Source organism: Zea mays, chromosome 6 (assembly GCF_902167145.1).
Source record: "Zea mays cultivar B73 chromosome 6, Zm-B73-REFERENCE-NAM-5.0, whole genome shotgun sequence".
NCBI classification, from domain to species: domain Eukaryota; kingdom Viridiplantae; phylum Streptophyta; class Magnoliopsida; order Poales; family Poaceae; genus Zea; species Zea mays.
This window is the reverse complement of record NC_050101.1, coordinates 69455969-69527587: the sequence shown is the minus strand read 5'-3', so window position 1 is coordinate 69527587 and position 71619 is coordinate 69455969. Positions and strand designations below refer to the sequence as shown.

Genomic DNA, 71619 nt, shown 5'->3' with positions numbered 1-71619 from the left:
AATTTAACTGGTCCTCAAGATGCAATGAAGCCTTTTGATGTGTATTGTGACGCATCAGGCAGTGGTTTAGGTTGTTTCTTGATGCAAGAGGGCTGAGTTATAGCATATGCCTCAAGACAGTTGCGCCGGCATGAGGAACATTATCCAACTCATGACCTAGAATTAGCTGCTGTGGTTCATGCCCTAAAATATGGCGTCATTATCTACTGGGGAATATTTGTCATATATATACAGATCATAAAAGCTTGAAGTACAATTTTACCCAGTCAGAGCTAAATATGAGGCAGAGGAGATGGCTTGAGCTGATTAAGGATTATGAATTGGAAATTCACTATCACCCAGGCAAGGCCAATGTAGTGGCAGATGCACTAAGTCGCAAGACTTCCTGTTATTTTCTTACGATGAAGACTTATAACATTACATTATGCCAAGAAATGGAGAAGTTGAACCTAGGAATGATTCAACATGGAACCTTAAATCACTTGAAGCTTGAGTCGGTTCTTCTGCAAAGGATAATTGATGCACAAAGAAGCGATGAGGGTATGAAACACATTCATGAGAAAATAGAGGTCAGTAAGGCAAACTGTTTCAGAAAAGATGATCAAGGCTTTGTATGATTTAACAACCACATAGTTGTGCCCAAGAATGATGAAGTCCGCCAGCAAATTTTAGATGAAGCACATCTTAGTCGCTATTCTATTCATTCAGGAAGCACTAAGATGTATCATGACCTAAAGCAACATTATTGGTGGACGAAGATGAAGATTGAAATTGCACGCTATGTGGTGAGATGCGACACTTGTAGATGTGTCAAAGCCATACATATGAAACTGCTGGTCCATTGCAATCATTACCTATCCCAACTTGGAAATGGGAAGACATAAGCATGGACTTCATTGTGGGGTTACCCAGGACAACAAAAGGATATGATTCTATTTGGGTTATAGTTGATCGACTTACCAAGATAGCCCATTTTCTGCCCGTCAAGACAGATCATCCAGTTGCTTTCTATGCCCAGTTATATATTGCTCATATTCTTAGTCTGCACGGTGTTCCGAAGACAATAGTGTCGGATTGTGGACCTCAATTTGTATCCAAATTCTGGGAAGAACTTCACAAATCCTTGGGTACTAAGTTGCTCCACAGTTCGGCATGTCATCCTCAAACCAGTGGGCAGACTGAGAGAGTAAACCAAATACTTGAAGACATGTTACGAGCATGTGTTTTGGAATACCCACAGAAATGAGATGACTGTTTACCACTGGCATAATTCTCATACAACAATAGTTATCAAGAAAGCATCAGGATGGCACCTTTTGAAGCCTTATAAGGACGACGGTGTCGTACTCCATTGAATTGGTCTGAACCAGGAGAAAGATGGTTTTTCAGGCCTGATATGGTTAAAGACATGGAGGAAAAAGTTCAACGAATTATATATAATTTGAAAGAAGCACAAGCTCGACAAAAGAGTTAAGCAGACAAACGACGCAAACCCTTGTACTTTCAAGTTGAAGATTATGTCTACCTGAAAGTCTCACCAATGAAGGGTGTATCACGTTTCGGGGTAAAAGGGAAGCTTGCACCCCGGTACATTGGTCATTTTCCTATTCTTGAACAATGTGGACCAGTGGCATATCGACTCCAATTACCCGAAACATTGTCTGTTGTGCACAATGTGTTCCATGTGTCTCAATTGAAAAAGTGTCTTCGGGTTCCAGATCAAACCGTTGAAGTGATGGATGTTGCCTTAGAACTAGACTTGACATATTCAGAACATCCTATTCGAGTCTTGGATCAAAAGGACAGGATTACCCGAAGGAGAACTCTCAAATTTTATAAGATACAATGGAACCAACACACGAAAGATGAAGCTACTTGGGAAACCAATACTTTTTAGAAAAGAATTTCCCAGGCTTTTTAGCTTCATGGAAATTTTGAGATATATACAATTGTTGTAATAGAGGAGTAGACCCAATACCACCCCTGCCTTGTACAAGAAATAAGGAAATAAAAATATGATGTGTTTCCTTTTCCATTACTTACCCTAGGACTTTTAAATCTCAGGACGAGATTCTTTTATGGGGGGGAGGATGTAACACCCCTGGTGTTACTGTCACTAACACTTGAGCATAACATCATGAGCATTAGCATATCATGTGCTTGTTACACTTAGAATGCATTCACTAGGCAAAAATTTCAAACAATTTGTATTGATGTGATTTGTTATGTGTGGAACCCTAAGGTAGGGTACTTAACCCTAAACTGGGCTTAGGAGTGTCAATAAAGCCTAAATGAGAGAAAACTTCAAAACTCATTAGAAATGGTCATAAGATATCACCATTAATGGACTTGAGTGGCATTCAAACCCTAGAAGTGCCAGAAACCCTAAAAAGACCACTAAAAACCCTGAGTTGAAACCCTAAGGGGTTCTATGTAAATTTTGCACACTTTTGGACCCAAGTGCAAAAACCATGGAATTAGGGTACCCTAAAGCATAAGGTTCACACATTTGAGGATTTCCAAGTCAAAAGATGTCATTTGGGCTTATTTGCAAAAAGCCACTCCACACCTCTCATGTGGCTAAGTTTGAAAATCAGTGAACAGGGCTGACTTTGGAGCTCTGTAGTTCTAAAAATACAAAGAATGTGCCTAGGGTCAACACATCAAAAGTTTAGAGCTATAATAGGAGAACAACTTTGCTTAAGTAACTAAGCTTTGATCACATACAAAGTTTGGAGAAAAATAAGCTCAAAGTTGTGCTGTCAGTCACTCTACTGACTGAATTTAGGTCACCAGTGACATTGGCCAAACTTTTGGGTCAAATTAGAGTAAGATCTATTGCTCGATCGAGGGTAGTTGCTATAGCAGAATTTTAGATGGTATGAAGGGCTACAAGTTTGCTACAGATGTATTGGCAAGTTGTTGCATAAAAATTCGAGATCTAGGCATTACAATTCGGCTTGTCAGGCGCCCTGAATCGGGTTTTCAATGGTATAGTGGCCAGATCAGAACGCCAGCTTAGATAACTCACCGCCGGCGATCGAGCGCCCGGATTCGCACCCGCCGCGGTGATTCGTGCTCGGCCCAGTTGGATAACGGCAAGGGGGTAACAAATATCACCCCGTGGATGGACTCCGACCACTATTCAACTCCGGCCGCCGTACCCGCTTGAGTCACGGTCGCTTTGGATAGGCTCACCGGAGTTAGCCACCCCACAACCTTGCGCCACGTGCCTCGGTGCTTTAACCACGCCGTAGTGAGTCACCTTAGCCCATCCGCTGATCGCCGGTGAGCTTGCCACGGTAAATGCCACCAATTGCTTGCGCCAGTGCACCTCTTTCTCTCCGACCGCCACCGCGCGAGCTCAAATTCATGGGCCACCGCTCAAGGGCCCTATAAATTGAGCACACCCTCGGCTCTATTAGGTATTCAAGCATCCAATCCACCCGCTCGTGCCTCCAATTACTCACCAAAGAGCCCCAATTTGGGATTTCCCCCAAATCGGTCCGAAACACTGCGCATAGTGACCTCACCGTGGCTAGCTCATTCCAGGTCCGTTCATGCTCTCTGCTCTTCTGTTTCAGTGTCCTTAGATTCTCCTAATGCTCCTCGACCCATTCAATTAAGCTAAATCGCGCTAGATCATTAGGAACACTCGTGTTCATCCTTAGGTCGCGCTGTTTCCAGGGACATGGTGATTTAAAGCTCAGATCGTGCAATTGATCGAGGGGAAATGGTTATTAAGGGTTCAATTCGGTGTCAACCGCAAGGGAGCACCGGTAGTTGATTTATCCGGCTGGTACAGGCTCGCCGCTCGGTCTGCCGTCGTGCGACGTCGTGGACCTGACGTTGTAAAGAAATAGAAGTCCGGGGGGTTTGTAGCTGTCAGTGAAACACAGGAATAGTGTCGTGACCCCTTTTCCAGTTATTCAAATCGCCAAGGTCTTCAGCGCAAAGTTGTCAACGCGGGCGAGGGCGCACGTGTTTTCGACTGGGCATGGGTTGTATTGGGCCAGTTTCGGCCCAGTACTATTCATGTTTTTCCTTTTTCTTTTTCTGCCAGGATTAGAGAATTTCTAGGAAATTGTAGAAACATGCTAAAAATGCAAGACCAATTTTGCTAGGCTCCTAAAATTCTATATTATTTAATAAAAATAGTTTATGATTTTTAGTCCAAATAAGGAATTATGGAGTATTTAAAATAGCCAAAACCTATACTCCTGAAATTTTAGAAATTGATTAATAACTTCAAAAATTACTAAACTTGTTAGATAAGCTTTAAATATTATTTAGAAGCCTTGGGTAAAGTTTGGCATGATTTGGTCAATGTTTGGTACCTAAACCCCAAAACCCTAATTTTCTAGTGTTGCCTGCCCTTGGAACTTCAGTTCTGACTCCAAAAACCTTAGTTTCCTAGAGCCCCGTGAAGAAAATTTGTATTCAAGACCTAAGATAGTATACTTTTATTATCTTTGAATTTTCATAAGCATTACATGAGCATTCATGGTTATATATGTGATATATAGAAAACGAAGAAGAAGTAGAAGTTGAAGAAGCAAGAGCTACACCACCACCACCTAAAGACCCACCGTCCGGGAACTGCTTTTATTTTGACATTTGTGGAGCAGAGCTCGACTCCCCTATAACACAAGGCAAGCCCCGGTGCATTTGCCACCTCCTTGCTATTTTAAAATCTTTCTCACTTGCTTGATGAATTAGGTGATAGGAGTTGTGTGCTAAACAAATTGCTGCATTTCCTTCCTTGAGAATTTGATTACCCTTCCTTAATCCCCTGTTTTATAAAAAGGTATTTCTTATGCTTAGCCTTGCTCTAGAAAAACAAAATGTTTTGTTTTGACAAAAGATGATGCTTCAAGTGGGATGGGATGTTTTCAAAATAAAACTTAAAGGTAGATCCATCATGGCCGTGATGGGTTCAACATCGGAAAAGATGTACCTCTGCCGGGTACTAAACTTTGGGTTGAAAATAATAAAGTCGAGACCGGGCGGTTGACTTGCACGAGAAGGGAGTCTCGGTGTAGTGTCTCCGTCTGAGTCGATTAAGGACCTTGTCTATGTAGGCCTGCTGACCAAGGACCCTTTAACTGGTCACATGCCTCGTCATGGGTAAGCTTTGCCTCGGGTAGACTAATACCAGAATAAGATAACACGCAATGGGAGTGGAGAGATGGCGAGAGTAGCGTGTATGAAAGTGCATTCATCCCTTTTGTGAGTTTTGGTGATTTGGATAACAACACATTTAAAGGTCTAACAAGTTTGCTAAGTGTTGAACAGGAAATTCAGTATGATGAACATACTTGAATAGTGTATAATGATCAGTGAACAAGGTTCAACACAAGGTCAAATAACCAGTGAGACAATGCAAATGGATATAATACGGTCTCTATATTGGTTTGACTATATGGACAAGTCCTGAGAAATCACTATGCATAAATATGATCATAATAGAGGTTGAAGTGATTAAGAGGATTGGTCAAGCCAAAGTGAATAAGATATGAGGAATAGTGAATTGGCTTGACCATATTACTATTAGTCCATATATGAATATATGAGAATCAAACTAGAGCTTGATTGATCTTAGCAGTTATATCTAGATGACATTCAAGCAAGGTTCACAATATTGAAGAAATGATTCTCTCAATGGATGCTCAATAGGATGTGACTCAAGAATGGCTTGATAGGGTGAAGATAGCAAGGAAAGGGCTTCGAGGAACTAAGCAAAGATGAAGGCCAAGCAACGGCTTGTAGACCGAGGTACCATGGCTAAGGTGAAGAAGAGAGTACTTGCACTAAGTCGATGAACTAATCAGCTATGAAGAGTTACAACATGTTGATGCATCAGTAAGGTGACTTGAAGCCATGATTGGAACTCATATATGGTGAAATGGCACAAGTCACAGGCTCGATTTGTGTTTGCTTCAAAAGGTGAAACAAAGATGTATGTGATCCTTATGAAGCAACACCATGGAGAAATCACACTTGAGACACCAATGACTCAAGGAGTTTACTTAATCATATTTTATTTAACTTGAGTATAGGAATCGTCGTACTATCAAGGGGGGTCCATAAAGAAAGTTGGTGTTGGTACTAAAGCTCAAAATCCTTGATCTAAAACTTCCATTTTACCCTGGTTTCACTTCGGTTTTCTCAAAATCTGTGCAACAGTTCAAAAACCGGTTCATCCGGACCTAAAACCGGTTCAACCGGTTTCTGCACTATTCCCCTCTGTCACTGCCAGTCTGCCAGTCAGTCCTGTCAGAAAAAGTCGTGTGCAGATTTTTGGAAAATCGGTTCAACCGAATTTTGAATCCGGTTCAACCGAATTTGAAACCGGTTCAACCGAATTTGAGTCTGGTTCAGTCTCCGGCTGAGTCCGCCAGTGAACCGAAAACCGACTGGTGGAATCCGGTTCAACCGGTTTTAGAACCGGTTCAACCGAATTTCAGTCAGATTTCCCCAACGGCCACCAGCTTTTGGGGGCACCTTTATATACACCTCCCACACTCTTCCCCACAAGAGAGCACGCACAAAACTCCATTTCTAACCTGAGAAACACCTCCCACTCTCTCTCACACACCTCTTGCCTCTCCCATTTCAAATCTTTGGAGAAAAATCTTTGAGTGAGTTTGAGAGCTGCGGTTTTTGTGCTTCATCTCCAAATCTCTCTTGCTCTTCTTCATTCGAGCTTTGGTACTACATCGAGTTCTTTGTGAATTCATTACTCTTGGAGCTTCTAGCTCCTAGACGACTAGGTGTCTCTTGTGAGTCTCCAAATCTTATGGAAGACCACAAGAAAGTTTGTATTACCCGCTCGTTTGAGCAAAGATTATTGTGTGGGCTTGACCTTTGTGGTCGGCAAAGGGAGGATTAGGGTTGAAAGAGACCCAGCTCTTTGTGGGCGCCTCAACGAGGAAGTAGGGCACCTTGGTGGTGTGACCGAACCTCGGGATAAATCTTGTGTCTCTTGTGTTCTTGCTCATTGTGTTTGTTTGTGTTCTTCGTTCTCTCACCATTGCGTGGAAGATTTGTTTATATCTTTTTGGTGTGTGGATTTTGAGAAGTGCCCTTCTCAGATCTACTACTTTGAACCCTGTGGATCATTTAGAACATCTCATTTCCAAAGTTAACTGGGTGAATTTCGAGATCAATTCAGTTTTACCCAGTTTGCTTCTAGTTTTTGTTGAAAAAGTTTTAACTTTCCTATTCACCCCCCCCCCTCTAGGCAACTTTTCAATTGGTATCAGAGCTTAATCCTCGTTCTAACGCTTAACCGTGTGAGGAAAAGATCATGTCGGGGGGACTAAGAAACGAAAGTGCTTCTAAGCTTGAAAAAGTTGAGGTTGCCTCGACTTCATCTTTTGTTGCAGATGTTGATCCTAGGGCAATAGATCTTGCCATGAGAATCGCCGAAAGGATGTTCCTCAAAATGAAGGAAGATGAGGCGAAGAACAAAATTGAAGAAGAAAATGATCGATGGAGACCAAACGACGAATCCACCTCTTCACAAGGTTCGTCTTTCAAATCCACTTCTCATATGTGCTTTATTGCTAATGGGAGTGACAGTGAAAGTGAAAGTGAGGATGAGGAGGAGCAAGAAAGTGATAGTGAAGATGAGGATGATCTTCAACAATTCTTCGCTCAGCTAAGCAAGAAACATCAGATGAGCTTGCTCAAACTCATGAAAAGAGCGGAAGAACAAAAAGAAATGCTTCATAAGCAAGAAGACTTCCTCATCAGAAAAATTGAAGACTTAGAGAAGTTGACTAAAGAGCATGAGAAGCTAAAGTGCTCTCATGATGATTTGGTCCAAAGGTATGAAGACATTTCAATTGAGCAAATTAAAGTTGTTAATCATTCATCATATATTGCTCAATTAGAAAATAAAAATGCTATGTTCAAGAACACGATAGAAAGGCTAAATATTGAAAATCTAGCTTTGCAAGAAAACATGATATGCTTGTGTGCTCTCATAATAAATTTATGGATTCACATATCATGTTAGAAATGGCTCATGAGGTTGTGTTAACTAATTTGAAATCATACCAACCTCACATATGCACATGTACTCAAGTAGAAACTATATTATCATGTGCTAACAAATGTTGCTCTCAAGAAAGCCAATCTTCCATTGAGCTAGAAATTTCAGGAATTAGTGATATTTCTATGACACAAGAAAATAAAGAGCTCAAGGAAGAAGTTGGAAGGCTAAGAAGGAGCTTAACTCTTTTGAAGGGAAAGTGTCATGCTCAACCTTCTCAAGATAACCGTGATAATATAGTGAAAAAGCTTGAGAAGGGGACAACCGTAGCATGCACAAAACCCCTTCAAAAGAATACCAAGCTTTCCAAGAAGGGCATGAGCAAAATCTATGGTGAGAAAATTAATGCTCATATGATTTGCTCTAACAATGTACCTATGTGCTTCAACAAAGAAAGATGAAAGAGAAGCGATAGGAGGTGCTATGGATGCAAGGAGAAGGGCCATGAAATTGATTCATGCCCCCACATGAAGAATCAAGACCTTGCACGATCAAGAAAGATGACCATAAAAAAGGATGAAAGCAAAAGGCAAATGCATTGCAAGGACAAGCATCGCATTTGCTACAATTGCCGTGAAAAAAGGTCATCTATTCAAGGTTTGTCCAAAGGGTAAAACTCCTAAGCCTAACTTGTCAATACATTCAAATATGCTTAGGAGACCCAAATTTGACTCTTGTGCTAGAAAGGTGATGAGTTCACCACATTCTAGGACCAAGGCTATTTGGGTGCCTAAGTCCTTATTGGCTAACCTTGATAGACCTATCATGAGATGGGTACCAAAATGTACTTAATAAGTTTTGCAGGTACCTAGAGATGATATGAAGCTTTGGGGTGCTTGGGCGGTTCAACTCAATTCTTATCTCAAGCTATCAATCTTACATTGTCTATCCTTTAAGATTGACCCAAAGATGAATTGAGTTGTTATATCACTAACTTCATATTCATCTCTAGCAAGAACTTGTGTTGTAGGGAATAAGGATTAACCTTTGTGGGAATCAAGCAAAAGGCCTACAACCAAGTGATATCCAAAGGATGGTAACAATTAATTCTTAAGTGCACATTGCTTTTAATTGGTATATTCCTTTGTGTCTTTTGTAGCCACATAGGAAAAATGAAGCACTTGAGAATGAACTTAAAAGATTTTACCTTGCTTTGGAAAGGATCTAATTATATGGTAGATTGCAAGTTCATATTTTTATATTGTGACAATCTACATGCTTTAAATTGATTGTATGTATCTTGTGGCATATTTCAAGTTAATCATCATATTATTGCCATGACCTAGACATAAAGAGTATTATCCCATGTTCTTAAATGAATAGAGTGCCAAGTAAGAAATTCAAATTCTTAAAGCACTTACCAAAAGGGAATTCTCTACATGACTAGAGTTGTGAGACTAATGTTTCTATCCAAGTGTTTATGTAGTCTCACAACATGAGAATGTGTTTCCCAAATGGAGTGTGCCATTCAACATTCAAAGAAGATTGAACCAATACCATGTGAAGTATTCATTCTTGTTTAAATTGGTTTTGAGTCTTCTACATTAATCACTCACCATGCTATGAATTAAACTTGCCATGTAAACTTAATTAAATTATCATTCTACTTTCATCTTTTTTACAATTGATGTTATGCATGATGCTTGTAAGGGTAATTTAGTTCATATCATGAGGTTTCCTTATTTTAGTAACCCTTCTTGTCATTCATATACTAGAAGTTGCTAAATAGGAAACTATTGCTTGTATTTCAAATGCAATCTCTTTTGAGATATTTCATGGAAAGTCATAAGTAGAGATTGTGCTCTTGCAATTGGTAAAATCACAAGCATTAAAGGTTAATCTTCGCCTAAAATAAAGATTAGGAATGCTCAAGGCAAAGGTATGGAACTAGTTGTTTCATTTGGTATGTGACCAATAATAGTTCCTTTCAAGTGACATTCTTTCAATTGGTAATAATCTATTCTATGGAAAGTAATGTCAATATGAAGGTTAAATTCCTTTGGCTTACATTTGTAAATTGGTGCATATTGTTAATTCACTCCTCCATGTGCATTAACTTAAAAGGAATTTAATTTATGCCTTTACGCCTCATAAATGATGATTTGTTTGCCATTCATATATAGATATCATCATTCATTAAATACTTCCTTGTACTACTAATACCTCTTTTCAAAGTGTTTTATCGACTAGTTTTAAAAGGAAAAGAGATAACAAAGAAGGAAGTCTCCACAAATGATGAAAAGAAGAATACTAAGGTGACACCACCACAGATAGTAAGATCTGTCAAATTGGTATAACAAATGGTACATTCTATATGGTGGTAAGTATTCTTAGGCATAAGTTAATTCATTGCAAATTTGTCATGCCTTGACCATGATATGTAATGTACTCCTCATGAGACTCTTAACTGAATTGAAAGTGCATGTGGTAAGTCATTCAAATACTTGATGCACATATCTAGTGGGAGAACATTATATATCTTGTGTCATAGAGAATAAGTTTCACTTGAGTAAGCTATACTAAGACAATCCAAAATGATAAATTTGTATCTCATTCATATGGATTGTAATCTTTGTTTTCTAAATAGCTACTCTTGATGCAGTTTAAAATTCCCTTATCGTTAATTCTAAAAGTGCATAAGAATCTTTTTGTTGATATTCATCACATACATATGCACTAACATGGATATGATTTTTAAACTGTAAAAGGTACAATTAGTGATCCATACTCTCTAAATTTTGGAAACCCATATTTTGATATCTTAGAAATCTACTTCAATCGATATCCATATGCTTCACATTGAATTGGATCACTAAGTTGTAAATTCCATGCATAACTTGTCTTTATGATATGAATGCTTGTGCAACTAACCTTAATAAGCTAGGTGCACCCAAAGTCAAGGTAGGTTCATCATCAAGAAGGCAACACAACGATGATCACTCCTTCAATGGATCAAGTTGGGTGCTCGATAATGGATGCATAAATCATATTTGGAGATAGTAGCAAGGGTGGTAACAACTGAATCTCAAGTGCATATTATTTTCAAATCTTATATCTTTTGTGACTTGTGTAGCCACTAAGGAAGAAGAAGCACTTGAGGATACACATTAGTTGTTGATTATGAAATAAAGGTCAAATTGGAAGATGAATGAATATTATCATATGGTCAACAATCCAAAATTATGTGACGTATTCTATATCTAGTTAATTTGGATTTGATTCTTCTATATTAGACACTCACCATAATATGGATTAAATCAGCCCTTTAAACTTCATTGAACAACCATGCATATTATCCATGTCATTCAAAATATATTGTGCATGAGGGTTCAAGGGAAATTTAGTCCATATTATGAGGTTTCTCTATTTTAGCAACTCGTTTGACTTTCACATATAAAGGGTTGCTAAATAAGAAACTAGTGCTTGTGCTACTAATGCCATCTCTTGTGTTGAGTTTACATAGAAAATCTATGTTAAGAGATGGTGCTTGTTTTAAATTGGATAAATCACAAGCTTAAAGGATACTATTCAACTAAAATAAGATGAAGTTGATAAGAGGCCAAGGTATGAAAACTTCCTCTCCTTCAGTTGTTTTAGTATTCTATCCTTAGTGGGATGTACCATAGTATAGGTTAATTTCCTTGCAATATAAAATGTTCAGTAGTGCATATAACTTTGACATCAACTATATGTGTGCACTAATTTAAAGGAATTTAATCTATCCTTTTGGGTTTCAAGAATGTTGATTCATTCTACATACACATATAAGGATTATCATTTGTAAAACCCTCCCTTGTGTTTCTAATGCTCTCTTTTCTAAGTGTTTCAATAAGGTCTTTCCAAGTGCTTTCAAGATGGATTCAAAATCTACGGATATAAGAGTCTTGGTTGTTTCAATCATTGAGTTTCAATGGGTCTCATATCAAGTATGATTGAACCAAGCCAAGATGAATGAAGTTCAAGATCGCCTAGTTGGATGAAATCATAAAGAGAAAAGAGATCACAGTGATTCAAGAAGGGAGTTATATTTTTTTTGTCAACCAAATAATGAAGATGTAGTGACATATTTATATAATATCCTTCATTATGAGGTTTGAGGTTCATCTTAGCATGCTTTACCCTTTAGGATTTCAATTGATATACTTTTAGTTCTTAAACTTTCAATTGGTTTGATTTTCATCATCTATGTAAAGCATGTTATGTTAAACCAAGATATAGCGCAAACTTCACCTTTAACCTCGTATTGTTGATGTGCATAAGTGTACTTTGTGTACTCTTGCATGCACAAATTGAGGAAGAGTTTAGCCTATATCTTGTGAGGCTAATGGTTTCTTCAAGTTCATGTTTTGTAGTCTCACACCTTGGAGAATATCAAATGAGGATGAGTGGTTCCAAGGAAATGATCAAATATTTACCACATGTCACCCCATGGATTAGTTCTATTTGGAAACAATATGTGTTCTCTAGCATAAATTCAATTATTTCAAATATATTATGCCTTGACCATGATATATGATGAACTCCTCTAAGAATCTTAATTGAATCAAGTGCATGTTACAAGTAATTCGAGTACTTGATGCATACATTTAAGGGGAGCTCACTCTATATCTTCTGTCCTTAAAGACTAACATTTTCTTTTAGTGAATTTGTGTAGTTCTTTGAAGAGAATGGGTTTCTCTTAATCATTTAAAGAGGATAAGTTTCTCTTTGAAATGTCAAGTCTATCAAAAGCTAAGATAGAAATGCATGATTATAATGAAGACCATATGGCATGGAACAAAGGTGTGTCACTCCATGAACTATTGTATTACATTTGTGTATCTAGGCTCTTACAAGTTAGTGTATGCATGTATATGCAATATCTTAAGTCACATCATAAGGTTGCACTTGAATCTTGGCTTAAAATATTGCATATCATGTCTATTAGTATACCGTTTGATTATGAGTAATTCCTTAAATTGGTGCAATTTCATATTTACATACTTTATTTGTACCAAGGTTAAAATTGTAGAACTTAATCCTCTGGCCTCACAAGTCCAAATGCATAATCTAAACAAGTATTCATCACTTGTATGCACACATTTAGGGGGAGAATGGTCTATAATTTGAATCTTTGTGACTAACCTCATTTTCAAGTCTATTATGTGTGTAGTCTCAAATTAGAAAGGAATCTTCAAGCAAAGACAATCGCTTCCACTGCAAATTTTGATGGGTATCAAAGATTCTTTGCTCCAATAAATGTATCTTCTATACATTTCATAAGATAATAAGTTTCTCTTGTATATGCTACTCCAACGTCATCTAAAATTGGTAAATATGTATCACATCCTTTTGGATTGCAAATGTCTGAAGTAGCATAGCTTATAAATTCTCTTGTCTAGAACTTAATTGATTAAATAGTGCACATGTTCCTTATGTTGCATGATTATGTTCAATTGATACTCCTTGTATGCCAATGGTACTTTAAGTTGCAAAGTACTATCAACAGGTATCAATTGAATTCATATAAATGTGTGCAATAAATCTTGAGGAGAACTTAGTGTAATATGCAATTAGTGATCTATTCATCTATCAAATTGTATCAATTGGTGTTTTTCAATTGATATTTTTCATACATGATCACTAGTTGTATAATACATACTTGTGCAATTTTCATGCTGCCTCTTGTTATGATAAGAAAATGCTAGGTGACATCTAGACTCCAGGTATCAAGATTTATCTTTCAATTAGTATGACAATATTCATTTGATATCTTGGACCTATGTCACAATTATGCCAACAAGAGATTGCAAAATGAACTCTAAATACAACACAAGTGTGGAACACCCCTTTGAAAAGGTGAAATGCAAAGGTACATCACTTATGACACTTCTCCATTACCTTTGTGCCATCTAAGGACCCTCTTCATGATAGTGTGTTCACATAATGCTTACTCATAATTTCTACCCTTTATATTCTTCGTATCCTTTTTGGAGATTTATGACAAAGGGGGAGAAATTGTGCATTAAAGCTTACCTTTAGTCTTATGTAACTAAGTGTAAGAAGACTTTTGAAAAGGGGGAGAAATAATTGACAAAAGGGGGTTGAATCATAAGTAAAACATAAGAGAAGACTTTTGAAAAGGGGGAGAAATAATTGACAAAAGGGGGTTGAATCATAAGTAAAACATAAGATGAAGGAAATTGATGAGTGCATAATATGTCATGAGCATCACGTTTATTTATGACACAAAGCACCCTATGAATAGTATGATATAAGTTGTCTTCACTCTTTGACCCAAATATGTGCTTTTGGCATTTGAGTACAAAATTGGTATTTTCTGAAATGCACATATTTAGGGGGAGGGAACTATATCATAGGATTCAAAACCTTATTTATCAAATCTTATGTAAGCTTTAAATGTGTTGTCATCAATCACCAAAAAGGGGGAGATTGAAAGTTTATTCATCCCTTTTGTGAGTTTTGGTGATTTGGATAACAACACATTTAAAGGTCTAACAAGTTTGCTAAGTGTTGAACAGGAAATTCAGTATGATGAACATACTTGAATAGTGTATAATGATCAGTGAACAAGGTTCAACACAAGGTCAAATAACCAGTGAGACAATGCAAATGGATATAATATGGTCTCTATATTGGTTTGAATATATGGACAAGTCCTGAGAAATCACTATGCATAAATATGATCATAATAGAGGTTGAAGTGATTAAGAGGATTGGTCAAGCCAAAGTGAATAAGATATGAGGAATAGTGAATTGACTTGACCATATTACTATTAGTCCATATATGAATATATGAGAATCAAACTAGAGCTTGATTGATCTTAGTAGTTATATCTAGATGACATTCAAGCAAGGTTCACAATATTGAAGAAATGATTCTTTCAATGGATGCTCAATAGGATGTGACTCAAGAAAGGCTTGATAGGGTGAAGATAGCAAGGAAAGGGCTTCGAGGAACTAAGCAAAGGTGAAGGCCAAACGACGGCTTGTAGACCGAGGTACCATGGCTAAGGTGAAGAAGAGAGTACTTGCACTAAGTCGATGAACTAATCAGCTATGAAGAGTTACAACATGTTGATGCATGAGTAAGGTGACTTGAAGCCATGATTGGAACTATATGGTGAAATGGAACAAGTCACAGGCTCGATTTGTGTTTGCTTCAAAAGGTGAGACAAAGATGTTTGTGATCCTTATGAAGCAACACCATGGAGAAATCACACTTGAGACACCAATGACTCAAGGAGTTTACTTAATTATATTTTATTTAACTTGAGTATAGGAATCGTCGTACTATCAAGGGGGATCCATAAAGAAGGTTGGTGTTGGTACTAAAGCTCAAAATCCTTGATCTAAAACTTTCATTTTACCCTGGTTTCACTTCGGTTTTCTCAAAATCTGTGCAACAGTTCAAAAACCGGTTCAACCAGACCTAAAACCGGTTCAACCGGTTTCTGCACTATTCCCCTCTGTCACTGCCAGTCAGTCCTGTCAGAAAACGTCATGTGCAGATTTTTGGAAAACTGGTTCAACCGAATTTTGAATCCGGTTCAACCGAATTTGAAACCGGTTGAACCGAATTTGAAACCGGTTCAACCGAATTTGAGTTTGGTTCAGTCTCCGGCTGAGTCTGCCAGTGAACCAAAAACCGACTGGTGGAATCCGGTTCAACCGGTTTTAGAACCGGTTCAACCGAATTTCAGTCAGATTTCCCCAACGGCCACCAGCTTTTGGGGGCACCTTTATATACACCTCCCACACTCTTCCCCACAGGAGAGCACGCACAAAACTCCATTTCTAACCTAAGAAACACCTCCCACTCTCTCTCACACACCTCTTGCCTCTCCCATTTCAAATCTTTGGAGAAAAATCTTTGAGTGAGTTTGAGAGCTGCGGTTTTTGTGCTTCATCTCCAAATCTCTCTTTCTCTTCTTCATTCGAGCTTTGGTGCTACATCGAGTTCTTTGTGGATTCATTACTCTTGGAGCTTCTAGCTCCTAGACGACTAGGTGTCTCTTGTGAGTCTCCAAATCTTGTGGAAGACCACAAGAAAGTTTGTATTACCCGCTCGTTTGAGCAAAGATTATTGTGTGGGCTTGACCTTTGTGGTCGGCAAAGGGAGGATTAGGGTTGAAAGAGACCCGGCTCTTTGTGGGCGCCTCAACGAGGAAGTAGGGCACCTTGGTGGTGTGATCGAACCTCGGGATAAATCTTGTGTCTCTTGTGTTCTTGCTCATTGTGTTTGTTTGTGTTCTTCGTTCTCTCACCATTGCGTGGAAGATTTGTTTATATCTTTTTGGTGTGTGGATTTTGAGAAGTGCCCTTCTCAGATCTACTACTTTGAACCCTGTGGATCATTTAGAACATCTCATTTCCAAAGTTAACTGGGTGAATTTCAAGATCAATTCAGTTTTACCCAGTTTGCTTCTAGTTTTTGTTGAAAAAGTTTTAACTTGCCTATTCACCCCCCCCCCCTCTAGGCAACTTTCAGTGTACCCTCCATGGAAAGAGGCTGGACGGTGGTGTATCTGTGCTCTCTTTTGGCATGAACTTGATCTGGTCTTAAGAACCCCGGTGGCGAGTTGACATATGCAAGAGTTAAGTGCTACATATGTCGTGTGATTGGAGATCCTCAGCTGAGTATTAATCGATTCGTATCGCCGTTACTTCTCAGACATGAAGACTTGGTCACTTACTTACACATAGCATTCCAGTGAATAAGAAGGGTTGATAAGAAAATGGCTAGTATAGGCCAAGTGCTTGAAATAGGGTAGAAAGAACTCTAGATTCAGGTAATGACTTAACTTGCTGATAAAAGTGGATTTTAAGGATCCACTATTAGTAAGCATTTTTGCAAACAGAGTCTTGATTATTGATTAAACCTTACCTTGACTCCCTCAAGCCAACATATCCTTGAGAGTCTTTTATTTTGACGGGTAAGACTAGCGAAAGTACACTTTGTACTCAGGGTTTTCAAACCCATGTTGTTGTAGGTGAGGAAGCAGCAATTTTTTGTTGCTTTTGTTCCAAGGTGGTGCCTAAGGAAGAAAACCAGGATTGAAGCCTCGGGAGGAAGTGTCCTCCTTTAAAAACTTTTTACTGTTAAGCGGGAGGGGTTTTTGCCTCTCGGGTATGTAATAATATTACTCTTGCACTCCTATATATTACTGGTCTATAATAATAATACTCTTTCCGTACTTTAATATAAAATAAGTTGTTGTAACTGCTTCCGCATATTCATACCTCTGATGTATTGTAATATCTGCGTGACGGGTGAAACGCTCTTGGGCAAGGTAAAGAATTCATATACCGAACTTGTCAAGTGATCAGGTGCACCTACAGGGTTGTCTGAGGTCCAATGGACAAGAACAATTGTAGGTGGACCTAATGACTTGGGAGGTTCTGTCACAGAAACCTAGGGTTAATGTCTTGGAGAAGTGGAGAGGATAGAACGGACAACAAATGCACTTGTGCCCAAGTGTGCTCAACAGCTCAAGTGTCTAGGCGGGGCGGCTAGGCCTAGGCGGATGTGGCCTTTTTTGTTGTGGTGGGCTTAGGGCTGGAAACTAGCCGAGTCGAGCTCAGCTCGGCTCAGCTCATTGTGGCTCGTTAAGTAAACGAGCCAAGCTCGGCTCGTATCGGCTCGCTCGTTCAACGAGCTAGAAATGCAGGCTCGGCTCGAACGTGGCTCGCGAGTTGGCTCAACCCGGCTCACGAGCTAGAACTGTTTTATGCCCAAAAGTTTAGATTGCAGGGGAAAAGCTAATATAATCCATAATAGAATAATTGATGATTCATCAACATAGTATAAACATGAAACAAGTTTAGTTGAACTTGATACTTGCATTTGTTCATCCAAATACATATATATAAGTATGGCAGTATGACTATGATACATCCAACAACACATTAAGACAAAATAAAATGTCTCCATCCTCCAACAAAAGTAGAGATCACATAATTTAGGTTTCAGGTTCAGGTTTTTGTAGAATGCAAGTATGCAACAGCAGGGAGATTCTAGTTCTGGAAAGCAGCATGCAACAGCACTACATCATCAAGGAGCCAAGTGTAGAAGCAGAACAACAGAAGACAGAAGCAGGACCATGCAAAAGTACATACTACAAGTCGCCAGGCTCTAGCCTTCTACCAAGTGCCACTAGCTTACAAAGGATAATCTAGTTGCTCTCCACCAAACTTTTTGGAAATGAAATGTTTTCAACATCATCCTCTTCATCTTGTTCCTAAAAATAAATAGAGTAATTAGATTGAGAAAAAAGGAACATACTAGAATAAAAGAGTACAATAATAGCATACTATAGTACAACACATACCACATATGTAAAACTCCCATCATGTGCACCTCGAATCCAACTAGAGGAGCATACCAATGCCTCCACCATAGAAGGGCTTAGAGAGCTATGATAATCATCTAGAGTTCGACCCCCAGTGCTAAAAGTAGACTATGAAGACACAGAGGTAGCGGGTACAGTTAATAACTTCTTTGCCATCCTCGACACCACTGGGAATCTATGTAAGTTAACCTTCCACTAGTTAAGCAAATAAACTCCTTGTCAGCTAAACTCACATTTGTTTCATCCAAATATATGAGCAACTCACTCTTTGATGGGTTCGATTCAGTGGATGATAAGTATGACTGAAACTCACATGAAGCAGAAGGCAAACTACAAGATCTATCAGCCATCAAGGAAGATGATGCACTAGGCTTATTTTGAGCAGCTTTTCACTCTCTATGTTGCATCTCATAGTCTTCAAACAACTTTTCCAATTCACCTATAACTTCTTCTATCTCAAAGTCAACTTGGCATGCATAAAAAATCTTACCAAAGCACCATGTAATATATCTCATCTTATACCTTGGATCTAGGATAGTAGCAATGACCATAACATTGTTCTTTTCTTCCCAATACTTATTGAACTTCTCCATCATCGCAGTACCCATTTTTCTCATATTCAAGTTAGTAGAACTCATTGCTGCTCTCAATGCAATTTTGACATCCACAATGTGAGGATAAAATAGGTTTGCAGTGGGGTAAGAAGAAGCTGACAATGCAGTGGTTACTTTAGCTAAAGAGGCCAGAATAGGCTCAATTGCAACAAACAAATCCCATTCTTCAGTTGTAGGTTCCCACTTATAGTTCAAATCTGAATCAGCATATGTCTTAATAGCTTCTTTGTAAGCTATAGTAGTGCGCAACATCTTGTATGTTGAACCCCACCTCGTTGACACATCAAGTCTCATCCCTTCTCCAACTTGCAATGCAAGAGATCTACATATCTTTACAAACTTATGCATGCGAGATGGAGACTTCTTGAGCTACTTGACTGTTAACCTTAGATTTTCTATCAAAGAAGCTAATGTTGGTGTTCCATCATTGACAACCAAATTTATGATATGTGCACAACAACGGACATGAAAGTATTTTGCAATGAAAGCATTCCCTTGTCTAGCTGCAAATCTAGCCCTCAAACCACGGATAGCACTATCATTGTTTGCAGCATTATCTAGAGTGAAGGATATAATCTTATCTTCTATTTTTCATGCAGTAACACATTCATAGGCAGCTTGTCCTATCACATATCCTTTATGTGGAGGGTCTAACTCAAAAAATTCAGCACACGATATTGCATTTTCCAATCTTTATCAATGTAGTGCGCAACCAAACGCATATAGGACAATGTTTGATTAGATGTCCACAGATCAATGGTTAAGGAAATGAAATCCACACCCTTAAGTAACTTTGCTAATTATTCCTTTTCAGACTCATAAACCTTTAAACATTCAGCTCTTATGGTCTTCCTACCAATAAATTCATACAACAGATTCATATATTTCATGAGAATATTAAACCATGTGTGCTCAACCATTCTAAATGGATACTTATGAACTATAATCATTTTGGCAACTAATTTTTTGACTTGCTCATGATTATAATCTTTAGGTGATGAGATAGTAGAGAGACCAGAACCAGATTCACCTGTCGTTGAAGGAGCAAAGTTCAAGAGAGTCTGATCAAGCTTCTCTTCGATATACTTTTGATACTTTCCACAGTTCATCATATGCCTTGACAATGTCATTGTTGTTGATCCTTGTGCATAACTATAAAGTGTTTTACAATATTTGCACTTTGCCTTTAATAACGGATTCTCCTTATCGGACGGATTTGGCACATTCACCTTATCAAAAACCTCCCAAACCTTGGATTTGCTTTTGCTGCCACCCTCAACCTTAACTGGTTTAGTCACTCCTCTATGCCTTTTCTTGACTTTAGTCACATCTCCACCATCATTGCATTCAGCAACTCTAACAACATCCTCACCTCTCCCACCTAGCACTGTCATCTCATCCTCAGACATGTCATCATTCTTGTCGAAGGAGTTGCTCTCTGAATCAGTCTCGTCTCTTTCGCTCCTCCATTTCGCTGCCACAACTGAATGAACCGATAAAGGTTCCATCACTTAGCAATATGCAAACAATACCAAATTACCAAGACATTGAAATTTATTGTACATGTGAATAATAATGTGTGCAAGTGAATTTTAGTGAAATGTACAGCCTACAGGGGTGCACTACTGTTTTTCAGTTTGTCTGGTGTCAAATACTTTTAATTATATCAGATCTGGTTCATTGAACATTGAAGGATGAATGACATATTCATTGAAGGACAGAAGCTATAACTAAATAGCTTAAGTGCTTAAGTTAGGGTTATGAATTTTGGGTCAGATGCTCAATTTCGTACTGATTCATTGAAGGATAGGATCACATAAACTATAACTATGATCTATGAGCCTAGAAGGGAAAGGAGTCAAGCAGTCAAGGAAAGAAGGAGAGCAGTAAGCACTAACCTGGTGTGCTTGTCGCTGGAGCCTAGAGATTGGAGCAGATGGCCGATCAACCACGCGCGGCGCACCGGCAGTCGGTGGTCGTCACGCCTGGTCGCCCACGTCTAGATCCAGGTCGGCGCGGCGGCGCCGGCGAAGGGCCGAGGCACCAGAGGGCCAGTGGCGCGTGGCGGTCGTTCGTCGGTGTCGTCGATTCGTCGAAGGCTCGAACTCTCGAAGCCTCCTGTTCCTGTGTCTGGTGACGTCTGGTTCTTGGACGAAACTTGGACCGGTTGGACTCTTGGACGGAACTTGGACCAGAGGACTAGTTGGACTGTTCTCGCGAGTTGGAGAGACGGCTGTTGGGCTTGGCCGCTTAGGCACTTGGGTTGTTGGGCAGTTGCCAGTTAGGCTAGGACTAAGGGACTGGGCAGCTAGGTTTTTGCTCAGCTCGCGAGCCGCTCGCGAGCCACACGAGCTAGCTCGGCTCGGCTCGATAGAGAAGCGAGCTTGAAGAAGAGGCTCGGCTCGACTCGTTTTGAGCTCACGAGCCATTGTGAGCTCGAGCTGGCTCGAGCTGATTTTCTAGCCCTAGGTGGGCTAGTGGCCTCATGGTAGGCTTCTGGACTATAGGCTATGGTTGTGGGTAGTGGGTCGGTTAACTGGCTGGGAAGTGGAAGCTCGTTTAGCTCACGAGCTGGTTTAAGCTTAGCTTTAGCTAGCTCGTTAAGAAACCGAGCTAGGACGTTGGTTTAGCTCATACAAAAATTCAAACAATTTAATCCAAACTAAATAAATCAGTGAGTCATGAGTATTACTAGTCTATCTTGAATATTGTTCGTCCGCTCCCCCTCTCTCTAGCTCTCGGCGTCGGGCCGGGCCGGGCCCGCTCCTGTTGAAGCTGAGCGCGAAACAGGGCGGTAAAACGCTCGCAGGCGCCAAGATTTTTTTACTGGGGTCGCTGTAGCCGCCTGCATTGGTCTTGGTCGTCCACAACACACATTCAAAACGCCGCGTACGTACGGGCTGCAAGTAGTAAAAGCCTTGGATTTTTACTTGTTGTATTCTCTCTCTCTTTTGAGGTGGTGATTGTGTTGTGTTGTGCCCGACGCCCGTACGTACAAAACAGCTGGTGTACATACATCGAGTACGCTTCTCGGTGCTATACTATATACTACTTGTTTGTTACACTACTACTGTACATTAAACGCCGTACACTCGCTTAAGGATATCTACAAACCACATTAATGATACAATGTATCTAATAGTTTAAATACAAACAAAAAATAAGAGACATATTTTGATGAAGAAACGTCTTTAACATGGTTATTTAAGTCTAGATACGATTAACAACTGATATAATTGAGTCATATTTTAAGATATTTTAGTGAATAAGATGTAAAACATAGATATATCGAATTTTATAAATGAGTTTTTTAGCAGTAGCTAGTGTTTAAAGAACCACCAGTTAGATAGTATCTAAGAGCATCTCTAAGAGGTTAGTCAAATAGCTCAGGAAGCTAAATTTTGGCTATTCAATAGCAAAATAACTCTCCAACAAACTAGTCATCCAACTTGGCAAGCTATCCGGGTCTTCAAATTGGCTCCCTCTCTAGCCAAATTTGACTAGCCGCTGACTAGCCAAACTAAATAGATAGTTTGTTGAAGTGAGATGCTACATATAGAATGTGATCTTTATAAAGAGGTAAATAGAGTGTCATATAGAGAGTCGAAAATGGAGTGTCTCTTAGAGATGCTCTGAGTAGTACATATCCATTGTGTCCAACCCTACCAAAAAAAAATCCAAAGCGAGCAGATCCCCCGCCCCTAACCGACTCCCCTCGCTTCCATTCCATTAATGGCCGCCACCAAGAGCCCTCCAACACACACCTGACCTCCCCTTCCCCCCTCTCTCCGCCGCCCGTTCCCCGCGCCTCCGCCCGTACGTCCCGTTCCCGGTCGGCCGGCCGGTCCAAAGGGAGGGGAGGAGGAGGAACGCGGGAGTCGGGGCCCGCACCGATGCTGAGCTCGGCATCCTCGGCCGCGGGAGCGGCCATGGGGATGGGCGGCGGCGGGTACGCGCACCAGCCCCCGCCACAGCGCACGGTCTTCACCGCCGCGCAGTGGGCGGAGCTGGAGCAGCAGGCGCTCATCTACAAGTACCTCATGGCCGGCGTCCCCGTCCCGCCCGACCTCCTCCTCCCCGTCCGCCCCGGCCCCGCCGCCGCCTTCTCCTTCGCCGGCCCCGCCGCCGCGTCGCCCTTCTACCACCAACACCACCCGTCCCGTGAGCTCTCTCCACTTTCGCTGCCGCCTCCAATCGTGCCGTGTGTACATATACATATCAGAAATCTCCGTTCAAGTGCGTGCGTGCGTGCTGTGACTGGTTGGTTGGGTATTGGCGCGATTTATCTCGTCGGATGATTCATTAACCATGCGCCGGCCTAGCATCTGGCATCTCTCGCCTATGCGGGGTGAGGCGTGAGGGGTGGGGGCGGATCTTTGTCATGCACCTCCTTTCCTGCTTGCTCAAGCAACGGGATGGGTGGGGGGAGTCTTTATTATTCAAACTTTTAAACAAAGTAGGAGAAAGAAACAAAAGCATCTTTGCATTGGGTTGGTCAAATGTTTAGGGGTGCGCTTTCGATCTGCCCCCCCAGTTAGCAAGTACACCATTGGATTAGAATACACACGCGCACACGGCACACACACACACTAGCTAGGGCTGTGTGATGGGAGGCGGATTCGATTTCTCGCTCTGCTCAACAGTCTCACCCCTATAGCTATACGTGGTTCTCCTCCTGCCTGCAGTGAGCTACTACGCCTACTACGGCAAGAAACTGGACCCGGAGCCGTGGCGGTGCCGCCGCACCGACGGCAAGAAGTGGCGGTGCTCCAAGGAGGCGCACCCCGACTCCAAGTACTGCGAGCGCCACATGCACCGTGGCCGCAACCGTTCAAGAAAGCCTGTGGAATCCAAGACCGCCTCGTCGTCGTCGCCCGCGCACCCGTCGCCGCCCCAGCTGTCCACCGTCACCACCACCGCGCCTCTCGAGCCCCTTGCAGCGGCGGGGGGCAAGGTCCACGGCCTGTCCCTCGGCGGCGGCGCTGCTGGCTCGTCGCACCTCGGCGTCGATGCTTCGAATGCTCACTATCGTTATGGTAGCAAGTATGGTTACATTATCCCCTCCCCCTTTTTGCTGTTTCTTATTAGCTGCTAGCTGTCGAATGGCCATGGGATTGGGTTTGCCTGGCCTGCTTGCTAGTTACACCAGGATGCATGGAGCTGCTACAATAGGTTGTTTGATTTACCTGCCTTGTCATTTTAGCTGGGACCATTATTGACGATGATGCTATGGTTTTTTCACCGCTTCTCTTTTTACACGGTTGTTTGCAAAAAGGATAGTCACACCATAGCTCACAGCACTTGGGTGTATTGACTCAACGGCAAAAGCACTCCTGCCACTTGCTTCTTGCAATATAATAGAGATCTTTTGCTGTTCTTCTGTAAAGTGAAACTGTCGTGCCTGCTATGCCCAGGGCCCTGCCTGCTTCTGCTATCTTAGTTGTCTGTATACGATATAAATTTTATATGCTCTCAAGTCTGAACAACAAGTAGCTCTTCATTTCTGACAGATTTTTTTCTCATTAGCCTCCTATTTTTTGTACACTGACTTGTTATCAATTTATTTTTTATCGCCCGTATATAAACTTCATCTCTTACATACCAAGCAAACCCATGTCTAGCTGGTTGCTGTAGAGGCAAGGCACCATTACCAGACTCCAAGCAAGGGTGCTGGACTGACAAGTTTCTGTCAGTTCGTAAATATCTGTAGCAGCAGCTTGAGAACTAAGCTTATTTAAGCATGGAATCGTATTAGGATCGGACTCTATTCCTATTTATTTTTAAAGTAATATTATTTAAGAGTCCTAACTTTCTGTGAAGGAGTATTTGATCGTGATCCCCTATCTGTAGCAGCAGCTTGTGATCGTCAACGTACATACTTATCCGTAACCAATTGGTTGTGCAGCAGGTACCCTCTCGGAGCTAAACCGGACGGCGGCGAGTTGAGCTTCTTCTCAGGAGCGTCATCGGGGAACAACTCGAGGGGCGGCTTCACCATCGACTCTCCATCAGATAACAACTCGTGGCACTCCGCCCTGGCGTCCAGCGTGCCCCCGTTCACGCTGTCGACGAAGAGCGGGGACTCCGGCCTCCTGCCCGGCGCCTACGCCTCCTACTCCCAGTCCCACTCCCACATGGAGCCGCCGCGGGAGCTCGGGCAGGTCACCATCGCCTCGCTGGCGCAGGAGCAGGAGCGCCAGCAGCCGTTCAGTGGTGGGATGCTCGGGAACGTGAAGCAGGAGAACCAGAACCAGCCGCTGCGGCCCTTCTTCGACGAGTGGCCCGGGACGCGGGCGGACTCGTGGCCGCCGGAGATGGACGGCGCGCCGCGGGCCGGCAGGACCTCCTTCTCCTCCTCCACCACCCAGCTCTCCATCTCCATCCCGATGCCCAGATGTGAGCTGCATCTCAGAAACCAGAACTCTTGATTCTGTTCGCTGCCCGAATCATGCTTGACTGAAACTTGTTTTCTGCAGGCGACTGACGAGGAACCGTCGATCGGGCGGCCACTAGACGGTGGACGCTCACGCTCACTAGTGCGCTGTCGCCTGGAGTGGAGATCGATCGTCACGCCGCCGCCGCCTACGCCCTCGTCCTACCTATTTGTTTTGCCGTAGTGTATTGTACCGACCTCATTAAGAACAGAACAGAACAGAAGTCTCTGTGTAAGAGCCGGCTCCTTCCTGTTCCTATGGTTTGTACTAGTAGCGTGCTTTGTATTTGTTGTACCCCTCAAGACCGAGAATGAAACCCGCCCGCCGTCAGTCTGTCTTTGCGTTTTAGTAGATGATGCGAGTGTTTCGTGTGCATTTCCAGATGGCGAATCGGATACCTCTGTGGTGTCTTAGAAGGTGTTGCGACTTGCGAGGTGACAGACACTGCACGTGAGAGCGTGGCTCTGGCTCGTGTCTCGTGCGCAGCCGGAACGAACCTGCACCTGAACTGGAAAGGGCGGAGGAATGGGCTCCCAAGTTGGCAGGCAGCAGCTTTTTTGTTGAGCTGAGCTGAAATAAAACGGGAGGACGAGACAGGTCGGGGTGGCTGGTGGCATCGTATAGGCAAGGCAGCTGGGTCCGTCAGGCGGAGGTGGCCGCACCAAAAAGGCTGCCGCCTGCTGCCTGCGGCTGCGGGCGTTGGTGCTCTGCTCTGGCGAGTCGTCGGCATGGCCGGCAGGTGTCGCCTCATGCCGTGCCATGGTCAAAGCCCACGGCGACGCCCTGAGCCCCAACGGCCGACCACGAAATGCCCGGACCGCCAGAAGAGAGAGAGGACGTCACGTCGTCTGCAGGAGAGTGTCACCGTAGTTGCCCAGGGTCCTGCAGGGTATGTCTCTCCTCCTGCTCCGAATCTTATTGCTGCTAGTGATGGCCAGCAATCAAAAGTGCATCCCCATGAAAAAAAATCACTTAATCCGATCCTGGTGCCAAAACAATGGATGAGGTTCGAGCTAGGACTGAAAAAAAAAAACTCAAGGCTCGCTAGCTTGAGCCGGGTCTACTTTTGTGGCTCGCTGTGAGCTTAAGCGAGCCAGTCATGTTATGTTAAATCACTATCACATCATTATGTTATTAATTTATTTTATTTTTTATGGACTCAATTTTAGATATAGTTTAAAGGAACAATTACGTCACTACCCCTGTTTTACAATGTAACATTTTCTAGCCTACTTCGAGCTCTTTTTTTATTCAACAAGATGTTTGTCCTGATGCTTTCTTCTATTAAGTTGCTTGATGGCATCAGGTATGTTCTCGTATACGCTCTAAAACTGGACGTGCAATAAAAAGGGCTTGTCTGATATTTTGTTCTGTGGAGGACACATGAAGGTAGCTGCCAAGCAGTCGGCAGTAAGCAACGTGACAATGCACTATAGCAAGGGATTAAAGAACAATCTGTATGATCAAAATAGGGCAGTTACCATGCGAATTGGGACTAGAGTAGGCTTGTAAAGAATGAAACAAGGCAGTTACCATTTAAGTCTACTCTACATACACCATTGATTGTTCACCTTCGACATGTTTGCATACCAGTATTTAGAATAACGTTTAGCGGAGCATGTCACAGTTCATACAAACCCACTGAACAAGCAGCGGTAACAACTGAAGCAGTGTTACCAATCACACATCGCACAGCATAATTAAAAAAACGATATCACATGGAGGCACATCGGGCCATGCTGCAACCAACCAGCCCTGGAGCCCTCGAGGACCCGGGGGGGGGGGGGGGGTGCACAAACCCGGACGCCTCTTATCCTCGTCACGCACAAGCACGGTAACAGACAATGCTGAGCAACACCCACTGCTGGAAACGAAGTTTGGTTGTTTATTTATTGTTGCGAGGTAAATAGCCGGGGAAGAGTAGCTCCGAAGACAGCGAGCGTTGGATATGTTTCTTGCGAAGAGCTTCACAGCCTCAGCGAACGAGATTCCTTGGAAGGAGAGTTCTATCACCTGGCATCTCGTATGGGCGCCGGAAGGGGTCAGCTGGACCATGCCACGCCCTGGATCCCACGGGCAAGGGGCGCTTGGCAGCGTTCTCATGGGTTCTAACAAACCTCTCGGAACCCAAACCCGACACCCTGTTGGGGCCCATTGACAACTGAGACAGCTTCTCGGCAAGGTCAGGTACACGGGGGTTCAGGTCGTTGGCAAGATGATTTCCTGCTGCTCAGATACCAAAGTTCGCAATGTTACTAAAACAAGATTGTTCTAGGGTATATAGAGCCACACAATGTTCATGACCAATACTTACCATTGCTCCTTACTGCTGCTGGTCTGGACCAAGACTGGTTCATCGCTTCTGCCTTTGTCACCTTATTATGGTTATTAGTCTCTGGGAGCTGCAAAACATAATGGTAATATTGACTCGCAGAAAATGTAGCAACCAGGTAAATGAACAGCTAAAAGAGTTTATATGCACCTGATAATCCAACTCCAATTTCCTTTGTGCACCAACTGCAACGTTGGCAAGGCAGAAATGTAAGACCCTCCAGAGACAGCCACAGATCCTTTATAACAAGGAAAACTGAGTAATTAACTATTGTGTACCTGCTCTTGCAGGAGCATTGTTTCTCAAGTACGAGTAATTAACTGTTGGCCTCGCATTGGGTACAGTACCCATGTAGTATCTCCTAATGTTCTTCTGATCAACAGCTCCTTTAGCCCCAGCTACAGAAATAGAGATCCATTATGTGAACTTGTTCAACAAGTATAACGGAAAAGAATGTGGCGATTGAGTGCAGATCTCAAGAATATTGAGGTACCTGATGGTGGCGTTGATGCATATCCAGTAGATTTGAAGCGAAGTGAAGGTGGGACATAGAAGCATGGCTGCAAAGCACAATGATGGTAAGGTACGAAGGTCATGAAGCAGGTTAGTTCTTAATCCAGTATGTAAAACTGTCAGAAGTATGACCTGAAAGAAGGGATGCTGCAAAACCTCCACTGCTGTTGGCCTTCTTCGTGGGTCCCATGAGCAAAGCCACTGTGGCAGGTAGTAATTTGCTATAGATCATTTCATTGGACGTGTCAACAAACATATGGGGGGCAGAAACACTTGCACTTACCGAGATAAGATTGATTGCATCTTTGCTTGCTAAAGGAACCACTTCCGAAAGATGTACACTTTCACACTGAAATATGACATAGTACAGTTATACCACTAAAAATCTATAATATCTTAGTACAGGAGATAAATCTCAATACCTGAGGGAACTGAAAACCCATAGATGCTGCTAGCTGCAGTCCTTCAGGCCAAGTACGCTGATTTGGAGTGCCAATAATGCTACAGATTTTGTAAAGTTCATCTGGCTCACTGAGGTAGATAAAATAAAACATGGAGTCACAGATAGCCTTTTCTATACAAAATTTTTAAGAACATAATCAGTTGCTTCTTAGGATCATTTATTCAAAATCACCTTTCTGTAAAAGTAACTGGAGTACTGTTTTCGATAGAAGCTAGACCATTGTAGTATTGTCTTCATAGTTTTCAATTGTAAATAATTAAATATTAAAACGAAAACACAATTTCCTGTTACATTTTATCCAAATGGTGAACACTAAATTATTTCACCTATGTGACATGCTTTTCTTAGTATAAGCATCCTCGGTAAATGGAGTGAAACTATATATGTTCAATTAATTGGCACACAGCAACCTAAACAAAGTGGTCACCAATTTGATTTCAAGAACCATGTGTACCTTGATCCAGGAAAAAGAGGTCGCAGTGAAAATAGCTCCGCGATAATGGCACCCATTGCCCACATGTCTGAAAATATGATAGGAAACAAATATATATTAATGAAATGGCATCAATTCACTCTCTGGTATTCAGATAAAGCCACAGATATTTTTCACTTACCAACTGCAGCATTATAAACAGTAGCTTGAAGAAGAACTTCAGGGGCACGATACCTAGTTGATAGCAGGCATTAGAATGTTTATTCTATTATTTTCTACACTTTAAGAAAATATAGGCCTTCAAACATAACCTACCAACGAGTGGACACATATTCCGTATAAGGTGGCTCAGAAGAAATTTCACGAGCAAGCCCAAAATCCGCTATCTTGATGAGTTCCTTTGTAACAAGCAAATTTTCTGAAATTGCACAAGTTATACCAAGATCAATTATGGTTGTTGTTGTTTGCTAACAACACTGAACACATCCCCAGATGGAAACGGTACATGTAAGTTAAATAAATAATGGAATTGCAAAATAGAGAAGAACTAGATCCATTACCCACTATCATGTATAAATTTTCTGGTGCTGTAAGTGAATCACTCCAACAAATTTGAAAATAACCACAGAGAACAACCACAACATGAATACTTATTCACCTACAGCAATTTAATTAACAAAAGGTTTCTTGAACTATATGTAAACTAAATATGCAGCTCATATAGAAAAATTGCAAGGCAACTGTTCCTGAGCTCATAAGTGATAGTCCCTCCAGTTAAATACACACAATGTTTTAGACATGAAGATTGAACTGTGTTTAGAACTATTTTGTTGTCCGAAGTATCATGTGAAAACGACTGGAACTAGTAACTTGTTTCGCAACAAACAAGAAAGGATAGATCAACCATTGCAACATGAATGTAAAAAAGAACAAATGCAAAACCACATACCAGGCTTAAGGTCACGGTGAAAATATCCACGCTGGTGCATGTGACTCAGAGCTTGAAATATTTGAAAGCACCAGTTTCGGATTTCAGTCTCTGAAAAGGGCTTCCCTCTGCTCTTCATCAGCTGATAAAGACTGCATTCCTAAAATTACAACAAACATAAACTTTAGTAACCTTACAGAGTACAAGCACAGAAATGATACCAACAAGGGCTATGAATTGTCCATACCATGTACTCAAAAACAAAGAACAGCGTATCACTCTCTCTTATGACTTCTTTGAGCTTTACAATGTTTGGATGGTTCATCCTTCGCAGGGACTGAATAAAAAAATAAGTAACTCAAAAGAATGCCGCAGAAAATTATAAAAAATGAGACAGATTGCAAAGCAACAATCACCTTCACTTCACGGAGGTTTATGCACTCTTCCCAAGAATAATACTTTTTCTTCATCTTCTTGATCGCAACCTATCAGCCCAGGTATCTTAATAAGGTGAAAAGGCTAACAATGGGTAACTGAACTGTGTAACTATTGAAAAAAGTTAAGGTGTAACACAAGCAACAAATGGGCAAGCCTAATGACATACCACTTCACCGCTTTCCTTATTGGTTGCACGCCAAACACTCCCAAATGTTCCATCACCAACTTCGTTGATAATTGTATATCTGGAGCGCAATGCAAAAACAAGGTAAGAAGACATCCAAACAGCTTAGACAGTATTCTAATTTGTTATAATCGTCTGGTTATAGACCATTCTCACCTCTCCATTTTATTCGCTGGTGGTGCACAGAACTGCCCTTATTTCAGAACAGTTGTATAGTAAAAAACAGGACTCATATATGTATAACAGGAGTGTCTTTGGATGTTACAACACCAAAGTCACTGGAGACTCCTCTCAAAGCTATGTATGCTATTCCCATGCTTTTGCGACAACAAAATCTTGAACACGTCTTCTCTGAAATTAGCACAAAACGAATCAGGTAGTTGATAAGTAATAAATAGATCATGTCTACATTAGAGAGTGTGCACGTACCTAAGGTCACGCCATGCAAAGTGAAGGCTGGTGAAGGACAGCGTAACCAATACACACCAAACTTTGGACCGATCAGACTGAAAACTTACAGTGGTAGAGTAGAAGAAAGCTAGCAGAAAACGAAAACCCAAACCTGTTGAGGAAAATATGCATCAGAATTGGAACAGGCAGGATATATAACATGAAATGCTGCTTAGCTATTGATGAAAGGATACCTAGAGCCTATATGCGAAGGCAAAGCTCTAAGCGTTAGATCCAAGTGTCCAAAGATGTCTTGATGGTAACTTCTGCTGGCTGATTAGCACCAAGACAAAGATTACTGGAATGTTGCCAGAGAAACAGATCCACCATGCTCAAATAAATGTGCTACAGCTGCACTGTAATAGTGTAATCACTGGGCAACTCTAATGTCTGACAGCATGGGACCAGGCAAGGCAGTCACTAAGTGTGGGTTGATCCTCAAGTGCAGTTGACAAAAGAGATGACCAGGAAGTCTCCGTAAAGACAAAACCTCCAGCCAAGAACTTCCTCGAGCAGCGAGATGTGGGATACAAAGGAACTTGCTGTGCAGGGGGTGTACTCCATATCCTTGCTGAAAATGCTATAACTCCAGCAGAGCACGGTGATGAAACCTGCATAAGTATAAAAAGCGGTAATTAAGCAACAAATTGGCAATCTATAAATGTGCGGAAAACGAAGTAACATGGTAGGTCATGCAGAATCTGAATGCATGATCGACTTAGCTAGGTTCCTAATTAGTTGGGGCCTAGATGAGTAGATCGCGACCAACGCAGAGGTGCATCAGAAATTAAAAATTCAGAACCAAATAAAAGAGCACAGGCACACATAGATGCATTGAAAAAGCAATTATGTTTATCCCAACGGGTTCTTCTACAGTGAACAATATTGTATGCATCAATGGATGGATCTACAAGTTCCCAACAATTCAAATTAATTGATGTTTGCATATCTCACCTGGTGAAGATGCAAGGTATACACAATGTCCAAATTAGATAGCAACACAACACAACCACGTGTGCTACAAATCATGCGACCCCGAAAACAAACAAACCAATTAGGCATCTAGGGTTCATAGCGGCAGCATACACAATTTGAGCGCAAACCAGTATGATAAATCATCGCTGCGTAGTTGATGATGGACCAGCACGATAAGGCCCCGGAACCATGGCGAAAACCTAATCGAAACAAAGCGGCGCAAACACACACCTACCCCCGGCTTAATCCCACGAATTACCCACCGCGGACCAACCACCACCCCCAGCTCGGATGAAACCGGACGGATCCGACCACGGGAAGCACGCCCGCTGCCCCCCGCCCCCCCTGCCAGGATCTCACCGACCGATCGGCCACCCGCCGCACGATGCCCCGTCACGCCGACCAACCACGCCGAATTCCCCATCCGCCTGCACTCCCAAGCCGATCCCTCGACGTTCCCGGCACCAATTCCCCACCCACGGAACCGGAATCTCTCGAGCTCGCGCGGACCAAGACGACGCACGCACCTGGGAGCCTCTCGGCATAACCGCGCGCCGCCGCCGCCGCCGAAGGGTCCGGGGGACTTACGCACCGCCGCCTCCAGCGCTGATGGGGTGGGGGAGGAACGGGTGGGTGGGTCAACACCGCCGCGCGCGCGGTGTGGAGGAGGACGGCGAGGACGAGCCGACGAGGGCGTGGAGGACGCGGACGACAGGGTGGGTTGCTTCGAGGATTTTTCTGCCGCCCTCGCGGCCTCGCCTTAATTTTATCTGCCCGTGTCCGCTCCGTGCCCGTCCACGGTGAGGTCCCATGTGCCGCGCGTTTTGCGCCCAGGCCCCTGTACGACCCCGGTATCGCAGAACCAGCCTCCCTTCCCGCGGTTTCACGCCCACCGCGGACCAATCCTCGTGTTCAACGCTCCATCGTACTACTTGTATGGAGACAGATTTTTTTTATTAAACTACCAAAAATACTCGCGCGTGCCTAGGAAACATATATAGTTCCTAGGACTCCATTGAAATGGAGAAAAATCAGAGGATTCAATTTCTACGTGAACGTTTGAATACCTTCTTTTAAGATGAATTAAAATTTATTTAATAAAGTAATCTATTTAATTTGGAATTTGATATTCTACCACTTTTTAAAGTTTAAATATAAATCTATCTTAAAACTATAAGACGGAGGATGGAAAATGATTTTATGTATTGTAATAATTTGTTTCTACTCTCACTCATATATAGTAAAAATGTAGCACATAAATATCTCTGACATCTTACTTATTATAGTATATAAATATATTTTGTATAAAACCGAATTAACTTAATTGGTATATGTCTAAATTACTATTATTATAATGAAATTCAATTTTAATAATCCAAACGGAGCGTAAAAGATTTAAAGTATTTATGAGAACCTTTAGATAAAAGATCAAATCGTATCGATTACTTAAAATTTTCTATAGAGTGGTATCCTCTATGTAATTTTGGAGAAAAATAAGTATAAGGTTGAATCTTATGTTTTTATTCCTTTTGTGTTTTGTATTTCTATGTGTTTTTCAATGTGGTCGGCTCCTCCGGCTACCAGCAGCTTGCAAAAAGCAGCCAGCCAAGCTCATCTATAATAAAATTGTAGCTACAGCCAGCCACAAAGAAGAGCAGCCGAAATCCATTTTTATGGCTTTCATGTGTTATAAATTCATGTATAATTAAGATATTATGGAAATTTTAAACCTATGATTTTCTTTTTATGTATTTTGTTAATCCTATGTGTTATAAATTCATAGCCATCACGTTGTATACAAATATCACCGCACAAATCACCGAAGTAGTTATGTACATAATTATCGACGCATTGAATGGAATGCCTACGATAGTCCAAGCGTAATGATTCACAATCTAAATGTTTTTCTCATAATAAATTGAGGCTCTTAACTAATTGAATACGAATAGAGTCTTGTCGTAATTCGATTCGATTCCTAAATCATCGCTAAATAATCCAATTTCAAAGGGCTTGATATGCAAATTACTGACACGGCAGTATAGTTTATAGTTTATATTAGAAACTTCTAATTACGTCGCCTTTGATCTGGTTGCGGTGCGATCGACCAACCTACGTTAGCTTCTGACAATAATTTCATCACAGCGGGCGCTGTAGTCGATGAACGCGAGGCGATGGGCTGTGGATTGCAACATTATTAACGCCGGTGTGATTTGTTTAGGTGCCATGATTACCTTGGCTCGTATATGCTTTACAGTCAGCAACGTGTCATCATTTTTCTCCCATTGTTAAACTTATCCTAAGCATGTGCATGTCCCGTCTTTGAATCAATGCAACGGCTAGGCTTGAATTGACATGCCTCTTTCTACAACGTATCAGGTGCAAATGAATTAACTGATAGGTACAAATCGTGCAACTGATAGGTCAAAATAACCTTTTTACCATTTATGTACTAAGTTTCAAAACAATCGTTTCATCTCATCTGATATATTTTTTTTAAAAAAAGACTTTACATCTATATTCTTGTGTATTGCTGGACGATTTATATCAATAGACTAGCTTGCTGTTTTTTAATGAGTTGACATGTTTTTTTTGGGGGACAATGCTATGTATGCACGAGTCTTCCTGGCAGTTTAGAATCTGATAGAAAATGTGGTTACATTCAATCTCCATGGACGAATCCATAAATCTGCACTTGCACAAAACCAACTTTGAAACATCAGCCATTTTTCTTTTTCTTTTTCCCCCCAAAAAAGAGTATCTGCACGAAAAGGAGTCCTTGGATGGGCCGTATCTTCACCGATGACCACTGGGCCGGTCCAGCAAAAAAGGCACGCTAAAGCCACCAGTCAAGCTGGATCATGTACTCTACTAACTGGGCTGCAGAGCATCTCACCCGATCTCTAATTATTGAGGAAAAAAGCTCCAATTCTTTCTCATCAATCGTAGTCACCCTATTTTTTCTCCCTGAGCTACAAAAATCCCAATTTTTTAAATTAGTTTGTTTTACACACCTTTGATAATTCCGATGATAGGTTTACTGAATTAGCGCCACGTCAGAGGAGTAAAGCTGGACAAAGTTGAAAGCTCAATAGATAATTATACTAAAAATAATGTAATCGATAATATACAAATAAATCGTAAAAACAAATTTCAAAAAACAAAATCTACATGTTTCTACATGCATAAATAACGCATGTAAAAATCTACATGGAAAGAGAAGCAAGCATTCAACTCCGTCTCCAACCGGGCCGTGTGTTCGTGGGAACAGAAGTGCAGCGGGCCGGTGGGGCCCTGCCGTCAGCGCCGCGCGGAAAGCAGTGGGCTCCCGCCATTTCCCCCGCGCCCATTCACACGATGCGGCTTTCCCTCCCGCGCCCGCCCGATCATCCAATTTCCCCTCGAGCATTTTACCGCCATTTTCTTGGCGCCAAACTCGCCTATCCTTTCCCGCCGCGCTTCCTCTTCTCCTATAAACTCCCTCACGATTCCTCTCTCCTCCACAGACCACGCCACGTTCGCAATTACAGAGATCTAGAGAGAGAGAGAGAGAGAGGGCAGATCTACGCTAGAGCGACAGAGCCACAACTAACCGAGAGGGACAGTCCAGTATGGTGGTGGCGCTCGGGCCCGGCCGGTTCTACGGCAGCGGCCTGCCGAGGCCGCGCTTCTTCCCGGGCGACCGCGTGGACCCGCCGGCGTCCGTCACCGACCCGCTGCTCGAGTGGGCGCGCGAAGCGCACTGGTCCATGGGCGGCATCAGCGTGAAGCGCCTCCGCCTGCAGGGCCGCATCGAGGGCTCCGTCGACAAGCTCCGCCGCCGCGCGCACCGCGATGCCAGGGTCAAGGCCAAGGCCAAGGCCCGCGCCGCTGGCCACATGCCGGCTTCGCTCGCCGCGCTTGGGTCCGACGACGACGCCTCCAGCGGCGACTCCGAGGACGAGCAGGAGGTGGCGGCGCGGGAGCGGGCCCTGAAGCGTGAGCTTGTCGACGACGACGAGGACTCCGACGGGTCCGGCGAGTCGGAGGAGGACGAGCCCCTCGCGGCCATCGTCACCGCCGCCAAGAAGAGGCGCGCGAGGAAGCTCAGCGACGAGTTCGACCGCATCGCCGCGGAGCAGCAGCAGCAGCTGGTGTTGGAGAGCAAGCAGAAGCCGGGTGCCGCGACGCCGGCGACGACGTCAACAAAGAGGAAGGCTACCGTGCCGAGGGCTTCGCCAAAGAGGAAGGCTTCTGTACCCGCTGCTGGGGCGCCGGCGAGGTTGTCGCCAAAGAGGAAGGCTGCTGCAACAGCCGCGGCGCCCTTGTCGGCGGCTGGGTCAAGGAGGACCTCGCCGAGGAATAAGCACTGAGTGGTGGTCGCCGTATGTGCTGCTCTAGTTCCTGATCTGTTTCTTGGCGATCGTGGAGTCCTGAAAATGTATTGTGTGGTTGGGTGTCTACTGCTGGATTGAAACGATGATGAAATGGAATCGAATTGATGGTTATATCTGAAATGGGAGTCGAATTGATGGATATCTTTGTGTAATCCTTTGAATTTTATGAACATATTGCATTTTGGGACTGTCATATTTCTCAAGTTTAAACCATCTATGCTATGTTATGTTTGGATACCACAGTCCCCTTAAATTCATGTGTATTGAAGTGAATAAAGTATCTAAACAAGCCCCTAAGGGCTTTGGTTAGTGGGGGACTGCAGGAGATTAAATTGTTTTATATTCAAAATTAAATATAAGAAAATCCCCTCTAATCTTCCTCACTCCACCTTACCTGAAACTCATGCTTGGCCAGCTTGGGAAGACGCTCTCATGTCTGAGGTGCTAGTTTGCTACAGTGACACAACTATGGCTTCAAGCACATACATACCATACAATACTGGGGTCATGATGAAATGTGGTTGTTTCTATCTCTGAAACAACCTTGAAATGAAAGTTGTTCCTGCTCTTTGTTATATGTGGTGCTGTCTTTGTATACTGAAACTTGGGTCAACCATAATGTAGTTCATGTTCTAATACCCAAGAGGCCAAGATGCTACCACCCTTTTTGGGCTCCATTTCATACTGTAATTAGTTCAAGATACAAGTCAAAGGAAGTAAACTGTAATCCCTGATCCCTTTGCTTGTTGGTATTAATATACATTAAACTTGTGATAACAAGGAAAGAATGGTGATACATTTAGGCCAGCACTTAATTCTTGCTGCCCTGCTGGACTGTACGTATTTGTATCAAGGACCATTTCAAGCCTAACTCTATTAGTACACAAAAATAAGTTACCCAAAAAAAAAGGAGATTGGGTGCTCAAGTGTTGGGGTCGGAGACAATTCTCTCGATCTCTTCCAGCAACCGCTCCTTCTCTTCGGCCAAGTCCTCGTTCTTCTGTTGAAGCTCCTCGATCTGCTTGGTCTGCTCTGAATCTTTCCTGCAACCAACCGTGTGTATAAACATTTTAACAAACAGGTTTACAAAGGGAGGTTTGTGATCGCTCCACAAGGATTTTCCTTAGAAACTCGTGTCCTTGCTTGCAGCAGTGTACCCACCTGTTCATGAAGGACAGATTAAGCTTTAGCGACCGAACCTCCTTCTCTAGGGTTTCGCAGCGCTTAAGAACGGCCTGCATGTCGGACGGTATTACTGGTGTAGAGCTTCTTTCCTTCGCTTCTGCCATTCTGAACCATAAGAACGTAATGGAACATCACATACTGTATGGTAATTATCAATTAATGTGGACCATTTTTTTAAGAAGGGGGGAGCATCACATACTTGCGGGAGCGCTCAACCCTGCGCTTTTTCATAGGATCTCCATTATCAGCTGCAGAGTTAACTAATTAGATTGTTCAGATGAGATGGATCCCAGAGTTAGGGCTGCTTTCTGCAAATGAGAGAAAAAAATTGATCCATAGTAAATTAATTCAACAGACCAACCTTTCGATGCTCCAGAAGTATTAGTTGAGCTCATCTTTCTCTCATCTTTCAAATTATCCTGTTGTACCCTCTCTCTGTATTCTGCGCATTTCAAACAAATAAACACAATGCTATTCTCCCATGGCAATGACAACAATGACATTATTATAAGAGGACCAAGCATTCTCACATCCATGTTGTGACTACAAGTATTTGTGTCGAGCCATGAAAAGCTTTGCTAAACTCAAGCATATATGTACTGATAGAAGTATACCTTTGCCTTTCGATCTGCCGATGGTTGTTCCATTTGCAGCGTTTTTTCTGGAGCTCTCACAAATAGACATCGCTTGCCCTGCAGGTGGTAGCTCATCGCACATTTCGAACCCAGCTGAATAAGTGGTCATAGCAGTAGAAGATCCACTGTGCGAAGGCTCTCGAGAAGCTGCACCGAACCAAACTTGGTTTGTAGAAGGAACGAAGCTACCATTGTTTGGTTCCATGGGCCTCTCGACCTTGGGAAGCATCAGGGAATCCTGAGCCTGGGCAGTTGTCATGATGGGAAAGAAATCCGTTCCTCCAAGAATGTTCTGTTGAAACTGCTGAGTATCATAGAATCCAAAAGGATGGCCTACTGAGGTGTCTTTGTTAGCATGGCTACCAAGCTTCTTGCGCTCGAGCGTGTCCTTGAGCATGCTCACCACTGAGGTAACAGTATCTTGTGCTGCCATATGTGGATTATCCAGATGGGATGTTGATGAACTTGAAGGAGATGCAAAATTTGGTGTCTGAACAGGTGTGTTGCTCATAGGTATGCTGTTTGTCGTGGTTGTAAAATCTTGTTTTAACTGGTTAATTGCTTCAATGCTTCCTATAGTTATTGGTGTCATATTAGTTTGCATTGCAGCATACCTCCTCCTGTAAATATGACCAAGAAAATTGAGGCAAGAGCCATATGTTTGAACCGGAAATGTAATAGTGCACATGAAAACAGAGGGTCCTGCCTTAACTCTGACGAACGACTTCTAGTCATTGGTTGAGTGCTGTGGAACCAGGCCTAGAAATGGATAAAATGAGAAAAAGTTCCTTCCTTTTACTCACATATAAATCTGTGAATATGATAGCAACTGGATTGTAAAGATGACTAACTTTTGCTAGAAGTAAGTCACTGGCTTGCATTCCCTTCTCTGCTGCATTTCTGTTATGGCAAAAAAGCAAGATCAATAAAACTTATGATACATACATAGATCATAAAGTAGAATGTTGTTTTATTTAGGAAACTGTGGAAGGTGATGTTGGCGTATGAAAACAGTACTTGAGTGATTGGTGCTTGTGATTATTTGGATATTCGACTGAAGGAATTGCTAGATTCTGTGGAACCAAGTTGTCAGTGAGAAAATTTTGTTGAGAAATGTCATGCTGTTGATTTGGAAGGCCTACAGCTTCTGATGACAACCTGCATAGTTTCAGACAGCACCTTGTGATTTAGGAGTTGCAGTTAACCAAATCATATGAGTTAATAATAATAGGAGTAGATCTTTCATGCTTTTCCAACCTTTAATAGGGCAATATGCATACCTTTATATGTTTTCTTAAAGTCAGAGCTTTTCTCTTCAGAAAAAATGGGTAATACGATCTGAGGCATATGAGTTCAGATAACCTTTTTAGATTAGTTTCAATTAAATTACTGATCTTTGTTTTGAGGTGTTATCTCCACCTTAGTGCACAATTTCTGTCATTGGTGTGTATTGATAGATCAAGCAAATTTAATTCTGCATCATTTACCGGTATCTTACCTAGATGGCTGTCGAGGGCGATTGTTCGCTGAACCAAATCCTGGGATCTGCAAATAAGCAGCCATACATTTAGGTGATAGACTCCGAGTAAGAGATTAGCGAACATAGTAAGTGGCACTTTAGTTGGCTTTGGTAAGCCTTGGCTTGCTAAGTCATACATTGTAACCCTCCATTCCTCTTAATGAAAACATGATTAGGCATGGCCACGAAAAAGTAAGCGGCACTTTCTGAAATGGCTTAGTTGGCCTCGGTAAGCCTTGGTAAAAGGGAAGACATGGCTTACTTAGTATTCATGTTCATATAGCTTACAGAACATCCGCTATGTACTTCCTATTTCATCTTCATGCTCAGAGAGAAAATAAGCAACAAGAAAATTTCAGAATCCTTGCCTCTTCATTCATAAGCCAGCTGTTGAACAGCTCCTCGCTGTCTTCTCTGAGACCTTGCGACATGGCCTTGAACCCCAGCATCTCCATGCTTGGTGGCGCTGCTGCCACTCCCATTGAGTTCTCCATCACTGCCTTGAGGAAGATCTCCTCGCTGGTGTTCCTGAACAAATCAGACAGGCCCCTCCCCTCCATCTCCATGAACCCCCTCCCAGCTCAATCTTCCCTCTCCTGGCGCACCAATTGACCAGATTAATGATAGCAGGAGTCACGAAAAGCTTTCTTTAGTAGTACTGCAGCAGTAGGTTACCAAGGGCAACCATTTGAAATTCAAGCAGCAGAAGCAATGGAACGAATGCAATGTTATAAAATAGAATCCCACCTAAAACACTAATTAATCTATTAAAACGGTGCTTGGCAGAAGAGTTCAAGCACAGAAGACATGCACTAGTTGAGTGTGGCACTAGCACAAGCTGGGACTAAACAAAGCGATGGCAGGTATCTTCCCCTTCATTGGAGGCAAAGATTCCACAGTCCCGTTTTGTTTTGTCTCATCGGTGGAAAAACCGGCCAATGAAGAATTTGGCCACTTTCGCGCCAATAAACGTGCATATATGTATGAACAGAAAAGCAGTACATTGCTTGAATTGAACTACACATCTCAGAATTCCTAGTTCAAAGGATTAGTTTGTAGCAACTTGGTCCTAGGTGTTGACACTGACAGCATCTACTATACGGATGGCTATTAAGATAACATAATGCAGAAACTGGAGGAAGTGGATGGCCAGTCTAAGTAAGAGCCCATAGGTTTACTCGGCATGACAGCGACATGTTTGAGCCATATATAATACTGATTCAAGGCTCAAAAGCGCCGGTTTGGAGCCTCCCTGACATGAACTTGTCACCAGACCGTCTCTTCTGTTACTGGTAAGGTAAATCTGTCTCCTCTCATCAGTTTAATTGTTGATATAGTCTGATGGCCAAAAAAAAAAATCGATTTGGAAGTTTCTGCAGATTCTGACAGTGGCTTCTGTCTGAATTTGTTCTGTAACTGAAACACAGAGCTGCAGATCTCCAAATTGATGAACGAATCGTCGAATTCACATATGGTTTTGACTGACACTGACATTTGTCTTCCCTATCCAACTTCCATTTACAGAGACAAAGACCCCAAGAGGTTAGATTTGGCCAAGACAACAAACCAAGATCTCCGTCCACTGCCCGTCCAGATACATCCCTGCTTGCTCGTGTGATCGTGTCTACCAACAAACACCACGGGTTAGGTGGTCTGTCAGCATCAGCTAGGATCACACAGCAAGTATTCTACGCCAAAACCGTACTATAATACCTCGCAATCTTGAAGAGGCGGAGCAGCACAGCCGTAGCCCGTAGGCCCATAGCTGTTGTCCATTGCGGGAAGCCGCACCCGGCGGCACAGGCGCAAGGACGGATTCTGCCGCCGGCACGCACGCGGACGCGCCATCGCCTCCCCCGGAGATGGCGACGGCAACGGCGATCGCACCCGTCGTCTGACCTCAGAGGCTGCATTTTCTTAATCCCCTCATGGCGTGTCGCCGGAGTGCCGAACTGCAACTTGGTTTCAGATCTTTGACAGTGTCCCTGACCGGCTGACCATGAGGTGTCGATCCGAGAAGTTCAGGGTGGTCGTGAGGTCAGTCGTCACTGCGCTTGCCTGCTTACATTATTATGGACAAATAAAAAGGATACTACAGACAAACGCGGTTCATGATTGGGTCTTCGTATCATATGAATATTCGAGGAAGGATCCGGAGATGCCTTTAGACTTTGTACTCCTTAAAATCTCTACTATACAAGACCAACTCCACCAAAACTATATAAATAGGCATGGTTCCGCAAAAAAACGTGGATAGTCTATTGTTGCGGTTTCCAATGGACTCTGTTGTCAGCAGTGAACATGTTGACGATGTAGCTACATCTACATAGCCAACGAGGACTTCAAATCGAGCGAAGAAGCGCAGCACAAGAAATTTTGGGCCGTCGTGGGTTAATGTGCTGGATTCTGGCGAACGGGTGTGAGGGTTTTTATAGGCTGAGTGGTCATCTGTTGCGGGGCATGTAAGAAGAAAAACATAAACCCAACTTCTTCTCAAGCTCTAGCCTACTTTTCACTCTGCTGTTCTCTACCAATTCTCTGTTGTTCTTCCATCGTTACCATCTAGTGTTAACAGTGGTATCAAAGCCAACGATCTTGGTGACTCTGTCACCGTAGTCTCGATCTGGAGTCTACCGGTGGTCATTCCCACTTTACCAAATTTCAGAAGCGTCAAGCCCTCATGAATCCAGAAACACAGATTATCCTGGAGGAAATGGCGAGGCGGTTCGCCGATCACGATTCCAGATGGGATCCTTGGATCACAGATCAGGAGGCGCGTTGGGATGCATCCTTCTCGGATTTCACCAGGATATTCGTGTCATGGCCTTGGAGAAAGCCTCTGGGGTGTTCGATGACTGGCGTATGAGTATGGAGGGCGCCATGGATGATCTGCGGTTGGAAGTTGGGAAGATATCCAAGCATTGGGAGCGCGCCGTGGTGGACAAGTCGACCTCCATGGCGGGCGTTCTCTCTCATGTGCCTACGGCCAATGAACGACCGTTGGTCGGATCTTCGGCCAACTCGCCCCATGGGCATCACTTTGAGACAAGTATGGGTCGGTTACGACCCTTGTTCATCCCCGGTCAAGGGTACACACAATTTACTAACTCCTACTCCTATCGTTCATGTTGTGGATCCTCGTTCCTCTCGTTTAGGGCTTGTTCGTTTCTACCCCAATCCATATAGATTGAGAGGGATTGAGGGAGTTTCAATCCCTAGTAATTCAAAATCACCTTCAATCCGTATCAATCCCCTTCAATCCATATGGATTGAAAATAACCGAACAAGACCTTTGGGAAACTGTTGTGAGCCAGCTGCTATTGTGGGATTGGGGGGGTGCGATTCGTGGCCGTTTACCACAGTTGAATTTCCCTACGTTTGACGGCGAATTTCCTAAACTTTGGATTCGTCGTGCCCATGATTATTTTGACATGTATGTAGTGGAATCACACTTGTGGATCAAGGTAGCGTCCATGCATTTTTCGGGTGTGGCCGCACATTGGTTTTCATCTTTGGGAGATCACTGCCATGAATTATGCCATGAATTACCGTGGTCTGAGTTTTGCGGCGCCTTGATGGAACACTTTGGTAAGGATGAACATCTAAAGTCTTAAAATCTGACCCGGTTTCGGCGCCTCCCCGCGTCCGGTGGGATGCGCGCCATCTGTCGTATGACCCGTGTCCTTTGTGGGTCCGACGCACGCGGACGCGAAACCTCGCTTCCCAGTTCCCACGGACGCGAAATTTCTAGCCATGATCTCCCACGCAGCCACGCCACATGTTCACACCCTCTCTCCTCGTACTTCTCCTCTCTCCCACGCCGTCCCTCCCGGCCTCCTGAGTCCCGAGCGCTGTCGCCGCGAGTCGCTCGCTCTTGTCTTCCTCTCCCCGCTCGCTCTTGTCTCCCTCTCCCCCTCCGGCCCCGCCTCATCCAGAATTCCAGATGCTCTACTTCCTTCCCGCGCTCGGTGTGCCCGACCTGCACTGCCGCGCCGACCTATTGCCCTTCTCCACGGAGGGCAAGCTGCTGCCGTTGATCGAGTTCCTCAAGTCGCTGGGCTTGCCGACGTGACCTTCTCCTCCCTCCCGTCGTGCCCTTCTTGTCTTCCCAGGCTCAGGCGACCTCCAGCTGCAGCGGTGGCGATGGGGTGAAGAAGCTCTGGGATGTCCTCGACTCCTACAAGAAGAACCTCTCACTCCAACACCTTCAGTAAGTAGATCAACAGTGTGCAGCCATTGCGCCCGTTTGTCTGCTTTTTATTTATTTCAATTATAAATGGTATGATCTGACTAAGAAATTCCTAGACGCATTCTCCCTGATTGTTGTTACTGTTGATGGATACTAGATGATTATATAATCTGTGGTCAAGTTTTCCCAATAAGCTCAGTTGTGCAGAGCGTTTGTTTCGTGGTACTTATAGACACTCTTCTTAGTTAGAGTGAAATTATTTACTTTATGAATAACTAGATCCATATAGGATGCAGTGATGTTATTTAGGATGGAAGGATTCTTATCGCTCTTTGTTGTGTGCTGGATCCAAGACTGAACCATTGCGGAAATCTGCCCTTCAAAAATTTGTAGGGCATGCTAATGGTAAGCCAACACTAAATATTTATGGTCTGCTTCATTATGGCACAATATAATGTCCAGCTTCCACCTTTCATTTAAGTTGTAAATATATTTTTAGATGATAGTTGTAATTTATTTCAGAAACCGATGATATTTTTTGGTTGCTGCAAGGTAAGTGGGAGAAGTATGCATATTATATAGTATGTAGACATTCAAATACAAGTTTAATTTACCATATTTGTTTCACATTTCTAACCTTGTTCAACTGATATCTTCTTTTTATATTTTTAAAAAGTGCAGTTTAGTCTTAGTAAAATGCACACAAAAATTTGAGCATCAGACTTAAGAGTTGAGATCAGTCGCTAATATTTGTCAAAACTGTGAACTTGCAATAGACCAATGCACTAGAACAGAACATTTCATGGTAAGATGATTATATGAATATCATGAATGCTAAAAAGACCAAATAAAATATCACTTTTTGTTTCCTTTTTTTTGTCTTCTAGCCTTCTAGGTTGTAATCCAATAACACTTGATTCTATGCACAAACATCTGCTTTTATTTGCCAGGCTATTACTTTCACCTTGTTGAGATATAGGAAACTCAAAAGACATTATGTGTCTCATGAATACAATTGTTGTCTAGCATGATAATTGTTGTTCATTTTTCTGTGCATAGTACCAATTTAATGAAATAATATAACCTGCAAATTTTCTTTAATAGTCAATGACATTCTCATGGCATGGCTTGAATCTTTATTCTTCACAATTTACCAAGGTATGCATGCTTTAACTCTTTAATTAATTACACCAAACACAGGACCAGATCTTAGGGTGAAACACAAATAGTTAAATTGACCTTACCATGCTATGACCAACATGAGTCCATTCTCTCCCAAGGTCTTATTGTTTGGTTTAGAGTGCTGATAAATTTTTGGTGCTTCTCCCTACAATCAGTAATAGCATACTAAAAGTACCTTTGAACTAGAAACCTTATGATATTATTTTTCCACAATAAATTATTGGTGCTTCTCCCTGTATATCAGAGGTTATAATCACTCCTGAGCACAACGAAGAAGGGATTTACACAGTCAGATTCTACATTCAGGTATTTATTGTTTAAACCATTTGACCGATAAGTTTGAGGTTGCTTCTGATGAAACATTTCCTATAAGCTTGATGAAACATCTGCTGATAAAGCTTTGTTTCTTAACATGTCCAGCGAAGCTTTCTTTCTTAACATGTTGCTATTGTGTCCAGCGAAGATGCAGGCTATCTGCTGCTAATGTTGCTACCGAAGAAATGAACTTCATACTTTTATGTAGAGGCAACACTTACTAATATGATGCTCGAATTTGTGATGAATGATGTGTGTGTGTGTGTGCTATTTTTGGACCAGTATTTAAAACTGACAACCATGAAGTTTTGGTACACATGAATCCCAAGCACTTTGTGTAACATATGGCTAAACAAAAACATTGATGTCTGATTTGTGATCCAGTTTATTTTGATGTCAATTTATTATACATGTATATATCTTTGCAATGACTTCTTATGTATATGGTTATATTGCAAATACTATTGTCTCTTTATTGTCTCCCGATAGGGCGCCCGAATGGGTGCCTCCTCTTCTAGTGAAATGTTCATTCGCAAGTTGTTCCGGATCCGCCAGACTGCTTCCGTTTCTGAATATGTTGATCAGTTCTAAATGTTGGTGGATAATCTGGTGGCTTACCGCCGTCTGATGGACCCCCTTTACTTTGTGCAGCGTTTTGTTGATGGTTTACGTGATGATCTCCACACTGGTGTTATTGTACAACGTCCATCTTCTCTGGATTCTGCTTGTGCGCCCTCCTTTTTGCAGGAGGAGGTGGCCGGTTCGTTCAAGCGTGTGGAGATCTGGCACCCTAGGGTGCGTTTGGTTGAGGAGTGGGGAAGCATAGAATGACTCCATTCTAATTTTTTTGGATGTTTGGTTTCTAATAAAATAAGAGTGGAGCGGCTCCTGGATCTCCATATGAAAATTTACTATAAGTAGTTGGAACGCTCCTGCTCCATAAAAACGATCGGATGCGAGCGCTTTCCCGAACGTGAGCACTCTCCTTCCTCTCCCCCCTCTACACACGTATGGCTCTCGAACCAAACAAAGAATGGAATGGCTCCGCTTTATTTTACTCTTCAACCAAACAAAAAATGGAATGACTCTGTTCTTTTTGCCGAACGTGGAATAGAACGACTCCATTCTCAAATACTGGAATGGAGCCACTCTGTTCTATTTGACTCTCCAACCAAACACACCCCTAATGTCGCTGTGATGCCTCCACATTTTGGCAAGGGTCCTTAGCCATTACCCTTGCCACCGCATGCCACCCAGATCACACGTGCTGGGGACGAGGACAAACGTGTTGAGGCTACTCGACCGTGTGGTGGGCATGACAAAATGGCAGCTCTCCGGGCATATTGTCGCGCCCGTGGGCTGTGTCACGCAGGGTCGTTCCTGACTTTTCAGGGGCCCCGTGTGAAATTTGATATGGAGGCCCCCATCCACACACAAATATATATAATTATACATATATTATCAAATATTTTACGTATAAAAATTATTATACTGAAAGTCGCCTAGAGGGGGGGGTGAATAAGGCGAATCTGAAATTCACGAACTTTATGCACAACTACAAGCCGGGGTTAGCGTTAGAAATATAATCGAGTCCGAAAGAGAGGGCGAAAACAAATCACAAGCAAATAAGGGCGAATGACACGGTGATTTGTTTTACCGAGGTTCGGTTCTTGCAAACCTACTCCCTGTTGAGGTGGTCATAAAGACCGGGTCTCTATCAACCCTTTCCCTCTCTCAAACGGTCACCTAGACCAAGTGAGCCTTTCTCTTCAATCAAATGGGACACTAAGTCCACTACAAGGACCACCACAACTTGATGTCTCTTGTTTTGATTACAAGTGAGTTGAACACAAGAAAGAAGGAAGAAGAAAAGCAATCCAAGCGCAAGAGCTCAAATGAACACAAGTCTCTCTCTCACGAGTCACTATTTAATTGGAATGATCTTTGGACTTGGGAGAGGATTTGATCTCTTTGATTGTGTCTTGTATTGAATGCTATAGCTCTTGTAAGGTGTTTGAAGGCTGAAAACTTGGATGCAATGAATGGTGGGTGGTTGGGGGTATTTATAGCCTCAACCACCAAATGAGCTGTTGGTGAAGGCTGCTGTCGCATGGCGCACCGGACAGTCCGATGCGCCACCGGACACTGTCCGGTGCGCCAGCCACGTCACCTGACTGTTAGGGTTTGACCGTTGGAGCTTCTGTCTTCTGGGTCACCGAACAGTCCGGTGGTGCACCGGACAGGTCCTGTAGACTGTCCGGTGCGCCGTCTGGCGCGTGCTTTGACTTCTGTGCGCACTGTAGCGCATTTAATGTCTTCTGCAGACGACTGTTGGCGCGAAGTAGCCATTGCTCCGCTGGCGCACCGAACAGTCCGGTGCTACACCAGACAGTCCGGTGATTTATAGTGGAGCGGCTCCCAGAATTCCCGAAGGTGGCAAGTTCGGAGCGGAGTTCCCTGGTGCACCGGACACTGTCCGGTGGTGCACCAGACACTGTTCGGTGGCATACCGGACAGTCCGGTGCGCCAGACCAGGGCACACTTCGGTTGTCTTTTGCTCTCTTTGTTTGAACCCTTTCTTGTTTTTTTTATTGGTTTATTGTGAACCTTTGGCACCTGTAAAACTTATAGTCTAGAGCAAACTAGTTAGTTCAATTATTCGTGTTGGGCAATTCAACCACCAAAATCAATTAAGAAAAGGTGTAAGCCTATTTCCCTTTTAATCTCCCACTTTTTGGTGATTGATGCCAACACAAACCAAAGCAAATATAAAAGTGCAGAATTGAACTAGTTTGCATAATGTAAGTGCAAAGGTTGCTTGGAATGAAACCAATAATCATTTCTACTAGATATGCATGGATGACTTTCTTCTAGTTTAAAATTTTGGACCACGCTTGCACCACATGTTTTGTTTTGCAAAGTTTTGGAAATTCTTTTCAAAGTCTTTTTGCAAATAGTCAAAGGTAAATGAATAAGATTTTGAGAAGCATTTACAAGATTTGAAATTTTCTCTCCCTGTTTCAAATGTTTTTCTTTTGACTAAACAAAACTCCCCCTTAATGAAATCCTCCTCTTAGTGTTCAAGAGGGTTTTAGATAATAGTTTTGAAGAGGGTATACCAATTGTATCAAAAATAAGATATCAATTGAAGAACATACTATCAAAAAGGATGCCAATTGAGAAAATCTTTTCTTATCCAAATTTGAAGACTACATTTTTGAAATTGGTGGTGGTGCGGTCCTTTTGCTTTGGGCTAATACTTTCTCCCCCTTTGGCATGAATAGAGATGAAAACAGACGGAAACGGATGGAAAAACCCCTCTCCCGTTTCTGTATCCTCATTTTATCATCTGAAACGGGATCGGGTCCGGAATAGTCGGGAACGGAAACGGGAGCGGGATAAACGGAATTGCGAAAACGAACAGAAACAGAAATACTAACAGAAACTCATAATTTAATACAAATAGAAATGTTATTGATGTTTGACTAGTGATTGATTGGCAGAACAATAACATATAACAAATAAATATAGAGAGACAACATCCTATTGTTGTTTGGTTGCTAAATGTGTACATTTAGCTACATCCGATGTTGTTTAAGACTTTAGATCACTTGTCATTTGAAAAGAGCCGGTGGTTACAATGGCCAATTGTGCTATAATTTGTCACCTAAATGCACGAGGATTTAGTTTATATACTAATGCATATTAGGCTCGTCCCATATTTGTCAAATACGGAATAAATACGGGTTTAATCCGGAAAAAAACGGGATCCCACAAAAAATGGACGGAATAAGCCCTCTCCCGTTTCCGTCCCGTTTCCATATTTTTCCGTAAATACGGAAACGGTCGGGTCAAATGTAGAAAACAGTACGGATCGGGACAGGATTTTTTCCATCCGTTTTCAACCCTAGGCATGAATCGCCAAAAGCGGATACTTGTGAGTGAAATATAAGCCCTTCTACTACTTTCTCCCCCTATGGTAAATAATATATGAGTGAAAATTATACCAAATTGGAGAGAGTTGTGGAGCTACGGTGAAGGATGAATAATTCGATGGAGTGGAGTGGAAGCCTTGTCTTCGCCGAGGACTCCATTTCCCCTTTCAATATATGACTTAGCATAAAATGCACTAGAGGAACACATTAGTCATAGCACATGAAAGAGATGATCAAAGGTATAAATGAGCTATGTGTGCAAAATATCAATCAAAATTCCTAGAATCAAGAATATTTAGCTCATGCCTAAGTTTGGTAAATGTTTGCTCATCTAATGGCTTGGTAAAGATATCGGCTAATTGTTCTTTGGTGTTAACATATGCAATCTCGATATCCCCCTTTTGCTGGTGATCCCTTAAAAAGTGATACCGAATGGCTATGTGTTTAGTGCGGCTATGCTCAACGGGATTATCCGCCATGCGGATCGCACTCTCATTATTACATAGAAGAGGAACTTTGGTTAATTTGTAACCATAGTCCCTGAGAGTTTGCCTCATCTAAAGCAATTGCGCGCAATAATGGCCTGCGATAATATACTCGGCTTCGGCAGTAGAAAGAGCCACAGAATTTTGCTTCTTTGAAGCCCAAGACACCAGAGATCTTCCCAAGAACTGGCAAGTCCCTGATGTGCTCTTTCTATTTATTTTACACCCTGCCCAATCAGCATCGGAATAACCAATTAAATTAAATGTGGATCCCCTGGGTTACCAAAGGCCAAACTTAGGAGTATAAACTAAATATCTCAAGATTCGTTTTACGGCCCTAAGGTGAACTTCCTTAGGATCGGCTTGGAATCTTGCACACATGCATACGGAAAGCATAATATCTGGTCGAGATGCACATAAGTAGAGTAAAGATCATATCATCGACCATTTGATTGGTCCATTGAGGAAGGCACTTTTCCTTGATTGGTCCATTGAGGAAGGCACTTTTCACGTCCATTTGGTAAAGCTTAAAGCCATGGTAAGTAGCATAGGCAAGTAAAATGCGAATTGACTCAAGCCTAGCTACGGGTGCATAGGTTTCACCAAAATCCAAACCTTCAACTTGTGAATATCCTTTGGCCACAAGTCGGCCTTTGTTCCTTGTCACCACACCTTGCTCATCTTGCTTGTTGCGGAAGACCCACTTGGTTCCTACAACATTTTGGTTAGGACGTGGAACTAAATGCCATACCTCATTCCTCGTGAAGTTGTTGAGCTCCTCTTGCATTGCCAGCACCCAATCCGAATCTTGAAGTGCTTCCTCTACCCTGTGTGGCTCAATAGAGGAAACAAAAGAGTAATGTTCACAAAAACGAGCAACACGAGATCGAGTGGTTACCCCCTTTTGAATATCGCCGAGGATGGTGTTCATGGGGTGATCTCGTTGTATTGCTTGGTAGACTCTTGGGTGTGGCGGTCTTGGACCCTCATCATCTTCCTTGTCTTGATCATTAGCATCTCCCCCTTGATCATTGTCCTCCTCTTGAGGTGGCTCTTCTTGATCTTCATCATCATCATCTTGAGCTTGATCCTCATCTTGAGTTGGTGGAGATGCTTGCGTTGAGAAAGATGGTTGATCTTGTGCATGTGGAGGCTCTTCGGATTCCTTAGCTAGGACACACATCCCCAATGGACATGTTCCTTAGCACGACGCACGGAGCCTCTTCATCATCTAGCTCATCAAGATCAACTTGCTCTACTTGAGAGCCGTTAGTCTCATCAAACACAATGTCATAAGAAACTTCAACTAGTCCAGAGGACTTGTTAAAGACTCTATATGCCCTTGTGTTTGAATCATAACCAAGTAAAAAGCCTTCTACAGCCTTAGGAGCAAATTTAGATTTTCTACCTCTTTTAATAAGAATAAAGCATTTGCTACCAAAGACTCTAAAATATGAAACATTGGGCTTTTTACCGGTTAGGAGTTCATAAGATGTCTTCTTGAGGATTCGGTGAAGATATAACCGGTTGATGGCGTAGCAAGCGGTGTTGACCGCCTCAGCCCAAAACCAATCCGAAGTCTTGTACTCATCAAGCATGGTCCTCGCCATGTCCAATAGAGTTCTATTCTTCCTCTCCACTATACTATTTTGTTGTGGCGTGTAGGGAGAAGAGAACTCATGCTTGATGCCCTCCTCCTCAAGAAAACTTTTGATTTGTGAGTTCTTGAACTCCGTCCCATTGTCGCTTCTAATCTTTTTGACCCTTAAGCCGAACACATTTTGAGCCTGTCTCAAGAATCTGTCACACCCGTTTCTATGGAGCAGAGCCGGGTGCATAGCATATGTGTGCCAGGATCTATTTCCACACATATGTTGACGTCACAAGTGTAATATATCAAAAGTACAATGCATAAAAGCGTAAATAACGATTATATTAACATATTACACTTTGAACAGACATAATTTCTTAACCTTTATTCATCAAAGTACAGCGAAACAAGGACATCCATCCACAGGAAGATGACCGGGGGTATCACTAGACTAGCATCCATGGAGTTCAGCATCATATCTTCATCTGCAAACTTCTGATCAAAATTAAGCAAGGGTGAGCTCACTTATGGTCGGGGCTCAGCAAGTGGGGGAAAACTAATGCAAGTTTAACAAGGTGAGGCTAAGGTTGAGCAGTAAGCATTTTAGTTGGTCAACATTTTATTAACAACACCTGTCTTACTAATAAGTGTGAATCCCAAGTATTCCCATTAAACAAAGGTATAAGAGTATATCAAAAACACTTAAGTGAAACCACTTAAGCAAACCATTGGCAGATCATCGGATCTCGATTTATTTCCATCTTCAAGTTCAATTATCATGTGAGGAGTCCAGGCTGCTCATAACTGTGAGCACGACTGATATGTCAGTTTTACACTCTGTAGAGGTGGCACATCTTTACCCATGAGTCGTGATTCCCTTCTAGCCCGGGTTAGCTAGACCCGTATTCACTTTCAAGGTGAATGGCCAGGGTCTCACTATGAGTCTTCTCCCTAGAGTCCTCATTACGCAAATGTTGGAAATGGTCAACTGCATAAGGTACACCTACCGTAACCAACTTATAGTCCAGTCCACAGGGTAAAGCTTTGATAAGTTTGCCCGTATCCAATCTGCCTGAGCCGGTACTATAAGCGCTTGCCAGGTGCCCCCGTTCCTAGTCAACCACGACCAACACCCAACATAAGACTTCCCTAGTTATTTAGCCAAGACCAGAGCCATGATAGTTCTCATGGTAGCACTGTTTTCCCGGGTGGTCACTCCATGTTCCAATTAATATGCAATAATCTTGTTTAACCATCGGGTTAACAACAATAATGTAAACTTACCATTTTGGAACATTAATATCATAAGCGGGAGTGACTGCATAAAGTTAAGTTGTAGCAATAGCATAGCTACTTGGCTAAATCATAATCCCAGGTTAAACAAGGAGTAAGGTTGGAAAGGTTATCTAAATAGGTAACCCGTCAATTATGCATATATATCCAAAAGAGTAAACTTTATTAAATGTATTATTTGAGATCAAACAGAGTATGCAGAGGGAGAAGTCCACTTGCCTTGCTTATTAAAAACTTGAGACTCTTCCACGGATCTGAATAGACCTTGATTCTCAACTACTAGATCAACCACTGAATATCACACAAACAAACAAGAAGAACAAACAACACTCAATAACATACCACATTCACCATACGTAAAGCTAAAAGAAAGCCTAACGAAAAGAGCGTTCGCTTTTAAAGAACATCGCTAGTAATGGTTATAATAAGATGGTATTCTTTTCAAAAATGTGTGATCTATACTTTATAAAACAAGACATGAGCTTAAAAATATCTTAATTAAAATATACAAATATTGGGGTTCATCAATTTTAAATCTTTTATAAAACGTCATACGTGATACGTCTAAGATAAAAGGGTTTATAAGATGATAAAACACGTAATAACAATATTAAACCTTTTTAACCTTTTAGAAAAGATATAGGTTATATATCTAGGGTTAATGAGTTATGAAACACATTCTTAGACATTACTTTTATAAAAAAGCTCATAAATAGATTAAATAACTTTTTATGTGAAAAGATCATAATTATATTATTAATCACCTATTTATGAAAAGTTATGATATATGCTTTAATGAACTTTTATGTAAAAGACAATGAACAACAATTATATTTTATTTTTGTTAGAAAGTACATGCCCTATATTTTATTAAGGAAGCTATATACAAAATAATATATAAACTAACATTATTATTAAAGAACATGAACACTAATTTCCTTAGTTTATTCTTTAGGAAAAACTAAGTGACACATATATAAATAATATGAACTAATTTTGATTAAATAATTAATTAAACCTATATAACCAGTTGTAAACAAATATAAATCTAATTAACTAGGTTATGAGAGGATATAATTACTCTATTATTTATCTTTACATTTAGTTTAGAAACATATGACCTAGATATTTAAAATGAATATTATATTCATTGGTATGTTATTAACTATTGTTTTAGTTATGACGATGTGAGCACTTAATTAAGCCATTATATAATTATTAGAAAAGTTATATGACATATTACTTTTAAGTTTCTATTTAATACGGCTATACTTAAACATTTATAATGAATCTTAAATATGATAATTATTAAAAAGGTTATTTTAAAGTTAGAAACAAATTATCTAATTCTTTAGTAAGAAACCTATATTTATCAACATACTATCAATTTCTTTATTATAAAAATATGAGCGTCTAATTAAATTATTATAAATTCTACTCTTTCTGTTTTCTCCTTTCTTTTCTAAATAGAATTTTTTACGTATAACTTTTTATTTAATTCCTTTAACATTAATATGCTAGAATTAATTGTAAATTACTAAATGAGACTTTTAATAACCTATTCATGGTTATTATGACATAAATGAGCATTTTACTATTCTAAGTAATTAGGTGCTATACTTATGAATACATTTATTATGAACAGAAAAATCTATACATTTTTCATTCGACCGGAAATACGTGGCTTAATATCTATTTCAATTTCTTATATCACTGAGATCACTAAGATTACACTTATAACAATACTAATCAATTATCGCTCCACACATTAAAGTGAAATCAAATCCGTAAACGTATTCTAGTATGAAAATCGCCGCAGTAGTGACTAGTGACCGTGCTCATTATTAGAGTTATAAAATCATACGCATTTTCAAAGTATTTTCGCGGGGTTCGATTTTGGTTACACGTATACATCAAATCTCTAAAGTCATACACGTGAATCGCCAAATCGCATCAATATTACAACAATAATTCATAAGATCAATAAAGTAATTCAAACATGATTTAGAAAATACATTAACGGGTTGTTTTCAACCTTGGGTAAACGGACGACGGTGAACGGGCTCGAGCGCGCGATGGCGAAGGCTTGGCACAGCGAGATCGGCGAGGCTTGGACGGGGTTCGGGCACGTCTCCGGCGAGGCACGATGACGAGCGGTGGTGTTGCTGTGCGGGCGGATAGGGGTTCTTGACGTCGGACGGAGCTCAGACGAGGTGCTGCGCGAAAAGTCCGGCGATGAACTGGACACGGCGTGGGCAGGGGTTTGACAGCGGGTGCACGTGACGTTGCTGCGGGTGCCGGGGTGCTGCGCGGACGCGGTGGGCACGAGCTCCGGTGACGACGTGGTTTGATGAGCAAGCACGTGAGATAGGTGAGGGAGAGAGAGTGAGCTCTACAGGGAGGAGCAAAGAGCTCAACGGTTTTTATAGAAGAAAGGAGGAAGAGGAGAGAGCGGCTAAGGGGGGAGAGAGTAACGAGCGCAGGTGTTTCATGGCGGCCATGAATGACGTCCATCAATGGGGAGAGGGAGAGGGAAGAAATGGTGGCATTACACTCCATTACACGAGGTGAAGAAACGGACGGTCGGCGCGAGCGTTTCTGTCGCGGGCGCGGCGCCGGTCGGGTTGCACGGCTCGGGTCGCCTGGGCTTCGCGCGATCGTCATCGGACTCCTGAGCGCGGACGTCGGGGTGGTTGAGTCGCGCAGGCTCCAGGCGCGGTGCTGCTGGCGTTGGGTCTGTGCAGGCGTCGGGGCAAGTCGCGTGGGGATGGGATGGGCGTGGTCGGCGCGGCTGGCCGGGGTTGCGTGCTCGGTCCTCGGCGCGTCGCGGTGGGGTGAGGCGTGGCAGGGGCGCGCCAGGGACAGAGGAGGTGGCCGGGTGGGGCCGCTTGGAAGTGAGAGAAAAGGGAGGGAGGTGGAGAGAGAGGTGAGCGGTAGAGAGAGACACGAGGGGGAAGGAGAGCCAGGGCGACAGCGGCAACATGGAAGATGGCGGCTAGCTGAAGCTCCTAGCGGCGGCTAGGATTAGGGTAGCCAGGGAGAGAGTGGCGGCCGACCCTTACATGGGCCTAATGGGCCGATTAGTTTAGGTTTGTTTTTTTTCCTTTTTTTAAATTTCGAAATACCTATTCAAATAACCATAAAAATTCATAATATTCAACCAAAATAAAATATTAATTCTTAGACTAATATTTATTATATTATTTATGTGAATTTTAATTTAGGAAGAAATGATATTCAATATTCAAAAATACTTATGAGCAATAAAAAATCATTCCGAATGAAATAAATAACAAACACTTCTATGGAAAATTTATTATCATAAATACCATTATTAACTAAATGTATTAGTTTTATTTAATGATTTTCATAGTGTCACAAATCTACCCCTCTTAAAAAGAATCTCGTCCTCGAGATTAGGGAAGGCTAGCATGAAAGCAAAGGAGATACATGGCTGTTTGTAGGTTCTTAGTTCACGTTGAACTCTTCCAATCTTAAGGAACTTATTGTTTCTTCGCTCCGCAATGACTACAAATCAAGCGATCTTCATCATCGTACTTATAACTGGTTGGTCTTCTGGATTATTGTTTGGGTCTTGCTTCACCGTCTTCTTCTTTAGTTGGCCTAGACGTTTCTTGGGGCATTCGCGAATAATATGTTCTTCATTCTTGCAGTAGAAACAAGCACCTCTTGCTTTGAGTTCTTTGCGAGTCAACTTTGCTTGACCAACAGGGGGTGAGGGATGATTGAGTGTCTGTATCTCAAATGGCTGAGCCTGACTTGATTCTTCTGTTTGGGTATCAATGTGTTTTGGGGCTTTTGCTTGTGATTAAGGTGGACTACTCATGTATCCAAATATTTTCCTATTCCTTTTGTTGTTCTCCACGATGTTGATAGAAGTTTATGTACATTTTTGTTCATATTCCATGTCTGGAGTCTGAGATAGCTTTATCTCGGAGGTGTCCGGAGATGAACTCTTCTCAGGACAGTTATGAAGGTAATGATTTTCACGTCCACATAGATAACAAGCTTTTCTTGAAGTTATTTCTTGACTTTTTCCATGTTTCCATTTTTGTTTCTTACACCTGGTGCGACGACGGGGCTAAAATTGTGTGCAGGTGATAGTCCATCCATCAATGTAACACTCATGTGCTTCTTTTTGGAGCTGGGCATCCTTGTGATGCTTCCTTTTTGGAAAACCTGGCAATTCATCGTCTGACAGTGCATTTGCTATTAGTTGTTTTTGGGAAGACCATTGACTTTTTATACCAGAAAATAAAATCCGGTTCTTCTGTTTTGTAGTTTCACTTTCGTTTGTACTGATCTGGCGACAAGGAATTCCATAGTACTCACAACAACAACATGTTCCAAGATCATTTGTCTGTTGGTGTGCATCCTTTTGTGTCTGTTCATTAGTTGTTTCATTTCTAGTGACTTTTCGACTTGCCAACACTTGCTGGTATGAGGAGGTGAGTTGAGATGCTTTCTGTATTATCAGAGCTTGTGCATGTAACAACTTTTCTAAGTCAACTATCGAGGGTGATGTTGTGGTTGATGTTATATGGTTATCGGTAGTCTGCTCATGTGTTATAAATTCTGCTAAATCCACTTGTTGGAGTCTAGCTACCACTTGGGATGTTGCTTGCAGAAACTATGCATGCGCCTTCTTGAACTGTTCCATCTGAGAATTAGCTGGAGGAGTTGCCAACACAATGTGTTCTTTGCACTTAGTGACATCACTTGTAGTTGACATTCCAAGGTCTGACATCTGTATGGATATAGTAAGGAAAGAAGGGACGAAAAGATTGAGATAGGACAGACTATACAGAGTAGAGGGAACCCAACTATCTAAGGTTTAACCTAGCTAACTGTTGTCATTGTGGACAAAAGTCACACAATACAACAACAATCATTACAAAGAAGCAAATCAAACATAGTCACTAAGATAACTAACATGAACTCAAACATATCAGCACAACATAACTCGATGTTATTCATTCAATCAAAAGGCAATCTTGCCTAGGAAAAACAATTTCTTATAGTTTTTTGAAAGGCGGGACAAGGTTAGGAATAAGAAAGAGATTATAAAATATAGGAATCAGATCAGAAATAACAAAGAGATAGCCAAGATCAAAACATTATTGTTAATGGCCAAGGGTAAAATAGGATAACCACTAATTGATGAAGCGAGGATAAATTGTACAACCAAGGATATGAGAATTTTCTTTAAGGATACAAAATACAAGGGCATTATCAAGGAGAGAAGTAGAGAGACAAAGGGTTCAATATATCAAGGTAGATATTGTTCAAGGATGACAATACAATGGCAAGAAAACAAGAGTAGAAGAAATCAAGGGTTATATAGCAATATTAGGGACTAGAAAACCACTTATAATATAATATAATATAATATCGCCATTACCGATCTAGTCGAAAATCTTAATACTAAAGAACAATCCTATCAACCTAACCAAGAAGAATGGTAATAGATCCAAAGAATCCATAACAAAACTTCTTGCGAAGTGGGGATAAGACAGAGAATAGGGCATCGTCGATAGCTTCGAAAAGGTTTCTTCTAGCAAACTTCGCTTCAAGTTACACAATCCTAGCTTGATCATCTTGCAATGCTTCTCATTAGAACCTTCTGATAGACGAAGAATCAGACAAGAAGAGTGAAAATAAAAGAGACGAGTTTTGATATAAAGTAAGTTTTAATGGAAGAAATTAGACCATGTTTTGAAATACTGACTGGGCTTTCCATTTCTAACTAATCTAGCGACCTACGGTCACATTGCTTTGATACCACTTCTGTCACACCCGTTTCTATGGAGCAGAGCCGGGTGCATAGCATATGTGTGCCAGGATCTATTTCCACACATATGTTGACGTCATAAGTGTAATATATCAAAAGTACAATGCATAAAAGCGTAAATAACGATTATATTAACATATTACACTTTGAACAGACATAATGTATTAACCTTTATTCATCAAAGTACAGCGAAACAAGGACATCCATCCACAGGAAGATGACCGGGGGTATCACTAGACTAGCATCCATGGAGTTCAGCATCATATCTTCATCTGCAAACTTCTGATCAAAATTAAGCAAGGGTGAGCTCACTTATGGTCGGGGCTCAACAAATGGGGGAAAAACTAATGCAGGTTTAACAAGGTGAGGCTAAGGTTGAGCAGTAAGCATTTTAGTTGGTCAACATTTTATTAACAACACCTGTCTTACTAATAAGTGTGAATCCCAAGTATTCCCATTAAACAAAGGTATAAGAGTATATCAAAAACACTTAAGTGAAACCACTTAAGCAAACCATTGGCAGATCATCGGATCTCGATTTATTTCCATCTTCAAGTTCAATTATCATGTGAGGAGTCCATGCTGCTTATAACCGTGAGCACGACTGATATATCAGTTCTACACTCTGCAGAGGTGGCACATCTTTACCCATGAGTCGCGATTCCCTTCTAGCCCGGGTTAGCTAGACCCGTATTCACTTCCGAGGTGAATGGCCAGGGTCTCACTACAAGGCTTCTCCCTAGAGTCCTCATTACGCAAATGTTGGAAATGGTCAACTGCATAAGGTACACCTACCGTAACCAACTTATAGTCCAGTTCACAGGGTAAAGCTTTGGGAACTATGCCCGTATCCAATCTGCCTGAGCCGGTACTATAAGCACTTGCCAGGTGCGCCCGTTCCTAGTCGATCACGACCAACACCCAACATAAGACTTCCCTAGTTATTTAGCCAAGACCAGAGCCATGATAGTTCTCATGGTAGCACTGTTTTCCCGGGTGGTCACTCCATGTTCCAATTAATATGCAATAATCTTGTTTAACCATTGGGTTAACAACAATAATGTAAACTTACTATTTTGGAACATTAATATCATAAGCGGGAGTGACTGCATAAAGTTAAGTTGTAGCAATAGCATAGCTACTTGGTTAAATCATAATCCCAGGTTAAACAAGGAGTAAGGTTGAAAAGGTTATCTAAATAGGTAACCCATCAAGTTATGCATATATATCCAAAAGAGTAAACTTTATTAAATGTATTATTTGAGATCAAACAGAGTATGCAGAGGGAGAAGTCCACTTGCCTTGCTTATTAAAAACTTGAGACTCTTCCACGGATCTGAATAGACCTTGATTCTTAACTACTAGATCAACCACTGAATATCACACAAACAAACAAGAAGAACAAACAACACTCAATAACATACCACATTCACCATACGTAAAGCTAAAAGAAAGCCTAACGAAAAGAGCGTTCGCTTTTAAAGAACATCGCTAGTAATGGTTATAATAAGATGGTATTCTTTTCAAAAATGTGTGATCTATACTTTATAAAACAAGACATGAGCTTAAAAATATCTTAATTAAAATATACAAATATTGGGGTTCATCAATTTTAAATCTTTTATAAAACGTCATACGTGATATGTCTAAGATAAAAGGGTTTATAAGATGATAAAACACGTAATAACAATATTAAACCTTTTTAACCTTTTAGAAAAGATATAGGTTATATATCTAGGGTTAATGAGTTATGAAACACATTATTAGACATTACTTTTATAAAAAGCTCATAACTAGATTAAATAACTTTTTATGTGAAAAGATCATAATTATATTATTAATCACCTATTTATGAAAAGTTATGATATATGCTTTAATGAACTTTTATGTAAAAGACAATGAACAACAATTATATTTTATTTTTGTTAGAAAGTACATGCCCTATATTTTATTAAGGAAGCTATATACAAAATAATATATAAACTAACATTATTATTAAAGAACATGAACACTAATTTCCTTAGTTTATTCTTTAGGAAAAACTAAGTGACACATATATAAATAATATGAACTAATTTTGATTAAATAATTAATTAAACCTATATAACCAGTTGTAAACAAATATAAATCTAATTAACTAGGTTATGAGAGGATATAATTACTCTATTATTTATCTTTACATTTAGTTTAGAAACATATGACCTAGATATTTAAAATGAATATTATATTCATTGGTATGTTATTAACTATTGTTTTAGTTATGACGATGTGAGCACTTAATTAAGCCATTATATAATTATTAGAAAAGTTATATGACATATTACTTTTAAGTTTCTATTTAATACGGCTATACTTAAACATTTATAATGAATCTTAAATATGATAATTATTAAAAAGGTTATTTTAAAGCTAGAAACAAATTATCTAATTCTTTAGTAAGAAACATATATTTATCAATATACTATCAATTTCTTTATTAGAAAAATATGAGCGTCTAATTAAATTATTATAAATTCTACTCTTTCTGTTTTCTCCTTTCTTTTCTAAATGGAATTTTTTACGTATAACTTGTTTATTTAATTCCTTTAACATTAATATGCTAGAATTAGTTGTAAATTACTAAATGAGACTCTTAATAACCTATTCATGGTTATTATGACATAAATGAGCATTTTACTATTCTAAGTAATTAGGTGCTATACTTATGAATACATTTATTATGAACAGAAAAATCTATACATTTTTCATTCGTCCGGAAATACGTGGCTTAATATCTATTTCAATTTCTTATATCACTGAGATCTCTAAGATTACACTTATAACAATACTAACCAATTATCGCTCCACACATTAAAGTGAAATCAAATCCGTAAACGTATTCTAGTATGAAAATCGCCGCAGTAGTGACTAGTGACCGTGCTCATTTTTAGAGTTATAAAATCATACGCATTTTCAAAGTATTGTCGCGGGGTTCGATTTTGGTTACACGTATACATCGAATCTTTAAAGTCATACACGTGAATCACCAAATCACATCAATATTACAACAATAATTCATAAGATCAATAAAGTAATTCAAACATGATTTAGAAAATACATTAACGGGTTGTTTTCAACCTTGGGTGAATGGATGACGGTGAACGGGCTCGAGCGCGCGATGGCGAAGGCTTGGCACGACGAGATTGGCGAGGCTTGGACGGGGTTCGGGCACGTCTCCGGCGAGGCACGACGGCGAGCGGTGGTGTTGCTGTGCGAGCGGACATGGTTTCTTGACGTCGGACGGAGCTCAGACGAGGTGCTGTGCGAAAAGTCCGGCGATGAACTGGACACGGCGTGGGCAGGGGTTTGACAGCAGGTGCGCGTGACGTTGCTGCGGGTGCCGGGGTGCTGCGCGGACGCGGTGGGCACGAGCTCCGGTGACGACGTGGTTTGATGAGCGAGCACGTGAGATAGGTGAGGGAGAGAGAGTGAGCTCGACAGGGAGGAGCAAAGAGCTCAACGGTTTTTATAGAAGAGAGGAGGGAGAGGAGAGAGCGGCTAAGGGGAGAGAGTAATGGGCGCCGGTGTTTCATGGCGGCCATGAATGACGTCTATCAATGGGGAGAGGGAGAGGGAAGAAACGGTGGCATTACACTCCATTACACGAGGTGAAGAAACGGACGGTCGGCGCGAGCGTTTCTGTCGCGGGCGCGGTGCCGGTCGGGTTGCACGGCTCGGGTCGCCTGGGCTTCGCGCGATCGACATCGGACTCCTGAGCGCGGACGTCGGGGTGGTTGAGTCGCGCAGGCTCCAGGCGCGGTGCTGCTGGCGTTGGGTCTGTGCAGGCATCGGGGCAAGTCGCGTGGGGATGGGATGGGCGTGGTCGGCGTGGTTGGCCGGGGTCGCGTGCTCGGTCCTCGGCGCGTCGCGGTGGGGCGTGGCCTGGCAGGGGCGCGACAGGGAGAGAGGAGCTGGCCGGGTGGGGCCGCTTGGAAGTGAGAGAAAAGGGAGGGAGGTGGAGAGAGAGGTGAGCGGTAGAGAGAGACACGATGGGGAAGGAGAGCCAGGGCGGCGACAGCAACAGGGAAGATGGCGGCTAGCTGAAGCTCCTGGCGGCGGCTAGGATTAGGGTAGCCAGGGAGAGAGTGGCGGCCGGCCCTTACATGGGCCTAATGAGCCGATTAGTTTAGGTTTGTTTTTCCCTTTTTTAAATTTCGAAATACCTATTCAAATAACCATAAAAATTCATAATATTCAACCAAAATAAAATATTAATTCTTAGACTAATATTTATTATATTATTTATGTGAATTTTAATTTAGGAAGAAATGATATTCAATATTCAAAATTACTTATGAGCAATAAAAAATCCTTCCGAATGAAATAAATAACAAACACTTCAATGGAAAATTTATTATCATAAATACCATTGTTAACTAAATGTATTAGTTTTATTTAATGATTTTCATAGTGTCACAGAATCACTTCAATGTCTCTTGAGTTTATGATTTTTTCTGCAAAAAGAACACCCAAGTGAAGCGAGAATAATCATCCACGATAACTAGAAAGTACTTACTCCCGCCGATGCTTATGTAAGCTATTGGGCCGAAAAGGTCCATGTGGAGTAGCTCAAGCGGCCTGTCGGTCGTCATGATGTTCTTGTGTGGATGATGAACACCAACTTGCTTTCCTGCTTGACATGCGCTACAAACCCTGTCTTTCTCAAAATGAACATTTGTTAGTCCTAAAATGTGCTCTCCCTTTAGAAGCTTATGAAGATTCTTCATCCCAACATGGGCTAGTCGGCGGTGCCAGAGCCAACCCATGCTAGTCTTAGCAATTAAGCAAGTGTCGAGTTCAGCTCTATCAAAATCTACTAAGTATAGCTGACCCTCTAATACTACCTTAAATGCTACTGAATCATCACTTCTTCTAAAGATAGTAACATCTATATCCGTAAAAAGACAGTTGTAGCCCATTTTACACAATTGAGAAACAGAAAACAAATTGTAATCTAAAGAATCTACAAGAAAAACATTGGAAATAGAATGGTCAGGAGATATAGCGATTTTACCCAATCCTTTGACCAAACCTTGATTTCCATCCCCGAATGTGATAGCTCGTTGGGGATCTTGTTTTTTCTCATAGGAGGAGAACATCTTCTTCTCCCCTGTCATGTGGTTTGTGCACCCGCTATCGATGATCCAACTTGAGCCCCCGGATGCATAAACCTACAACACAATTTTAGGCCTTGTTCTTAGGTACCCAAACTGTCTTGGGTCCTTTGACATTAGAAACAAGCACCTTGGGTACCCAAACACAAGTCTTTGACCCCTTGTGTTTGTCCCCAACATATTTGGCAACTACTTTGCCTGATTTGTTAGTAAGCACATAAGATGCATCAAAAGTTTTAAATGAAATACTAGGTTCATTTGATGCAAAAGGAGTTTTCTTCTTAGGCAATTTAGCACAGGTTGATTGCCTAGAACTAGATGCCTCACTCTTATACATGAAAGCATGATGAGAGCCAGAGTGAGACTTCCTAGAGTGAATTCTCCTAATTTTATGCTCGGGATAACCGACAGGGTATAAAATGTAACACTCGTTATCCTGAGCCATGGGAGCTTTGCCCTTAACAAAGTTTGACAATCTTTTAGGAGAGGCATTAAGCTTGACACTGTCTTTCTTTTGGAAGCCAATGCCATCCTTAATGCCTGGGCGTCTCCCACTATAAAGCATACTACGAGCAAATTTAATTTTTTCATTTTTTAATTCATGCTCGTCAATTTTAGCATCTAATTTTGCTATATGATCATTTTGTTGTTTAATCATAGCAATGTGATCATGAATAGCATCAATGTTAACATCTCTACATCTAGTGCAAATAGTAACATGCTCAACGGTAGATGTAGAGGGTTTGCAAGAATTTAGTTCAACAATCTTAGCATGTAAAATGTCATTCTCATCTCTAAGATTGGAAATAGAAACATTGCAAACATCTAATTCCTTAGCCTTAGCAATTAATTTTTCATTCGTTGCCTTGAAGGCGACGGGTTGCACTCGGGTGTTGAGGTGGCGCCTTGCTCGATGATCTTCTTGGAGCCTTTGATCATCAATTCAAAGCTCACAAATTTTCCTATAACTTCCTCGGGAGACATTAGCTTATATCTAGGATCACCACGAATTAATTGTACTTGAGTAGGATTAAGAAATACAAGTGATCTTAGAATAACCTTGACCATTTCATGGTCATCCCACTTGGAGCTCCCGAGGTTGCACACTTAGTTCACCAAAGTCTTGAGCCGGTTGTACATTGCTTGTGGCTCCTCCTCTTGGTGAAGCATGAAGCGACCGAGTTCCCCCTCGATCATTTCCCTCTTAGTGATCTTGGTCACCTCGTCTCCTTCGTGCGCGGTCTTGAGCACGTCCCAAATCTCCTTTGCACTCTTCAACCCTTGCACCTTATTATACTCCTTTCGACTTAGAGAGGCGAGGAGTATAGTAGTGGCTTGGGAGTTGAAGTGTTGGATTTGTTCGATCTCCTCCGAATCATAATCCTTGTCCCCTTCCTTTGGTACCTGCGCTCCATACTCAATAATATCCCATATGCTTTTGTGGAGTGAGGTTAGGTGATGCCTCATTTTATCACTCCACATAGAATAATCTTCACCATCAAACATAGGTGGTTTGCCTAATGGGACGAAAAGTAATGGAATGCGTTTTGAAATACGAGGATAGCGAAGGGGCATCTTACTATACTTCTTGCGCTCATGGCGCTTAGAAGTGGCGGATGCCGATTCCGAGCCAGAGATGGAGGGTGACGAAGAGTCGGTCTCGTAGTAGACCACCTTCTTCATCTTCTTCTTCTTGTCACCCTTCCGTTGGGACTTGATGGAGGAAGAGGATTCCTCCTTGTGCTTGTGGGCGGACTCCCTTGAGTGCGTTCTTCCCAAGCTTGCGGACTTGTCGTCGGTCCCGATCTCCCTCTTGGTGGATGCTCCCGACATCACTTCGAGCGGTTAGGCTCTAATGAAGTATCGGGCTTTGATACCAATTGAAAGTCGCCTAGAGGGGGGAATAGGGCGAATCTGAAATTTACAAACTTTATGCACAATTACAAGCCGGAGTTAGCGTTAGAAATATAATCGAGTCCGAAAGAGAGGGCGAAAACAAATCACAAGCAAATAAGGACGGATGACACAGTAATTTGTTTTACCGAGGTTCGGTTCTTGCAATCCTACTCCCCGTTGAGGTGGTCACAAAGACCGGGTCTCTTTCAACCCTTTCCCTCTCTCAAACGGTCACCTAGACCGAGTGAGCCTTTCTCTTCAATCAAATGGGACACTAAGTCCACTACAAGGACCACCACAACTTGGTGTCTCTTGTTTTGATTACAAGTGAGTTGAACACAAGAAAGAAGGAAGAAGAAAAGCAATCCAAGCGCAAGAGCTCAAATGAACACAAGTCTCTCTCTCACGAGTCACTATTTGATTGGAATGATCTTTGGACTTGGGAGAGGATTTGATCTCTTTGATTGTGTCTTGTATTGAATGCTATAGCTCTTGTAAGGTGTTTGAAGGCTAAAAACTTGGATGCAATGAATGGTGGGTGGTTGGGGGTATTTATAGCCTCAACCACCAAATGAGCCGTTGGTGAAGGCTGCTATCGCATGGCGCACCGGACACTGTCCGGTGCGCCAGCCACGTCACCCGACTGTTAGGGTTCGACCGTTGGAGCTTCTGTCTTCTGGGTCACCGGACAGTCCGGTGGTGCACCAGACAGGTCCTGTAGACTGTCCGGTGCGTCGTCTGGCGCGTGCTTTGATTTCTGTGCGCACTATAGCGCATTTAATGTCTTCTGCAGACGACCATTGACGCGAAGTAGCCGTTGCTCCGCTGGCGCACCGGACAGTCCGGTGATTTATAGCGGAGCGGCTCCCAGAATTCCCGAAGGTGGCAAATTCGGAGTGGAGTTCCCTGGTGCACCGGACACTGTCTGGTGGCACACCGGACATTCCGGTGCGCCAGACCAGGGCACACTTCGGTTGTCTTTTGCTCTCTTTGTTTGAACCCTTTCTTGGTCTTTTTATTGGTTTATTGTGAACCTTTGGCACCTGTAAAACTTATAGTCTAGAGCAAACTAGTTAGTTCAATTATTTGTGTTGGGCAATTCAACCACCAAAATCTATTAGGAAAAGGTGTAAGCCTATTTCCCTTTCATATACACAGTTTAAAGTTTATAAGATAACAAATATAAAATATAGCCAAAAACACTTATTTGTTATCTGATATCATTAAAAATATCTTTAACATTTTGTGATACAAAGCCATCACTTATATCATTGAGATCAATCTTATCCAACAACTTTTTTCGATATATAGAATCGCCAAGTCATTTAACCTCTATTGAGTTATTGTTGATCATAAATAGTTCACAAAATTTTTTCAGTTTTAAAAAGCTTGTCTCTGTCGATGCAACAATCATGTGTATAGTAAATAATACTCTCTATATCAAAATATAATTTGTTTTGCTTCTTTAATGGATTCATCATCATCTAGTTGAATATAAACATAAACATCAAGAGCTAAAACAAATACTATTTGAAACGGATGAAGTATTCGATAAGTAATTGGAACATTAATTTAACAATCTAATGAGATTGTTCAATAGCGCATCACTCTTTGCTTATTTGTGTCTAGAGTAGATAGGTTTAACAGGAAAAAGTGCTAGCGTCGAGTGGCTAGGGGGCCCTCTGTTTTGGGGGCCCGGTGCGACCGCACCCTCGGCTCTGTGTCGTCAGCGATGTGCTGAGAAATGGTCTCGTGATCATAAGTGTCCACCTTCAGTTCAATTGCATGTGTTATAGGAAGTTTGGGATCTCTACCAGTCTGATGAGGAACATCAACCACCTGAACACGATCAGCCAACTCCGGAAGACAATTAATTGTATCTGGCAGTTTCTGCAACAGCTGTTATTGGTTCAGATTTTGGGCATACTATGAAGCTGAAGGGAATTATTCAGGGTCTGGAGGTGCTGATCTTAGTAGACTTGGGTAGTTCTCATTCTTTTGTCTCATCGAATTTTGCAGCACAAATGACGGGTATTACTGATATGCACAAACCAGTAATTGTCCAGGTGGCTGATGGGGGTCAATTGGCTTGCTCCCAGCAACTGTTGGCTGCTCAATGGTCAGTGCAGCAATGTAACTTTGCGACTGATTTCAGAGTTTTGAATATTTCAGCCTATGATCTTATTCTTGGTGTGGATTGGTTGGGTGCTCATAGTCCGATGAAGGTACATTGGGGGCAAAATTGGATTGTTATTCCGTATAAAGGGTCTCAGGTGCTGCTACATGGATTAGCATCGTCTCTTCCCACCAGATCAGTTGTGGAAGTGGCTGCAGTGAACAGTCAGTCCCCCAAATTCACTGAGTTGGGTTTACCTGAAATTTTCATCCAACTATTGTCTAAATTTGAGTCTGTGTTTATGGAACCTACTGGGTTACCACCCTCCCGTGACTGTGATGACACTATTCCGTTGGTTGCTAGTGCGGTGCCTTTTCAGATTCATCCTTATCGCTATCCACCGGCCATTAAAGATGAAGTGGAAAGACAGAATGGAGTCATGTTGAAATCAGGCATTATTCAGCACAACAGTAGTCCATTTTCTTCCTCGGCCCTCTTAGTTATGAATAAGGACAATTCTTGGAGGTTTTGTGTTGACTTTCGACACTTGAATGCTATTACTATAAAATCCACATTTCCAGTTCCAGTGATTGAAGAATTATTGGATGAATTGGGTCACGCATCTTGGTTTACAAGTTTGGATTTAACAGCTGGGTATCATCAGATTTTGCTTCAACCTTCTGATACTCACAAAACTGCTTTCCAAACGCACTCTGGTCATTACGAGTTCAGGGTTATGGCATTTGGATTGACTGGAGCCCCATCCACCTTTCCGAAGGCCATGAATGTTACCTTGGCGCCGCTGTTGCGTCGGTGTGTTTTGGTATTTTTTGACGACATACTTGTCTGCAGTACTAGTTTTGAAGAGCATCTTAGACATGTGAGATCAGTACTGGAATTGTTGAGGCGTGATCAGTGGCAAATTAAACTATCTAAGTGTTTGTTTGTTCAAACACAACTCACTTATCTTGGTCACGTTATTTCAGCTGCTGGTGTGGCCACCGACCCTGGCAAAATCAAAGCTGTGGCAACTTGGTCGACCCCGACGTCTGTAAAGGAATTATGAAGTTTCCTTGGCCTCGTAGGTTACTACCGTCGGTTTGTAAAACACTTTGGAATCTTGGCTAAACCCCTGACATCGTTGCTCAAGAAGGGCGTCTTGTTTATATGGACTTCAGTTCATGAAGAGGCTTTTCAAACCTTGAAACAATCTCTTATATCTGCTCCTGTTTTGGCCTTGCCGGATTTTTCTCAGCCCTTTTGTTTAGAAACTGATGCAAGCAAAATGGGTATTGGCGCAGTGTTGATGCAGTCAAGTCATCCAATTGCATATTTGAGCAAAGCATTGGGACCTAAATCTCAAGGATTATCGACGTATGAGAAGGAATACTTAGCTATCTTAGTAGCGGTTGATCAGTGGAGACATTACCTCCAGCTGAAGGAATTTCATATCTACACAGACAATCGCAGCTTAGCTCAATTGGATGAACAACATTTGCATACCACTTGACAAAAGAAAATGTTTTCTCGTCTGTTGGGGCTGCAGTATAGAATCATTTTCAAGAAGGGGGTCGATAATAGTGCAGCAGACACACTTTCTCGTCATCCTGCTTTTGGGTCTTCATGCTTGGTTTTATCTTCTTGCACTCCCAAATGGGTGACAGAGGTATCCGACACATATACCACGGACTCGGCAGCATATGATATTATCTCCAAATTGGCGGTCGATCCTTCGGCTGTGCCTCATTTCTCTTGGCAAGATGGTCTGCTACGACACAAAAACCGGATTTGGGTGGGACCTTCAGTGGACCTACAAACCCGTTTGATAGCTGCTTTTCATTCTTCTGCGATTGGAGGTCATTCAGGTATTCTGGTGACATATGCAAGGGTGAAGCAATTGTTTGCTTGGAAAGGGCTGAAACAAGCTGTAACTGATTATGTTAGCAGCTGTGTTATCTGTCAAAAGGCCAAAGCTGATCGTTCTCGGTTGCCAGGCTTGCTGCAACCATTTGCAGTGCCAACTGGGTTATGGCAGATCATTTTTATGGATTTTATTGAGGCCTTACCACACTCTCAATCCTTCACGTGTATTTTAGTGGTGGTGGACACCTTTACCAAGTATGCCAATTTCTTAACGTTAAAGCATCATGGGCTACCGCAGTCTATTGTGTCTGATCGAGACAAGGTATTCCTTAGTCACCTACGGCAAGAATTGTTTCGTCTGGCTGATGTGCAACTCAGAATGATTTCAGCTTACCATCCCCAATCCGATGGCCAATCTGAGCGTGTCAATCAGTGTCTCGAGACCTTTCTACGCTGTTTTGTTCATGCGTGCCCAAATCAGTGGAGTTCTTGGTTGCCTGTTGCTCAGTTCTGGTACAACTCCTCTCCCCATTCGGCCACAGGGCGATCTCCGTTCGAAATTTTATACGGTTGTCATCCTCGGCAGTTTGGTATTGCTCCTGGTATTCACATCAGTTCAACAGATCTCGCTACTTGGCTCAATCAACATCAATTGATGTCTGATCTCGTGAAACAACATCTGGAGCGTGCCAAATTACGCATGAAGAGACAAGCCGATAAGGGTCATTCAGAAAGGACTTTTGCGGTGGGTGATTGGGTGTTCCTCAAACTACAACCATACATACAGTCTTCAGTGGCGATACGTGCTCATCAGAAGTTAGCTTTCAATTTTTGGGACCTTTTCGTGTGTTGCAGCGTATTGGAAGTGTGGCCTATAAGTTGCAGCTGCCATCTACGTCCCGTATCCATCCGGTCTTCCATGTTTCGCAGTTGGACTGGCTGTGTCTCCAATGTTGCCTACCTACTGAAGACTACAGTTTCAGTTTTCCGGAGAAGATAATACAACATCGTTTTGTCATGCGTGGTGATCATCCATGTTCTCAGGTACTGGTACAGTGGGCTTACATGCCGGTTGAATTGGCTACATGGGAGGATGTGCTGGAGTTGCAGAATCAGTTTCCACATGCCACTGTTTGGGGGCAATCAGCGTTTCCAGCAAGGAGAAATGTCAGCAGTGAACATGTTGACGGTGTGGCTACAGGGCCAACGAGGACTTCAAATCAAGTGAAGAAGCACAACAAAAGGAACTTTGGGCCGTCGTGGGTTAATGGGCTGGATTCTGGCGAACGAGTGTGAGGGTTTTTATAGGCTGAGTGGTCGCCTGGTGCGGGGCATACAAGAAGAAAAACACAAACTCAACTTCTCCAAGCTCTAACCTATTTTTCCCTATGCTGTTCTCTACCAATTCTATGTTGTTCTTCCATCGTTACCATCTAGTGTTAACATCTGTATCGAACTGCACAAAACACGGGGCACCGGTGCTTGCTCCCTTTTGCGGCGTCGCCTCTCTCATCCCCGCTCAACTCTCGCTTTTCGAAAGTGGTTCGTCTCTCTTGCTTCCGGCCGTTGTATGTTAGTCTTTTGGAATCGAGGTCGTTTCTCCTTGAGTCTCCATATCGGTTCGTCGAGGTTGAACGAAGTCGGGTTTGCAGCGACGCTGGAGCGGAGAGGGAAGCGGTGGCGGCGCTCGACGTCTCCATTAAGTGCCTGCTCGTCGTTGGCCATTGGCTGTTCAAGCCCTCGGTACGCCGTCCCGCATCGTCTACTCACACAATGACTACCCGATCCATAGTGTGTTCCTCGGTAAGCCCTTCATAATTATTTAGCTCCTCGCATTGGCTATAATCTGAACTACCTCCATCCTCGGACAGAAACTGACCATATGTCGTTGGCCAATTTCAG

At 42.1% G+C, this 71619-nt stretch overlaps 4 protein-coding genes and 1 long non-coding RNA gene across 10 annotated transcripts; 3 read left to right on the top strand and 2 right to left on the bottom strand.

Moving 5' to 3' along the window:
- The first annotated feature begins 22691 nt into the window (after positions 1–22691).
- On the top strand, positions 22692–25810 carry LOC100125644 (Growth-regulating factor 6). Of its 3 annotated transcripts, none has more exons than XM_008649043.2 (4): positions 22692–23186; positions 23711–24068; positions 24934–25421; positions 25502–25810. In XM_008649043.2, exons 1-4 carry the CDS (start codon positions 22919–22921, stop codon positions 25507–25509), a joined length of 1122 nt encoding a protein of 373 aa, XP_008647265.1. In that variant the 5' UTR covers positions 22692–22918; the 3' UTR covers positions 25510–25810.
- Positions 25811–27236: 1426 nt separating this feature from the next.
- Positions 27237–32895, bottom strand: LOC100274101 (Serine/threonine-protein kinase MHK). Its single transcript, NM_001354976.1, has 19 exons — positions 32703–32895; positions 31395–31811; positions 31180–31312; positions 30907–31101; positions 30733–30811; positions 30545–30613; positions 30376–30465; positions 30150–30288; positions 29516–29618; positions 29382–29434; positions 29222–29288; positions 28727–28835; positions 28588–28653; positions 28437–28505; positions 28285–28351; positions 28070–28189; positions 27942–27976; positions 27774–27861; positions 27237–27685 (listed from the first exon to the last, which is right to left on the bottom strand). Exons 4-19 carry the CDS (start codon positions 30912–30914, stop codon positions 27435–27437), a joined length of 1413 nt encoding a protein of 470 aa, NP_001341905.1. The 5' UTR covers positions 30915–31101; positions 31180–31312; positions 31395–31811; positions 32703–32895; the 3' UTR covers positions 27237–27434.
- A 2779-nt stretch (positions 32896–35674) lies between these two features.
- On the top strand, positions 35675–36663 carry LOC100278717 (uncharacterized). Its single transcript, NM_001151902.2, has one exon. The coding sequence runs from the start codon at positions 35784–35786 to the stop codon at positions 36522–36524; it is 741 nt and encodes a 246-aa protein (NP_001145374.2). The 5' UTR covers positions 35675–35783; the 3' UTR covers positions 36525–36663.
- A 538-nt stretch (positions 36664–37201) lies between these two features.
- LOC103629392 (protein CYCLOPS) lies at positions 37202–45722 on the bottom strand. Of its 4 annotated transcripts, none has more exons than XM_023300342.2 (10): positions 40256–45722; positions 39867–39913; positions 39386–39526; positions 39220–39268; positions 39075–39127; positions 38348–38988; positions 38095–38175; positions 37933–37993; positions 37710–37838; positions 37202–37591 (listed from the first exon to the last, which is right to left on the bottom strand). In XM_023300342.2, exons 1-10 carry the CDS (start codon positions 40451–40453, stop codon positions 37471–37473), a joined length of 1521 nt encoding a protein of 506 aa, XP_023156110.1. In that variant the 5' UTR covers positions 40454–45722; the 3' UTR covers positions 37202–37470. The 4 variants fall into 4 exon arrangements, with proteins under 4 accessions (XP_023156110.1, XP_008648753.1, XP_008648754.1 ...); XM_008650531.3 differs by having other exon boundaries at positions 37933–37981; XM_008650532.4 differs by lacking the exon at positions 39386–39526.
- LOC118472192 (uncharacterized) lies at positions 44748–46015 on the top strand. Its single transcript, XR_004850179.1, has 2 exons — positions 44748–45564; positions 45717–46015. It is a non-coding gene; the product is annotated as an uncharacterized lncRNA (long non-coding RNA).
- The last annotated feature ends 25604 nt before the right edge of the window (positions 46016–71619 follow it).

Coding starts and splice junctions, on each gene's coding strand:
- LOC100125644 (XM_008649042.2), top strand. CDS start 22,919: ATGCTGAGCTCGGCATCCTCGGCCGCGGGAGCGGCCATGGGGATGGGC. Junction 23,187..23,710: donor CCACCAACACCACCCGTCCC/GTGAGCTCTCTC, acceptor TCCTGCCTGCAG/TGAGCTACTACGCCTACTAC. Junction 24,069..24,930: donor CACTATCGTTATGGTAGCAA/GTATGGTTACAT, acceptor TTGGTTGTGCAG/CAGGTACCCTCTCGGAGCTA.
- LOC100274101 (NM_001354976.1), bottom strand. Junction 29,435..29,515: donor GAATATGTGTCCACTCGTTG/GTAGGTTATGTT, acceptor GCTATCAACTAG/GTATCGTGCCCCTGAAGTTC. Junction 28,506..28,587: donor ATGCAATCAATCTTATCTCG/GTAAGTGCAAGT, acceptor TACCTGCCACAG/TGGCTTTGCTCATGGGACCC.
- LOC100278717 (NM_001151902.2), top strand. CDS start 35,784: ATGGTGGTGGCGCTCGGGCCCGGCCGGTTCTACGGCAGCGGCCTGCCG.
- LOC103629392 (XM_023300342.2), bottom strand. CDS start 40,453: ATGGAGATGGAGGGGAGGGGCCTGTCTGATTTGTTCAGGAACACCAGC. Junction 39,527..39,866: donor CGCCCTCGACAGCCATCTAG/GTAAGATACCGG, acceptor GAAACTATGCAG/GTTGTCATCAGAAGCTGTAG. Junction 37,592..37,709: donor AATCTGTCCTTCATGAACAG/GTGGGTACACTG, acceptor GGTTGGTTGCAG/GAAAGATTCAGAGCAGACCA.